General features: G+C 36.5%; 1 protein-coding gene and 1 pseudogene across 1 annotated transcript; one reads left to right on the top strand and one right to left on the bottom strand.

Moving 5' to 3' along the window:
• Positions 1-25,897: 25,897 nt before the first annotated feature.
• On the bottom strand, positions 25,898-26,776 carry LOC145030077 (uncharacterized). Its single transcript, XM_078978504.1, has 2 exons — positions 26,263-26,776; positions 25,898-26,127 (listed from the first exon to the last, which is right to left on the bottom strand). The coding sequence occupies exons 1-2, from the start codon at positions 26,774-26,776 to the stop codon at positions 25,898-25,900; spliced, it is 744 nt and encodes a 247-aa protein (XP_078834630.1).
• Positions 26,777-29,038: 2,262 nt separating this feature from the next.
• Positions 29,039-31,095, top strand: LOC145029077 (septin and tuftelin-interacting protein 1 homolog 1 pseudogene; annotated as a pseudogene).
• The last annotated feature ends 40,994 nt before the right edge of the window (positions 31,096-72,089 follow it).

The following is a 72,089-nucleotide window of genomic DNA, read 5'->3' as shown; positions in this document are numbered from 1 at the left end:
ACTGCCGCCCATATCCTTAACTTAGTCCCTACCAAGAAGTTTGCCATAACACCACATGAGATGTGGACATGGAAAGCTCCCTCATTGGTACATATCAAGGTTTGGGGTTGCGAGGCTTTCGTAAGACGAGGGACTCACGACAAGATCGAACCTCGTAGTGAGCGGTGTATTTTCATCGACTACCCACAGAAATCCTTTGGATATCTCTTCTATAGAATGAGTGACAATGTTGTCTTCGTTGCGAGGAGAGGGGTTTTCGGAGAACAAGAACTCATAAGCCAAGGGGACAGTGGGAGGCAAATCGATCTTGAAGAGATTCAAGAGTCGAGCGATGAAGGAACCTCTAACGCTGGTGCTCAACCCGAGGAGGAAACTCCGGTTGAACCGACTGATGAATCATTACCTCTTAGACATTCCAGTAGAGTTAGTGTTCCACCCGTGTTGTATGGTTTTCATTTAACAAGCGAGGGCGATACGTATATTAGTGATAGTACACTAATAAATTTGGATGAACCTAAAAGCTATAAGGAAGCCATGGCAGGCCTAGAGTCTGCAAAGTGGAAAGAGGCAATGAACAGCGAGATTCAGTCCATGTATGATAACCAAGTTTGGAGCTTGGTTGATCATGTACCATGTCGTAAGACGGTCAGGTGCAAATGGATCTTCAAGAAAAAGACTGATATGGATGGGAATGTGCAGACTTATAAGGCGCGATTGGTTGCGAAGGGCTTTACTCAAACTCCCAGAGTTGACTATGATGAGACCTTCTCACCAGTTGTTAAGATAAAGTGTATTAGGTTGATGTTGGCCATTGCTGCATTTCATGATTATGAAATATTGCAAATGGATGTCAAAACCTCTTTCCTTAATGGGAAGCTGGTTGAGGATGTTTACATTGCTCAGACATAGGTTTTTGTCAATACGAAGCATCCCAATAGAGTGTGCAAGCTTGAGAAGTCCATTTATGGACTTAAGCAAGCGTCTCGTAGATGGAATCTTTGTTTCGATGAGAGAGTCAAAGTGTTTGGTTTTCTGTGAAGCGAGGATGAATCATGTGTATATGTCAAATCCGGTGGGAGTATAGTAAGCTTCCTCGTATTGTATGTCGATGACATACTACTCATAGGAAACGACATCCCGACGTTGCAGGAATTAAAATCCTAGCACGGGAAGTGCTTCGCTATGAAGGACCTCGGAGAGGATGCCTATATTTTGGAAATAAGGATAGTGAGAAACAGGAGTAAAATACTAATAGAACTTAGTCAGAATACTTACTTGGACAAGGTACTAAAACATTTTAGTATGGAGAATTCCAAGAAAGGGGAGTTACCGATCCAAAGTAATGCCAAGTTAAGTAAGACTCAAAGTCCGAGTACCAAAGTCGAGATAGTTGATATGAGCCGAGTACCTTACGCTTCCGCAGTTGACTCGATCATGTATGCTATGACTTGTACTCGCCCTGATGTGGCCTTCGCTTTGAGCATGGTCAGTAGATATCAATCGAACCCTAGCAAAGCACATTGGACCGCAATCAAGAATATTCTTAAGTACCTTCGGAGGACCAAGGATTGGTTTCTAGTCCTCGGTGGGCGTGATGACTTAAAGGTGCGAGGGTATAGTGACGCCAGTTTTCAGACCGACAGAGACAACTACCGTTCGCAGTTGGGCTGGGTCTTTACCCTAAATGAGGAGCAGTGACTTGGAAAAGTTCCAAGCAAGATACCGTAGCTGATTCAACGTGTGAATCAGAGTACATTGCAGCGAGCGAATCGTTAAAGGAGGCAATATGGCTGAAGAATTTCATTAGGGACCATGGACTTGTGCTATCCATACAGGTGCCCATGGAAATTTTCTGCGATAACGAAGGAGCAGTTGCCTTAACCAAGGAACCAAGGGATCATGGTAGATCTCGACATATAGACAGAAAATATCACTTCATTCGATATCGGGTAGAAGAAGGACTCCTCGTAGTGAAGAGGTTATCGTCGGAGGATAACCCAGCAAATGCGCTTAGAAAGGGACTGAGTAGGGTTAAACACTTGCAGCACACTAGGAGCATTGGGTTGAAGGACGATATTAGTTTAGATTAGATTATTTGGAAACATGTAATAGATAAATGTAATTGACATTTGATGATTAAATAAATGAGTATTATTTATTAGTAAAGTTACTATCTTATGTTGATTATTTACTATCTAATGTTGACAAGTTACTGATAAGATCAGAGTTCGACATTGTATTTGAGAGCTACGAATGCTAATCGGATTGTATTTACATTTGTAGTTAGTAGACTTATCCAAGTGGAAGACAGTTGGAACTTGACCTGGTTGTGCATAGTCCTTTTGGGTTGCCTTCACTAGAGCAACATGATAGGATGATTTATGGATAAAGAGGTTATTATGATTTATTAATATGTTATATGAATAATATATTAAAGGAGAAATCATATAGTTTAATTAATATTAGACAATAATTACTTAAGAATTAGTTTTGTGGCTAAAAGAGATTAATTAAATAAAAGGGACTGGAACTGTCAATTGTATGATAGTTGATTTGGGCTGAGAATCCTTCATGTTTAAGGGGTGGACGAAATTGTGGGTGGGAACCCATCTAATTTCGTCCAAGGCCTTATTCTGGAAGATTCTTTGGACTGCTTAAGGCCTAAGCTATCCAATTAGGGTTTTGACTGAAACCATAGCATCACTAGTATAAATAGACCCCTTAGGCTTCAGAAATCGGCTTCCCCCTTCTCCTAAGAGTGCAAGAGCCGAATTTCATATCCTCCAACCTCTCTCCAAGATCATCCTGTTGCTTGTGGTGTTTGTAAGCCATTAGAAGAGTGACATTTGTGACTTTAAGCTCTAAGGACAAGAAGATTCAAGCTTTCAACAAGAGGTAATCATCTAGTCTGATTTGTTATGTTTATTTTGATTATATATATACTAGATCTAGGGTTTGCATGTCTTGGATGAATAGCATGTACAATAGAGAAGCCTAGATCCAAGCATTAGGGTTTGCATGAGCACATAGGATGTTATTTTGTGTAAACCCCATCACGAACTCCATCAGTACATTGATGAGCCCAAAAAGCATCACCACGAACTCGTAATTCCCATAGATGTTATGAAGGCCGTCTTCTGAATGTCTTCCTATTGCACGCTCATCTAATGGTAGCCGAACCTCAAATCGATCTTGGAAAACCAATATGCCCCCTGAATCTGGTCAAAAAGATCATCAATCCTTAGTAATAGGTAATTGTTTTCCACCGTCAACTTGTTTAACTCCTGGTAATCAATGCACATCTGGTGTGAACCATCCTTCTTTTTAACAATAAGGATCAGTGCTCCCTAAGGAGAACTGATCGACCGTATAAACCTTTTTCCTAACAGCTCCTTCAGTTAAGAGGACAACTCCTGCATCTCAAGAGGTGCAAGGTAGTACGGTGCCTTGGCGATCGACACTACACCCAGAATCAGATCGATCTAAAACTCCACTTACCTCGCAGGAGGCACACGCGATAAATCGTCAGGAAAAACATCGGGAAAATCATGTACCATTGGAACATCATGTACCATTGGAACATCATGTACCAAGTATCCATTATATATACCAGATAAATCATACACCCATGCTGTAAACTATGTCATGCCCTGGCGGCAGAACAGAAGACTGATCCCAACCTAGTACCATCACCGTAGATAGTCAGCACCCCCTACTAGCGTCTCGAACTGTCATCATTTGACATTCACAGTCAATCAGAGCTCTAAACCGGCTCAACCAATCCATACCCACGATCACACAGACGTCTCCCGTCGTAATAGGGATAAGATCTATCGGATAACCAACACCGAAGATCTCCAACTCACAACCCTGGTAGATATTAGTAGCAGAGACCGGACGCTCATCAAGTATAAAGAATCTTAAGGGCCATCTCAAAGTCTCTCGCGTGATACTAAATATGCGACAAAATGATGATGACACAAAAGATCGAATCGCACCCGAGTCAAAATGAACAAGCGCAAAAACAAAATTCATAAGAAAAGTACCCACACAGTCAAAAATATAAGCAACATAAATAAATCAGCAGAATAATAAAGAACATATACCGGCCACAACGTCTGGAGCTGAACAGGCCTCCTCTATTGTCAACTGAAATGCTCTTCCTCGAGCCCTCGGTGCCTCAGCCTTCCCCTGTCGGCCATCTATAATATGCAGGGTCGTGGGGCCCGGTGTCTGAACCGCCCTAGGTGCAAGTTGAGGAAACTCGGCCCTCATGTGACATTTCTGATTTCAACTGAAGCAAACTCGAAATCCCTTTGGGCAATACTACATCCTTGCCACACTGGTAGCAAGCCGATCCTGACCGACAGGGTCCCTCATGTCCATTGTCGGACTTTCTGCAAGTGCGACCCTTCTAGCCTCTAGCTCTTTGTGTTGAGTTTTGAGCATTCTAACACTCCTAAGTGTACATGCAACCCTAAATACCTTGGATCTATGTTTTCTCTATTATACATGCAAATAAGAACTTCCAAGGTATTATCCTAATCTAGCATACAAAACAATGACTATAGCAAGATAGAATACATACCTCTTTGATGTAGAAAGTCTTCAAGCTTTAAGAGCTTAGCCCCAATAGTGTGGAAGCCTCAAATGGAATCACACAACACCAAATACACTTAGAATAACTTGAGAGAATTCTACACTTCATGAAATCAGCTAGCCCTTTTACTTCACACACTAGTGGCCGATTTTGGTCAAGAATAAGATGCTTATATAGTTAGGGTTACACCATGTAAACCCTAATTGACATGGCCTTTCATTTCCATGATCCATGTGTACAAATACACCATGGAGCATCCATGGACCATCCTATGGGTTTTATCCCAACTTGATTATCCATGGAGCATTAACCCACTATACAAGTATGGATGATTTACACAATCAACCCATATACTTAATTAGTCTTCTTTTGATCACTTAATTAATCCTAGATTAATTCTTGATAAATACTAATTAAATAATCTTATTATTCTTATTATTAATATACTAGAACTTATAATATTTTAATAACCATAAGTGTCTTATTTCTCTCATTAAAGTCTATCCAAGTGCATGATGTCATGCAACCCAAATAGACCATGCCGGGTCGGGTAAAGTCTTACCAATTATAGTTATGGACTTAGACATTAATCCAACAGTCTCCCACTTGGATAAGTCTAAAACTATTATTGCGTATGACTTCAGGAACCAACTGGCAATCGTAGCTCTCAAAAGCTTCTATCGAACTCTGACCTTGTAGATGAACTCTGACCTTTGTCAGTGACTTGTCCATTAGATAAGGGATCATATATTCCTCCATTCTAGATATCATATGGACTGAGACATGGATTAAAATCATTCTCTCTGTCCATTTGTTGTTTCCCGATTTCCGATTTATGACGACTGACTAATTGAACAAATCAAATCAGTCCTGGCCCGGCCGAGCACTTCCATTTGTCATCATCAAATCATCAAGGGGCCTACAGATATCGCTTTTATCCCGAAGGTAAAAGGAATGGATAAACTTCGACTCATATGGCTTGTTCTACTACTTGTTGAATCATACACAAAGGCACGTTTTATAGCACCGAGTTACCAAATGCGTTTTCGTGCAATCAATGTACTATCAACTCATAGTAACAACTCATATCTCTAGGTTTGAAGAATATAAGATATTATCGTCTCATGATCACTCGTGATAAAATCCATGAAGTGATTCCAATGAGCTCGGGTTGAATCCAATACTCAGAACTTATGAGCACTCATGAGTGTTATAGCCCTTTGTCCAACACCTTAGACCTCTACAAGCCAACCCATGACAGTCTTAATTCATATCTACTTCCAACATATGACTGACTGTGGATGGTTTGAATAACTTAGTCATTCCGAAAGAATAACCCAGTTTATTCGGGAAGTCAAAACATGCAAAGTGAAACACAATAATAATTGAATCCAATATGGTATCAAAACCTATGAACATAAATGAAACACCTTTTATTTATCACCATATGATTACACATTATTCATTGTATACTGTTTCAGCTATCAACTTTGTTCTTGAATTTAAAACAATAGTTGTCCCATGCTCCAAGCATGTACACTATGTTTTTCTAAACACTAGTCATGCTACACACCAAGTATGCATACTATGTTTGTCTATGATCTTTACTTTGTGAACTAGATCAATTGAACATAACTTCAATGATTCTCTTTTCACACTCCCAAATCCTTACTGCAAATGCAAGAATTCCAAATTCATGTCATTTACTGAAATCTGTTAGATTCTAAACTTATATGCATTGATCCTCTTGTAATGATTATGCACAAAGTCAGAAAGACTTGGCAACTAATATTACAGAGCATTCCAAAGGAGATCAACTCCTTGGAAACATCCTTCTTGCATTAAGTTTCCTAATCTTAAACAGATTGAAAATTCTAACTTTGAAGCATTTCCAGATTCCATTTTGACTATCACTTCTGAACAAGAGTTGCCTCCTTCCAGATTATGTCAATATGGTCCTTCCAGAATTATCACTATACTTCCAACTGTCCTTGAGCAACCAATCTTTGGTAAACCTTAGATTGTCCTCAACAATTGTTTAATCCTTTTAGTCGTATCCAATTCTAGACCTTTTCCCTTCTTAATGCCCCAGGCATTTGGAAAATTTTAGAATGGATGAATATAGCACATGTAATCGATCCGATATCCGAAGCATATGGGACACGATTCATGATGTCTCACATAAAGACTAAACCAGTCTTTTGCTATAATATTTCCATTTCAATTTGCCAAGTTCTCATAATTCAGATTATGAAAAGGGATGCCGTAATCATAATTGAATTTTAGAACGCAAATAATGGACTCATATACAAAATTTCCTTATGTTGAGCCATTTCAACATGAAATTCATATATATCCTTGACTAAATGATTAAAACCTCACGATCTAAGCTTATAGATTTGAGATGTAGTATAATTTCCTCTCCCTTAATTATAGCAAAACAACTCTTTCCCAATTGAAACTTTTGTTTTCTATAATTAACATTGCTAACTTGCAATACTTATCATAACTATCAAGCTCCCACTAACATGATGATTATTAGCATAACACTTATGCTCCCACTAGCTTTGACATGTACTAAAAAATCAGCTGACTTTCTACCAAAGTTCAGATTTCTGATACTAGATTGTTTTGATAAAACTTTATCAAAAACATACACCTTCCCTTAGATAGCACACTTGTGTGTCTAAATAATTATGAAGAGGGATGCCGTAATCATAATGGTTAGACCTTTTGCCACTTCTCACAAGTCCAGGTTAGTGTGCCGGTAAACCACACACGCTCCACTAACGACTTTGAGAATGCAAATATCACAATTGCTATCTAGCTAAAATCTACTTAGTGAAAGTGTTTCCTCACCATCATTTTCATGAATCGGAGAGAAACCTTATGACACTTAGATTTATATGGTGTATGAGTTCTTATCCATGTGAATTATCAAAACCATAGTCACAAGACAAGGATAATGACAAATCCAAACTCATATGGACTGAACTCAATCTTAATTTCTTGCCACCTGGCAGCTCAAGGGCCTGCCATTGCTTCCAAGTTGTTGTGCAACACATTTAGAACTCTAAGAACTCATATGCAAAGCCAACTTTAACTGGAATGGGCACAGAATATGTCAACACGATAGGTTATAAACCTCAAGCTGTGTGCTAGTGAAGAACTTTAGGTTCTATTCTTGATTAGTTCTTGAGACTTTCAAGACCTTTAAGACTCCCACTGTCCTCTTGACATATAAGACTTTCTTGTCAGATATTCAAGAGATAGTGTGGGTTCTTGTCAAGACAACCACTTCACACAATTGGCCTAAGTTGGTCTTTGTTTTATCCAAAACATCACAACTTACCAATTTCAAATGTACAAGAGTACAAAACTTTTACTCTTACATTTAACAAGTTTTCTAAACCTTCTTTAAGACATGTCACTCAAGTTACAATCTTGGAGTATGACTCTAAGACTTGTATTGAAACGAAGTATGACTCCTCTTCTTGATTTAACCATTTCAACAATTAGAGATCCCTTCTTCTTAGTCATAAGAATGCACTAAGACTTCCTTAGAGAACTAATTTTGATATGGTTTCTTAATCATTAAGATGATCACAAAACTGATACTAAAGTACTCTCCCATCTTTTCAGATTTGAGAAACTTTTATCTTTCTGCCTAAGTTGATTCTTCTTATTCGCTCTGTCATACATTGGAACCTTTTTCCAATGTATCAGAATTACACTTAAGCTTGTAAGTATAATCATATTTACTAAGCTTTAGTAAACTATGACAAATTGTCTTATCAATCTTTTGTGGTGGACTTAATCAGTGCACAAGAATGTGTACTCGATCCCTTAGTCCTTCACTTGACTCATACATCCATGTGAACAAGTAATTAGTCTTAATTTTCCAATACTTGAAAGTTCTCATTCATCATGCTATACAACTTGCATGATTCCAAGTTCCGGTCCAATTGAAACTTGGGTGATGAGAATCTTTCCTTATTTGGTGAATTTAGACATTACCACAAATGAAAGAATCAATTTCATATTTCCGCTCTTGCTATTAATGGAATCATATAAGCAACAATTTTTCCTCAAATGCCATTGTAAGGATATTTTAAAATAAATAAAATCAAAAATTTTCTTTTATTCTAAAACCTTTGCGGAAAAACTTATCCTTACAATCCATATGAAAACTTGTTGTTATCTATTCCTAAGCAATATCTCATAACTCCTAAGAAGTTGCTCAAGAATCCGATCTTCAAACTATGCGATAGAAATCCATCTACGCGATCAGATTCAGCATATTCTTTCTTTAAGTTTCTCCACTTTTTTCTTTGATTCTTAAAACATCACCATGTGACCCAGTCACATCATGTATCAAGAATCTCATAATAGAAACTTAATAGAGTTAGATAGTGGACTTTACCTGAAGTAGAGTCAAACTTATTGACTTTAACATCCTTAGGTACATTTGGCAGCTTCGCAATCAATTCCCCTTTCTTTGGCAATATAAACATATGGACCCTTTGATAATGGTACACGGGACTATCACAGACTTAGCTTTTCTCTTTACCCTTTGGTCAACCGAGTTGACTATGGCCAATCCCTTTCCATTGGGAAGAGAATGCTTTTCTGGATTGTGTCATTATTGTCAATGTCCATCAAGTTTTAAGGAAGTTCATCTTAACAAATAGATAAGATCATTAAGGGTCTTGTCATAGTCTGTTTCATAGGTGTCCCAAAGGAACTCACTATGTGACTTAGAAAGTGATTGAACCACCAACTTTCTCAAGACTTTGACACCCAACTCTCCCGGCTTGTCAATATGTGACTACATCTCCCAGATATGATCACACCTAGACCTTGCCTTGCCAATAGGGCCTGAGTGACCTTAAACTTTTCAAGAACTTGTGGGATAGGGAGAATAATTGGAGGAGGTGAAAGAGGTATGATTTCCAAGGGACATCATCTTCATTTAGGAAATCTTGTTTCAAGAGATTTGGGAAGATCATAATTGTCTAAACCAGACATCTTTTGGGAGATATTCAAGATAGTTGATTTTAAAGTCCTTAATATGACACCCAATATGAAATATTAAGGCTAGGACCCAACAAACTATTTTATAACTTAGAAGAGGTATGTCGTAATCCAAGCTATAAAATATTTGAAGGTAGGTGAATGACGATTCACCAATTTCCACCAAGATAAACGAAATCTATTATTAGGTTTTAATTGGTTTTGAAACTCCTAGATCTTTGAGATTCATTGAACTATTCAAAGGCATGTGTTCAATCTCGTGTGTGCCCTTCAGGTTTTGTGACTGAGATGCCGAGGATCACAAAAAAAGGTGTGAAGTAACCATGCAAATTACTTGGTACCCTTAAGTGTTTACCCCTTAATCGATGTGCCGGTTAACCACACACGCTCCATCGATACTATGATAAACATTAAGTTATCCTTTGCCTACCTTGTTAAATACGCGTTAGTGTACCGGTTAACCACACACGCTCCACTAACCGACTTAAACAAAGTGCAAAGTGTAATTTCATGGATTAGCAGCTTATTCACATTTTTCCTAAGTAACTAAGATTGGGTATTATTAAGAGTTTAGTTACTTAGTATTTATCATTAATACTTTTAATGAAGGGAGAATTATAGTCCTATCAAATCCGTTCGGCTAACGACCCTCCACCAGTCAAGCAAGTGGTGGGTGAGAATGAACACCCATTAAGTTGCCATTTTATAGGCAACAACCTTATACCCACCTTATAGACTGGCTTCGTGAATGAGGCGTACTAGCGGTAAGACTGACTTTACTCTTATATATATATATATATATATATATATATATATATATATATATATATATATATATATATATATATATATATATATATATATATATATATATATATATATATATATATATATATATATATATATATATATATATATATATATTATTAACCTATAATATTATAAAGTATAAGGGTTGAATTTTAACTTTCAAAATTCTAAGGGCTAACTTGGAATTAAAGTATTCATAAGTGAAAACTTTTCAAATTCCAAAACTTGAGGGCAAGTTTTGAAACTATTCAAAACTAATTAATTCCATAACTTATGTGTTTAAAGTAGTTTTAATCCAAAAACTCTTCAAGTTCCATAACTTGAGGACAAGTTATGGAAGACTTTAAATTATTAAAGAATGTAACTTTTTCTTTATTTTGTAACTTATGGAATTAATTAAGGTTACACTTTATTTATTTATTTATTAATGAAGTGACTCTTGAACCTCCATAACTTAAGGACAAGACTCTTCATCTTTTGTAACCATTGCCAACTCTTATGAGTTTTATGAAACTTAAATGTGACTTTTCATATAACTTGAAGACAAGTTACAAAAACACATTTTAGAATCAACTCTTAGATTAATTTGGATAGAAAACAACTATTTCACTCAACTTTTCTATTAATCTAAGCAACTCATAAGAACAAGATAATTCAAATCAAACTTTTTCATGTAATTAGTCTAAACCTTAAACTAATACAAAACATGAATCTATTGACAATTATCTTTGAAATTGGATTAGCATGAACATTACCACATCAAAAACAAGTTTATAAGTTCAAAAACATCTTAGGGTAATGTTCCTAGTCCAATTCCAGCCAAAAAAGTCGAATTTATGTTGTCTGGGGGTCCAACTCGTCGAGTGCATGGACTCGCCGAGTCTCCTGATGGACTCGCCGAGTCTGATGATCAAACAACAACAATTTCGATTTTTTAAGCAGTTTTGCAAGTATAACAAGAAAACAAACCTGGCTCTGATACCACTTTTGGGTTTTGAGCATTCTAACACTCCTAAGTGTACATGCAACCCTAAATACCTTGGATCTATGTTTTCTCTATTATACATGCAAATAAGAACTTCCAAGGTATTATCCTAATCTAGCATACAAAACAATGACTATAGCAAGATAGAATACATACCTCTTTGATGTAGAACGTCTTCAAGCTTTAAGAGCTTAGCCCCAATAGTGTGGAAGCCTCAAATGGAATCACACAACACCAAATACACTTAGAATAACTTGAGAGAATTCTAAACTTCATGAAATCGGCTAGCCCTTTTACTTCACACACTAGTGGCCGATTTTGGTCAAGAATAAGATGCTTATATAGTTAGGGTTACACCATGTAAACCCTAATTGACATGGCCTTTCATTTCCATGATCCATGGGTACAAATACACCATGGAGCATCCATGGACCATCCTATGGGTTTTAGCCCAACTTGATTATCGATGGAGCATTAGCCCACTATACAAGTATGGATGATTTACACAATCAACCCATATACTTAATTAGTCTTCTTTTGATCACTTAATTAATCCTAGATTAATTCTTGATCAATACTAATTAAATAATCTTATTATTCTTATTATTAATATACTAGAACTTATAATATATTAATAACCATAAGTGTCTTATTTCTCTCATTAAAGTCTATCCAAGTGCATGATGCCATGCAACCCAAATGGACCATGCCGGGTCGGGTCAAGTATTACCAATTATAGTTATGGACTTAGACATTAATCCAACACTTTGATCAGCACGCTTGGGTCGCTTAGTCGCCGGTTGTGACTGTACAAGCCTCCTATCTCTCACCTGGGTGTCCCTCTCCTCTCTATCCTGAGTCTCCAACTCAATCTGTGTCCTCCTGACATTGGTCTGCAACTCAGCCAATGTCCAATATGTGGTGTTCGCCACAAACTCTTAGATATGCCTCCTAAGAATGCTCAAATACTGACTCACTCGTGCCTGCTCCATGGATACCTGCTCAGGGCAAAACAGGGCCCTCTCATGAAACATCCTGGTGATCTCAGTCACCTTTTATGTCTTCTTCTTGAGAGACAGGAACTCCAGGCCAATCTTTCCCTCTCAACCATGTATACAAACTCATCCCTGAATATCTCAGTAAACCTGTCCCAAGTCACTGCATAACGCTCTGTAATAGTATAATCAGTTGTCACAAACTTCCACCAATCCTTTGCTCCCAAGCAAAGCAGGTTCTACATGAAACGAACCCTCAGATTCTCTAGATAGGAGTAAGTGTAAAAACATCCCTCAACATCAAAGATCCATCCCATAGCAGAAATTTGATCCCGTGTCCCATCAAACTCAGATGACCTTATGTTTTTGAACTCTCAGTATGATAACCAATGACCCCCCTGCAGTCTCTCGGCAACAACAGATGCAGTGGTTGTGGCAGCAATCAAAGCATGGTCTTGATAGACCCAAACATCTATGGAATAGCCTCTATGAATGTCGTGGCCACCTCGTTGGAAACGATCCTGCGGATCTCCTCATCACTGGCACTTGACCTCTCAGGGTCGCTGGAGCCTGAACCTCGAGTAACCACCATACTAAAACACACAATAAAACCATCAGAAATCAGTCTGAAGCACTAACACTGATACCCACACACTCCTACAAGTTTCTTGGTTCCTTAAGGTTCCTACTTGAGTCGCGTACGGATACAATGATTCCAGTAGTACGGACCAATTATTACCTTCAACACCAACATGTATTTGTCTCAAGTCGGCCTCTCAAGACCCTAAGTCACAAGGACTCTATTTCCTCAAGTCAGCTATAAACTCGCCTTGTTGGTTCCTTAGAACCACGACTCAGCATCTAGATACTACTTCTAGATTGCTTCCTAACACTGCTCCTCCACACAAGATCTCCACTATCCTTGGCATTTGATCCATGCATGCCAATTTTAAATACGAGACTCGATAGACATTCGAATAAATGATACTACTGCAAATCCACAACCAGGCAAGGAACAAATAGAAAGGCCAAATCAGTCATTATAAGGCTATAAAATCCTAACCATGTACAATTTATATAACATACACAGAGCAAATAACAAAGACGGATTCAATCTCATAAGAATTGTGACATTCGGGAATTTAGAGCTAATATTATAGACAACCAATTCACTGTGAATCTCGTGATAATCTGACTTATTGATTTTTAGTGCATCTGAAGTAAAATAAATAAGTTCATTTAAACTGTTATAAGATATCAGATGATACGTTGCTTCTAAATGTGTAAACTGTCAACCGAATTAAACCGCTTAAACTGCAACGCTAATTAATGCGTCAGAAAAACTGAAATTTTGCATTAAGCATATTTTAAGAAAAAAAACATTAAAATATTATATTACATATTCCCCCGTTTTTGAAAATATAAAGAACGTCCAAAAAGGAGTTCATATGCAAAAGATACGATAGTTTTAAGAAAACAGACAGTAAAACACTATTTTTTCTTTAATCGCGTAAAACTGAATCGATCCGTTGAGGTACTTACGCATTGCCAATGGGATTTCTGAGAACGTTTTTGGAATCAGAATATAGTTTATTACTTAATTTCACACTCGAAATATTCTTAGCAAAAATATTTACAAAAGTCACAAAAAAAGTACACCGCAAGCTGTTTAGACGCGAAACTTTAAACATAATTTCCTGGAGTTCCGTAACTCCAAATTTTAATCTGTTTGATGTTCTAGAATCCTTGAATTAAACTCTACAAAACGGTACTTCCGAACAAAAATTCTCGACTTTCGGATCCCGATGCACCCGGTTTGATTGTTTTTGGTCATTTAATAGGGGTATAGCCCCATCTGTGACCCCACATAAAAAATCAGATTTTTTTTGGTCTTTTACTCCCTCCCACGTTTTTATTGGTCCACCATCTTGAATTGAGTACACACTTCACCAAAGAGTACCAAGTATGGGTTAAGAAGCGTGTTTGATTGGTTTAGAAGGTAAGGTTTTCTTCAAGGATGTGTGTATATCTTCTATCTATAAATAGAAGTCATTGGAGACTTCAATCCTCACTCATGTCATAGCTTCTATCTTTCCCTCCATATCTCTCTATCTTACTTAAATTGAAACACCACCACACACCACCACAAATCACCATGACACCACCACCAAACCACCACAAATCCCATAACACCACCACCGAATCACCACTCCATCACCATCTTTTAGTGTTTTCTTGACCAACAACCCTCCCAAACACCTTACCCACCCTCCCCTCTCCTTCTTTCATCAGGAAACTTCTCCAAACAGAAGAGAAATCCGGTGACAGCAAGCGCCAGAGCTACCTACTGCCACCTTCAAACACCCACTGCCACCACCGGAAAACACCATCTCCAAGCTTTGACTGTTGTTGTTTCAATCCATACAACCCTCTCCTTAGTCCCTTCGTCGAATCCATTCGAAAGAAGTAAGAAAAAGTCAGCAGAAGACCACCGGAGTGGTCTCCTACCACCCTACGTCGCCTCTACTGCCACTGTTGTGGATCACCAGCCACCACAGCCATTCGCCGCCTCCACCATCGTAAGTCCTTCCTCAATTAATATCCTTGCTCAATCATTACCCCTTCGTGTAAGAGGAGTACCACATGACGAATGACAATACTTTTTCTCGGTTGTTTATTTTGCTTAATCGAAGAAAACGCAGGAGGTTGACTACCTCATGTGTAATCAAACTTAAATACAAATTATATAGATACAGTCCCTCACACTCGAATTTGCCCAAATTTAGCGTCTCTTTCTTTTAAATTATTTTCATGATGATCCATGTCCATGAAACATAAATTAAAATGTCCAAAACTACCCCCATTTTGGAAAAGCCTTTTTAGTTAAACTCAATCTTAATAAAAAGTTTAATAAATTTATTATATATATATATATATATATATATATATATATATATATATATATATATATATATATATATAATTTATTAATCTATTTTAGATTAAATAAAACATTGGATTATTAACTTTTTACATGTACTACTTTTGTTATATATTATATATATTTCCTAAATACTTTCTTATTACAAACAACATCATCATTTTTATGCGATATAAATCACACAAAAATATTATTTACTACTCTACTGCTTTCGCTACGAGGAATCTGGTTTGAAGAGCCGCTTAGCTTGTTGGATTTCAGAACGGCTTAATTGCTAAAATGATTCTACCCTCCGGTGTTTCATGTCTGGCCATCGTCTATACATGGTAGTACGGGTACTAAGTAATATTTATCATACAAAATACACATAAACTATCATTATTTTGTGTAAACACATTGCTAGTTGGTGAAATATTTGTTTAAATGCTTTTGTTGTATAAGTAAACAAGCTAGTTTTAAACCTCAATATCAATATATGTTGTGTCGTTAAAATGATACAATTAATAAAATAACATATACTTCCCAACTACAAATGTTGTATGACTGTATAGACAGCTATCAACTTGGTAGTTTCAATATACCTCAAACATACACAAACATATATAGGTTTATATATTTATACAACTTATAGAACTTGTAACTTGGGCTCATATATGTGCTTGTGTACACTTGTGATAACCCAAAATTTCCATTTGAACAAACTCTACCGTCTAGCACTTCAATAAAAAGTCAAATTCTTTTCTGCTAATTTTTTTTAGCTTGGTTTAAAGTCCAGTTGGGTATTTTTAATATTTATTTCTTGAGAGAACAAATTAGAGGAAATATACTTTAGGATTAATTGTGCAACATTTAAGTCACAAAACTCCAAGAGTTTGGAGTTTTCGGCCCAAAATAGTGTTAGGGTCGAAAACCCTAAAGGGTATATAAATGGCACTTAGTCATTTTTAGTCATTTTCCCAATTTCCATGTCAAGAACAATTATCTCTCAAGTTTCATCCAAAATTTTGTCAAGATCTTCAAGATTGTAAGTATTTCCTTCCTTGATTAGTTGATCTCTTACATTATCTAGCAATCTTACATGATTTCATCCATGAAATCATTCCATTTTCTTAGATCTTCAAGTGTTCTTCATTTCACCAAGAACACACACTAGTGTTTTGGTCTAAAATCGACTCTATTAGCCTCTAAATCGTAAGTATTACTTCCCTATACTTGTTATCTACTTGAAACTCTTGATTTAGGGCCTTGAAATTGTCATTTATCCAAGAACAAAAGGTGTTTTCGGTCTAGTACATCTCCTTAGACCGAAAACCCTTATAAAGGGTGCAAAATGACTTTAAGCCCTTCCTAATACTTAGTATTGAGTCTAGAACACTTAACATTGCTGAAAGCCCTTAGAAATCACCTTATACATCAATGACCATGGGTTTTCGGTCAAAACCATTTGGACCGAAAACCATTTGGACTGAAAACCACTTGGACTGAAAACTCCCTTAAGTGGCTTTACAACCCTTTTATGCAAATCCTAAGTGATTGTAACACCACCATTTAAGGATTTCTTAGTCCTTAAGGTGTTTCCTTTCATATAGTTGTTTATAAAACACTATATTCATGTCAATGTGCATCCTTATATGTCATTTAGGACCTATTGTGTCTCGGGACTTCATTCGTGGAACTTCTCATCCTTACACGCATACCCGTTTGAATCACCCACATCAGGTGAGTTCATACCCCGTAATGAATCTTTTAACTATTTTAACTGTTTTAAGGGAGGAATACAAGTTAAACACAATGAAAATTGTGTAAATGTTGGTTATAAACATCTTTCAAAATGTTACTTATGTCACTTATAAGTTGTCAAAACATTTCAAAACTGTTTTAAAGTTATGTTACTTTATAGTTATACAAAACTCTGTTTTTAAAGTACAAGCATAACTTAGTAGATAAATGAGACTTTTCAATAACAGTCCAAGTAGAACATTAGTAAGCTATAATAGGTATAGTTTAGGAGAATGCCATTCATTACTTCTAGTACAATGAAGCACACAAAGAGTCAATACTAAAACAAAACATATAGTGAAGAGAATCAAACAATACCATATAGAGAGAACACACAATTAAGAGAAACAAACAGAACAAACAAGTTAGGTTGCTATAGCATGAGAACACACATACATGATCTAATTATACCAATGAATCACTAACACGTTGTTTTAAACAAAAGGTGATAGTTATATTGGGTATACATGATCATATACTTTAATGTGAATTACATGGCTTTCAAGAATTTGCAGAGGTCGTGTTTAGTTCCCCTAATCTCCCGACAAGGAGAGCGTATAGTAAGGGTTCTAGCCTTCACATTATGACCGTAATAAAACAATTACGTTTTTAGGTTATCAGTACATCTACATGTCATTATAAATGACAACTGTGTACTTACTTTTCCCATTACTTTCATAAAGTGACAGTACCGCTTAAAAGTCGAACTCAATCTATTTTCGAGTTATAAACTAGGGAAAATATACATTTTTACAAACGACAAATGGATCAGTCGAGTCTAGCACATAACAGAAGATGCCTTGGTAGAAGGCTACGATTAAAAGATAGGACCATAATGCTAGTCTTATGATTTCTTAATGTATACATCACATGATACATGTATACCAATAGGGTCCGACAGCTAATAGGATGTGTGCTCTCCGCTTCATTTCCTGTTCCTTGTTTGGTTGTGGGCTTGGAACAAATTCACCCAATCTATTATCTACCCGATTCTATATATATATATATATATATATATATATATATATATATATATATATATATATATATATATATATATTTATGCTTAGTATACATTAAGTCATCATAAGGGTACCAGGTATGGGTCAGGTTATAGGACACAGAGTCAAAGCATAGTTTTTCTAGTACAAAACATATTTTCCAAAATCAGTACTGCTGGTATTCAGAACTAGAAACTTCCCAGAAAAGGGTTTAACCCATTTTATTAAACCAGTTCAATTTAAAGGACCTTAGGTGAGTAACTTTATAATACCTCAGTTTATACACCATGTTTATATATAAAACTAATACGCAATAGGTAGTTGTATGTGTGCTTTCCGCCTTACTTCATGTTCCTTGTTTGGTTGTGGGCTTAGGGCAAATTCACACAGTTAACTTTCTATCCGACATTAGATTATATATATCAGTATAAACTAAGTTATTATAAAAGTAGTCACTGTGATCACCATTTTATTATAAGAAATAAGGGTTTTCTTAAAGAACTTTTCATTAGATACAAAGGAACCATCACAACTAACTCCATGAGTAACAAGTGAATACACCAGGGTTATATATGACGACGATCTAACAACCAATGGAATGTGTGCTATCCGCCTTAAAATCTGTTCCTCGTTTGGTTGTGAGCTTGAGGCAGATGCGCATAATCGATTGTTTGTTTACTCTGACTCTTGTATAATTTGTACTCACTTAGTACCCATAGAATGGGTTGTAGTGTCATTTTACTTAAACTTCCATAAAAGTAGGAATTATAGGATTTTCTAGAGAAACATGCGAGCTTTTCAAAACAAAACTTACAACTTACAGCATTTTACAACTACATGTTACAACCACATTTTCAACACCATTGTTACATTTACATTGTTAACAACACTTTACAACTTACTTACATCACTAAACTCTTATGAACTCACCAGCTTAATTGCTGATCAACTCTTTCAAATAACTTGTATTCTCAGGAGACTATTAGACAGGTGCTCGTGCTGGGGATTCAGAAGATGAAGCATTATAGCTTCAAGTATTGTTTTGTTATTTGTTTATGAATACTATGGTTTGTGAACACACACAGTGTAAACACTTTCTTTCGAAACGAAATGGTTTTTCATTACTTGCTTACCATATACATATCTCGTGATACTAAACATGACGTCCTCCACAATTGAACGTTTCTGTCGTTCCGGTTTTGGGGTGTGACAACACTGCCCTAAGTTTTATCAACTGTTTAAATAAGTATTGTACACTTTTATGATTACGTTTATCAAATATACTTGTGATTTATCCGTTTACCAGTATTTGCGGTTGTTGAGTACAACCTTGGCAGATAAATTTATCTGTATATCCGTATGTTTGTTTATATGTTATCCTTACAACTTTGTCACAATAAACTTTAACTAGATTTCGTTGTCTAGAAACCACAGTTTAGATTTGTATCATTATCAAACATTTCCAAACATAGTTTTACATACAACAAAGGCAATAGTTTTTGGATCATATTAATGATAGGTTTTATACAAACAATCTTATGTGTGCATGCAACCCTAATTGGATCTATATTTTCACTATAAGACATACAACTTTATGAACACATAAGAAACCCTAGCATCCTCCTACTATTTAAAAAAATTATATCGAAGAGTAGAACACATACCTTTGTTGTTATATTGCAATAACAACTAGTTTCCTTGATCTCTTAGACTCTTGAAAGCAAACACCATAAATGTAGTGTCTCTAATGGCTCACAAACACCAAGAAGCAAGAAGGCAATTATGAGAGAGGAGGGAGGATGCTAATTTTCGTCCCTAGGGTTTCTCTTGGAATCAAGTGGCCGCAAATTGAAGCCTAGGATCTCTATTTATACTGTAGATGCTAGGGTTTCAGTCTAAACCTTAATTGACAACTTAGCCACCAAACAGCCAAAGGAACCTTCTGGAATAAGGCCTTGGACGAAAATATGATGATCCTTCATCATAATTTCGTTCCCCCTTTAGCCCATTTGGTTTCTCAGCACAAAACTCAACTATCACACATTTGATAGTGGGGATGGGTAATTGGGTTAACTGTTTGATGATTAAACATAATAACTATATTATTGTGGGTTGAAAACCCTATGTACTCACCAGGTTTCCCAACCTGGCCCACTCGGTTTATTTATATCACAGGTGTTGATATGAAGTCACATTACACTGAGAGATTAAGAAGACATAAATCACTTGTGATAATGAATGTAAGTTCTGTTTATGCTTATGTTTCTGTATGAACGATTATATCCCAAATGTTTTAAAATGAATAAAAATACTTTTCTTCAGAAAATCCTTGATAACGTATTTATCATGTTTTACTAGGAACAAATTCCGTAACATTTTTTTATTAAAAGAGGTACTCTGATTTTTATAAAGCATAAACAAAATCCGTCTTTTCTGGCCGTGAAAATAGGGATGTCACAAATTTAGTAAGCGGTTCATTGTTACACCGATCAGATTTTCTTAATTAAGATTTTTGGTGTGAGTCCCCTTTGTAACAACAGGACTGAGCTCCACATGCTTGGACGATTTATCCCGGATTCTCAAGTAGATACTAACAATGCTTATCCTTTATCTTCCTCTCTTTTTGGATGATCTTGGTTACTCAGTTTTAATTTCCCATTTGGGTTTTTGTGATTTTGTTTTCTCCGATTTATGTTTTTCTAATCGGCCAAACATACCCATGAGCAGATTTGCTACTTTTCCATGGGGAAAGCATATTCTTGTTACATTTTCAGAAAATCATTCGGTTGATTTGCGAAGGGTGGGCTTTGCTTCTTGATCTCACCAGGTAGACAATAAGAAATTTATAAGTAACAAGGTTTTTTTTTCTTTGGTTTGTGTTAGTTAGTCATGAACGTCATATTGTTTAATGAAATGAGTGGCAGTTGTCAACCAATATACATATTGGTTTCTCTTGGTTCTAATATGTTAATACATTTATTTATCATTCAACACATTTAACCCAACAAATATTGATATTGTGTATCTTTTCGTTTCTTGACATCTTAAATGGTAAAGTTACTCAAATACCATTTATATGTCCATTTTATGTGATATTAGACTCCTTACTTGTTCATCACTAATTAAGTTTTCTTATGCTATTGTAGGAGCATTGTTTATTGGTTTTCTTTGGAATAGAATAAAAATCATATGAATTCGTTACACTGATTGATGTTTATATTTTCACTATGTTGGTTGTTCGCTTTCATCAGGATTGCAAAAAGCAATTTTTGATGGGCCGCTATAAAACTAACAAGTGCAAAATTGGTTGCAGTTTCAACTATATATATACTAGCAAGGTTTAAAGGTTCGTGCTAAGCACGGCCCACGAAGTGTAAGTTACATATATTCTCAACAAACAATATTGAATTCAAGATGTGATGATGATATTTAACTTCATATATATTCGAAAAGTCCATGTTCCAGATTGTAGTACAGTAGTAGAATCACAACAGTGAATTCTATTTTTAACAAAAAGTGGTTTTTTGACAAAAAGTGTTCATTGATTTGTAACTTCCAAAAGAGGTGAAAATTTGAAGCGCTTTCAAGTATGCAGTGTTGTCCGTAGCAGCTTTGTCAATGCAGTTCATTCCATTCCATATCTACTTGGTGTTTTCAATACGCAAAAGATTAGGGATTCTTCTTGTCAAAGATTGGTGATTCTTCTTCGTTCCATTCCATATCTACATGGTTTTTTCAAAATGCAAAAGATTGGTGATTCTTTTTGTAGGTTTGATTATTATATAGTTCTTTTAGTCGGCCTTGGTGCACTAAGTGTTGAACCATGAACTTCCTTAAGTGGATGGAATTCTGACTGGGACCGTTTCTGAGTTTGTTGATTAGATGCTGGTTTAAGTTCTTCTTGTTTGATCTCATGTCGCTTGAGAATGGTAGCAGGAGTAACTATCACTCTTTCCTTCTCTTCTGGTTTATGTTGATAGGTTTCTTTAATATGAGTTATTGCGCCATCTGTTGAACCTACGATTTCCTTCAATGGTTGCACATGTAATTGGGTGTCCTTCTGACTCTGTTCATAACAACCTGCCTTGATTGCTTCTTGTTTAGTTGGTTGTGGCTTCAGAATGGTAGGTTGAGTAATTGTGGCTATTTCCTTATTATCTGGTTTGTGTTGATCAGGTTCTTGAGCACTACATCCTTCAATAAGGTTGTTGTCTTTTGTTTTATGTGCCTTCACAATGACATATCTTGTTGTGGATTTCCTTTGGAGCGAGGTTGTATACAATCGTACAAATGCGACAACTAGTGATTTGTCTATTGATGATGAAATGATATTATAGATATTTGTTCCTTGTTTTTAGATTGAACAGTTAGTTCATATAGTAAAAGTTCAATCGAATATGTAATTAATAATTTGTAGGAAACTTATACTTACTTTCTCTTCTGCATCCTTAACTTCTTGAGGAGTGAATAGGATAAACTTTTCAAGATCTGGACTTGCTATGCTTGTGCGGATGGATGCGGTTCCATCATTGATTTCAACTATAGCTCTTGACCTGTCGGTACAACTATGGTGTTGTAAAATTCTTATTTGTGTTTGGTTATAGTTTATGGTAAATTTTGATTTACCTTATCTCAACCTCTGATTCTTTCATTTCATAATGGCTTTTATCCTATACTCTTTTTTAGCAATAAAAGAACTGCAGCCCCTCATGATATTAAAAGTTATTACTATTACTGAAATTTGGAAGTTTTATGACAGAGATCAACAGAAAGTACTAAAATAACTTCGTACATAGGAGAACATCTTCAGTATTTTTTCACAAGTGACAAACAACAATATTATAAAAAAAACTTCTAAAGAAAGTAATCAATACACAAAGCTTATAGAACTTGACACTTCCTTTAAGTATAAGCAGAAAAACATCAAAAATGAACACAAATTGGGCTTCTCATATTCAGTTGTTTGATACATAACCCTGCAAAGTAAACACCACAGAAACAGGGAAAGATCGAAAAGAAGAATAAAATTAAAATAAAGCTGTCGACATTAATAGCAATGTAATTTACTGTTTACATACCAAAGGAATAGTTTCTGGACTTGAAATGACACCTGATTTTACGATAATGAACTTCATTTCAGCATAAAAACCTTGGTGTTCCAATTATATGAAATCCTAAAAACAGAATTATTAAAACTAAATTCTAATAATACCCTAAAAACACAAATGGAAATATGTAAGAAAAAAATTGTAAACATAACTTCTTCAGTTAATTTTCTATTCTTATTGAAATGTTCTTTGTGTTTATGTTTTGTACATTATTTATAAATTGGGGGAATTATTATCGTCAAAGTAATTGGCTAATGTCCTAAAAATCATGACATGAAAAGGCAGAATGTATACCTTTGTTTAAGGTTTAACAATCACATAAGCAAATTGTAGCTCACTATTGAGAAGCTTCAGAGTGGGGTTTATTATTTGAGGAAATATGAAAATGAAAAGGCAAGAATGAGAGCCTTGACTTCAATGGTGAAAATTAATCTATCACCGACCATAGAGAAACATATAAAGAACGATAACATATAAGGCAGAGGGCAACATGCATGTATAAACATCTGATTAGAACATACAATATTAAAAAAGAATGAAGCTATTATTTTTTTGGCCATAAAAAACAGTAATGGACCCGATGCAAATCATAAACATCAAAGATATTAAAAAAATCAACGACAATAAAAAATGATTTATTTTCATGATCGAAGAAGCCCTTAAAACCCCTAACCATGATGCATAATGAAACCAGCCAAATAACGAGTGTTTTAGAAAGTTTCATATTTGACTTATAGTAAGCATGAATCAGAATATATGTTAATGATCTTTACCAAATACCAATAGGAACTTTATTACAATCTAAAATTAATTGTAAGACAGACTAAGTCGGTTTAAATGGATGAAAGCTTTCGAGGTGTGGGTTTGCATATCTGTGACATGAGAGGATATCATATGTGTTTAATGCATTTAATGTAGAAGCCTACTACCTGATATCAAAGGTTATGTTCAATATTCTGATCAAAGGAAAACAGTGCATCAATATGACCAGATGAAGGTAGCCTCAATTTTGTGCTTCATATTTCATAAACCACATCAGTAAGAAGAAAGTGATAATAATCAATTAAAAATAAAACAAGAACCAAAAAAACGTTAAAAACAAAGACTGAAAGCGAGAGGAAGGAGATGGTCCCAATGTATTGGGTATAAACAATTCTTTTTTGTTGATTGGTTTCATTGAGGCAATCCATCAAACACTTGGTATGCATTTTGAATAGAGAGATGAAGTCAAAATTGAGAAGAAGTCAGTTTGGGGAATCTACCTTAACACAAACTTTGTGAACTCTCCATCAATTTCATGCGCTTCTTTCCCATCAGCTTGACCACAATCAGAAATCAGGAATTGGTAAAAAACGAGATGAAATATACAAAATGAAAAACAAAAAAATGTCAGAATTGGTGAAGTTCAATATGATCCAAGAAGATAAAGATGACGGAGAACCATGGAATAGAGAGAGAGAGAGAGAGAGAGAGAGAGAGAGAGAGAGACGATGGTGTATATTTTATACATACCTCTTATTCACCTCCTCTTTTTTAGCCATAGTGAAGGATGAGTTGTCAACATTGCTGCAGAAATATAAATCGAAGATGAAAGAACATGAAATAGAATAAAATAAATAGAAATTGTTGATCGTATAGAGATTTAATACATGAGGAATAGAAAGAGAAGAGAATTCGAAGGATTTTAAAAGTCAAGTCAATTTGAATGTATGAATCGCTTTCTAGAGAGAGAGGAATAGGAACAGAAAAGAAATAAAGAGGGAGAGGGAGAATGGGAGGAGTCGGTGATTTCTAGGCCTGTATTGGGAAAGACGAAAGAAGAGAAACTAGGTGTCCTTCTTCATGAAACGTGTCATCCATAAGATGATGAAGAGAGATGACTCATTTGGAAGAAGCTTGAATTTTTTTTGAAAATTTCCATCCCCACGCGCAGAAGAAGGAAAAGGAGAAACTCATACGCGCCAAAACAAAACTTTGCGTGAGGAGCACGAACAAACCTTAATACAAAAAGCTTTTCGTATATAATAATGATATATATATATATATATATATATATATATATATATATATATATATATATATATATATATATATATATACTAGGTTATAACCCGTGGGCACCATAGGTTACAAACTAAAATTTATTTTTAATTAAATTGTAACTTATTTATTTAAAACTAGTAATTGATAATATAATCTTTACTAATTAAATGGTAAATGTTTTGCAGTAATATGATAATGACATAACTGTTGGTTGAAATTACGAACTTTTAGTGGTTTGAATATGCAATTGGTATTTTGTATTTATAGATATGCAAAAAAGTTATAATTTTATAAAATGAAATATAATTTTAACTAAAAAAATATTGAAATTTATATAAATAATAAAAAATGTACAAAGTTTTTTTACGAATTTCTAAAAACTTCTTTATACACAACATTGGATGTTTTATTTGTTAGTCTACCATCTTTATCCAAAATCAACAATTTTAATCCTTGTCTACTTTGAACTCTAGATAAAACAAGATATAATTGATCATGTTTAAAAATAGGATCCTTGAAAAACAAACCAACCTTCGATAAAGACTGTCCTTGGATCTTATTAATCGTCATTGCAAGACACACATCCAATGGAAATTGACTTCTATGTAATTTGAACGGGGATCTTGTCTTCAGAAGGAGTTAAAGACATTCTTGGAATAATAGTCCGGTTTCCAGTATTTCCTCCAGATAAGATAACTGCCTCAATAACACGTTTGTCCAAAGATATAACCTGTAGTCTAGTCCCATTACATAAGCGATTTTTCTTATCAATGTTTCTCAATAACATAACTGGAACATCGAATTTTAAAATGAGCCTATGGCTTGGCATACCTGAGAATTTAAGACCATTTAAAACATCAGGTGAGTATGAATTTGTATCAAACTGACCATGAAGAAACTCATATCGGCATAGGCTATCTGAACATAAGTATTATGTTGGTTCTCTTGGAAACAATGACAACAAACGATTGCTTATTTCTTGGACAACTTCATTCTTCGAAGCAAGTATTGCTTTTTCTTGAAAATAATCAGCAATGTTAAAGTTTTCCAGTATAGAAGGATATATACAACTAATTAATGAACCTATAGGATCATGTGGATTAGTAATGACAATATCTTCTGGAATATCAACAATTGCTTCACCGTCATTCAGACCACCAAAATTGCCTTCTCCTATGTCTAAAAGCCATGTTGCAAAATCCCTTATTTGTTCATTAGCAGATTGATCACTTCCAACTGTTAACCTCATGTTTTTTGTTAATTTATGAACTTTGCATTGTTGCCATAAATAAGAACTTAAAGAAGCATTAACAATGTTTTGTCTATTGCCACCTAAAACAACAGGTAGAATTTTTCTAAAATCACCTCTAAAGACAATCATTTTCCCTCCAAATGGAATATTTGAATTCGTATGATTGGCACACTTTAATATATCCTTCAGAGTTCGATCTAAAGCTTCGAATGCATGCTTGTGTACCATGGGTGCTTCATCCCAAATGATCAATGAGGTTTTTCTTACTAAACTGGAAAGATCACTCTTTGGATTTATTCTACAAAAGGAATCCTCGGTTAAATTTATGGGAATTATAAACCAAGAGTGTGTTGTCCGGCCTCCAGTCAATAATAATGAAGCTATCCCACTTGAAGCAACATTTAAAACAATCTCACCTTAAGCTCTAATTGCTGCAGAAATTGTCTTCTAAAGAAATGTCTTACAAGTTCCACCATAACCATAAACAAAGAATACACCTCCCTTACTATGTTTAACTGCATCCATGATATCAAGAAAAATGCCTCGTTGCTCATTTGTTAATGCAACAAACAACCGATCAAACTCGTTCTTTAAATTAATTTGGAATGTCATAATCTAGCTCCTCGGTAATAAGACAAAGTCATGTTTTTATGTTGATCTTCGTTTAGTGATAAATCTATACGGAAAATAATTTATTAATTGGAACGTATAAAAAAATTAATTGATTGGGACATAAAATATAATTGAATTTATACTGAAATTGTATATGATACTCTTTTAATAATAATCAGATAAAGTTATATTACTTGGAGACTTTAATCTCTGTTGTTGATTGTAAAGAATTCCATCTGACAAGTATTCCCAAGTGTTTTGCCAAACTATCTCTGGTTTACACAAACTGCTGGACAATAACATCGTAGAAAATAAGAACCGTAGATAAAAACCAGATCCAGAAAGACTTGCTTCCTTAATTGCATCGATGAATTCTTTGTCATCATCTAAAAGGCCAAGATTATAACATGCATCTTTAAAAGAAGAACATAGTTCACCATATATTAACTGTGCGAATTTCTTCGAATGATTTAGGACCTTTCACTTTATTTAAAAGAATTCTTAAGAAATATGCTTCTCCGAGTTTAGGTGAAACAGAATGAATTCTACCAATCGCATATCCATGTTTCCTTGGCTTCCAAATCAGATCTTTACGGTGCCAAACAAACATTGTAGGAAATTCAACATATGTCAGTTTCCGTGCTTCTTTATTGATTTCATTACACTTCATCCAAGATGTGAACATTGAAGAAGCAATTGAAGTTTAGTCAAGAACATCTTCAATATCATCGTCTGCCTCATATACAACTTGCAATTGTTGTTGATCTAGAAGATGAAAAGGTAGTCTAATCACAACAGGATATCTATAATGAACATCGTATTTAAAAATCCGCCATGAAGCTTCACATGCAGAAATATATCTACAATCATAGTATTCTTTAATTTCATCCACTGCATCGTTTTTATCGGAATCATTATTGCTTTGCACCATAGAAACAGTAGCTCTAACAGGACCATTGTTTATATATATAAATGATTAGTTTCGTGTTAGACCACCATAGTTTGTGAGATGGGGAGACGCAATCCTAGCCATTCATTTTATAGATAAAAAAAATATTTTTAAAATGCAAAATAATTGAAAATTTTTCAAAAAAAAAATTGTAATATTATTTTCTTCATTTTTTTTATCCAAAAAAAAATTAGTGTTTTTTGAAATATTTGTAAAATATTCTAGTAGAATATTAGAATATTTTACATATATGACAAATCTAGTAGAATACAAGAATATTTTAACATTCTAAAAATCACATTAGAATATTTTAATATTATATTAGAATACTTTATGTATTTTTCAAAAAAATAAAAGAATTAAACCTTAAGAAAATTAAGCAAATTTGGTTATTTGTTTTTCTATAATAATAGTTTATGTGGAATTTAATTACGTCATATATATTAGATGGGTTTAATCTTGGTAAGTGCGTGTTTATCAAGTTATAAAATCGTTTGCATGCTTTATATATCTTGTGGCCCGGCTTGTGGGTTTAAATGAGTTCTTTCAATCCAATTCCTTGTAGACCAAGTTCCACATCTGACGGTGTTCCCAAATCAGTTGTTTGATCTCCCCACCCAATTCGCCCTCGTTCCTGCGCAAATTGCAAGGGGGCAACTGAACGTTTGAGCAGTAATTGGTTAAATCGTGAATCTTGTGCCCAGTCTGAGACCTTTTCTTTTTTAGTTTGTGGTTGTGTTTGAGACGTGAGTGTTTATTTATGAATTAGTGGGTAAAGGTTTATGGAGGAAGAATTAAACTACGGGAAGCGTAAGCACGATGTGTTGTATGGTATGTTTGACACCGACAGTGATTCCAAGGAAAAACGAAGGAAAGATGTGTCCAGGATGCCAATGGATCATGACAGCAGCAAAGAGGATAACAAAAAAGATGGTGAAGGCGTTGGTGTACTTGAGAGGTCCAGATCATTAAACAAGATGAAGTCGAGTAAATTAGGATTTGGAAAAGACGTTGGTGTGTTTGAGAAGCACACAAAAGGTATCGGAATGAAGTTGCTTGAGAAGATGGGGTATAGAGGAGGTGGGCTAGGGAAGAATGCACAAGGTATTGTTGCTCCGATTGAAGTAAAGTTGCGTCCCAAGAATATGGGAATTGGGTTCAATGATTATAAAGAGCAGGAACCAATGGAGGAGATTAAGGTTTTTCCCCAAAAAGAGAAGACGTGGTTAAAACAAGGTGTTTTAAAAAAGAAGGAAAAAGAGTACATAACCGCAGAGGAGCTGTTGATGAAGAAGCAAGAACAAGGGTTGGATGTTGTTGAGAAAGTGTTTGACATGAGGGGAGCACAAGTTCGGGTGATGACAAGTTTAGAGAATCTGAATGCCGAAGAAGAACAAGAACAAGAAGAAGAAAAGTCAAGCCCCATCCAACATAATATAAGATTGATTGTTGCCTGGGCTAAACTTGATATGAAGAAGATTATGTGGGACTTGAGAAAAGAGAGAGAGACGGTTGTGACTTTGCAAAAAGAAAAGGAGAAGCTAAAAGATGATGCCACCCGTAAGAAAAAACAACTTGATAGCATGGAAGAGATAGTGTATGTGGTGGAACGGTTGACAAAGGAGAGCTTGTTAGGGACATTGACTTTAGAGTCTGTTTCCATGTCATTCGGGGACTTACAGAGACAATATCTTGATGAGTACAAGCTGTTTGGTTTGGCTATTATTATGTCCTCTTTTGCCTTGCCTTTGCTGAGTAGGGTCTTCCAAGGATGGGACCCACTGCAAAACCCGTTACACGGTTTGAATGTTATGTCGGTATGGAAAGATTTATTGAAAGGAAATGAGATATGTTACACGCAGCTTTTTATGGAAGCCGTGTTCCCAGCTGTAAGGATATCTGCTACCAACACCATGCAAGCTAGGGACCCTCAACCCTTACTCCGTTTCCTAGATTCTTGGGAACAACTACTCCCTCACTCTGCTCTTCAAACCATACTTGACAACATTGTCATGCCAAAGTTAGCGTCTGCTGTCGACTCGTGGGACCCACGTCGGGAAACCATACCAATACATTCGTGGGTCCATCCATGGCTGCCATTGCTGGGGCAGAAGCTCCAGACATTGCATCATACCATAAGGAATCGTCTAGAAAATGTTCTTCATGCTTGGCACCCAAGTGATATGTCGGCTTACTACATATTGTCTCCCTGGAAGAATGTTTTTGACCCGACAAGCTGGGAACAGACGATGGTCCGATACATCATTCCAAAGTTGCTGGCAGTCATGCATGAATTCCAAGTCAATCCAGCAGATCAGAAGCTTGACCAGTTTTACTGGGTCCGGACTTGGGCTAGTGCGATTCCGACTCATCACATGCTTCGTATAATGGACGTGTTTTTTAACAAGTGGCTACAAGTTCTGTACCAATGGTTATGTTCAAACCCGGATTTTCAACAAGTTATAAATTGGTACCTGGGTTGGAAGGATCTTATCCCACCCCAGCTTCTGTCGAATGAGCATGTAAGATACTGGCTTAATATTGGTCTGAACATGATGAACCAGGCGGCTGAAGGCTTGGAGGTTGTCCATCCAGGTTTCAGAGAAAACATCAAGACCCACTCTCAACCTCAGGCAGCAAAGGGACAGCAACCAGGTTCTGGTGGTGTTGGTACTGTTGATATGAGTTTGAAGGAACTTATTGGAGTTTATGCACAAGATAATGATTTGCTGTTTATGCCTATAGTGGGAAGAATGAAAGATGGCCATCAAGTGTTTAGGTTTGGGAACATTAGTGTAATCATAGACTCTCTCAACCAAAAGCTGTTTGCTCAAACTGAACACAGATGGTCTCTTGTAACCCTTGAGCAACTGGTGAACCTGGACAAGGGTTGGGTTCTGAGAAGAGGCTGAAATTCTCTAAGTGATTTATTTGCTTCTTTTTTTTTTTTTTGATATATTGTCATGTCTCTAGTTCATATATATGAATGGATCTACTATACCTTTGTTTGGTTTCACTACTATTCTAATGGTTATATATTTTTGCTTATCAATGATCTCCGGTTCAATGAGTGGTATTAATTATTAGTGTGTGTGTGTGCTTATCAACGACCCATGGGCTGATGACAGAAGTAGAACCCAGGTTGAAGCTGATTCAAGAATCAGTTGTTCATTTTGTTAATTTAGTCACTTCTTCAATTTCGTTTTCTAGACATGTGACGATAGTACAGATGACGACATAACATTGATAAATTTCCCCTCTAATATATGTCAGTGAAAAAACATCGCCATCCCTTTGATGTTAGGTGATATGTGATCACCACAGGACATCAATGAAAATATGGATTAGTTATTAAAAGATCAAGAATCAATATACAAAACTCCGAAATATAAATAAGCAAACGTAATTCTGAATTTGAATAAACACCCATGAAAATATATGGATTAGTCATTAATAGATCAAGAATCAATACACAAAACTCTGATTTATAAATAAGCAAACGTAATTCTGAATTTGAATAAACACTCATGAAAAGTCGATATAAATCTTGAATTCAAAGTAACCACATGTACAAATTTTAAAAATCTGAGTTTTGAAACAGATGGTTGACTATTTAAGAGTTGATTGAATATGGGTATTATGTTTTAGTTGATTGTACCGTCTATAACAACACATGAATAAACCTCAATAAGTGAAAATCAAGTTATTAATTCTAAACGCGTGATAAAAAAATAAAAATAAAAAATAAGTATATGGAATGTAACATTATTGAGTAATAATATCACATGTAACAACTAATAATATGATTGAGATAAACTATTAGAGAGGAAATGTAGTTGCTTGTTGGCCTTTTAGATTTAGTACCATAAAAACATAACAACTAATGTGGAAATGAACATATCAATACTTTATGTTTGGTAAATTGGTATTTAATAAACTGTTTGGTGGGACGATCACTGGAAAACATTTCTGTGAAGTTTCACAAATGATTTGTTATTTTGGCGTATCTGCATACCTATTTCATTTTCTTTGTTGGTCTTGATGTGCCAACCGATGAGGTATTTGTCTCTTTTTGTTTCCCAACGTCTGGTTGTTTTCCCTTGGTTCAAATTGGACAGATTCCAATTGCGAAAAAGATAAAAGATTTCGCAGAATCTTGAAAAAACTAAATTACAACAAACAAATATAGACAGTTCATAGTTATACAAACATCAAAATTTGAAACATACCTTGGCTAATCACCAATCTTCTTTCTACACTGTTACAAATTTATGAATAACATGTATGTCGAGAGATTGAAATTATTACAAAAAATATTAAATCAATGGAAATAAAAATTCAGAAATGGTCCTGGTCGGTAACTAGGCACTACCCACAAAACAAAACCATTGTCATGGAAATTTTAATTCAATTAAAAAATTCCTTAATATTGAAGTCAAACCCATGCCTATCCTTAAATGAGATTTCAAAGTTCGTCAATTGTGCAGAGAAATAAAAATTAACGCCCTTATATAAGCCTCAAATATAAAAATTAACGCCCTTATATAAGCCCCAAATATAAATTCCTGCCATCCAAAAGGGAATTCTAAGTATGTGAAGTAGGATAATCTTGTTTTGGTGTATGCATTAATTACGAAATAAATATTAAAACGTCATAAATTTTGTGTAACATCTCAAATTTCGAGGCTAATTTTTTTTTTTTAATACAATATTCATAAAGAGTTTGCCAAACATTGCCAATGTCATATCAAATTATAAAAACCATAACAATGTGTCTGAAAACCATATCATCAAAAGTAATAAAAATCAGAGTACAATCCCAGAAATATACATGCAGAAACCATATGTGTGTGTGATGTGCTGTTACACCGCCGGCTCCTTCCCCTTAGACGAAGAGGTACCTGAAACTAAAACTAAAACTGTAAGCACAAAGCATAGTGAGTTCCCCCATCATACCCATACCAAATAATGCATAATCGTCGGTATCTTCCAACCGGTAACTGGGAACTATCCTCCCATTCGGTATCTTTCAACCGGTAACTGGGAACTACCCTCCCCTTCGGTATCTTTGAACCGGTAACTAGGAACTGCCCTCCCCTTCGGTATCTTTCAACCGGTAACTGAGAGCTTGTTGGGTTTTGAGCATTCTAACACTCCTAAGTGTACATGCAACCCTAAATACCTTGGATTTATTTTTTCTCTATTATACATGCAAATATGAATATCCAATGTATTATCCTAACTAGCATACCAAAACATTGATACTAGGGTAATAAAATAGATAGAATACATACCTTGTTGTTGTTTGACTCCATGTAACCCATGACTTTACCCATTCCTTATGCTCCACGAGTTTTAACCTCCATGGAGTATCCATGGGTCACCACATGGGTTAAACCCAACATAAGGGAATCTTGGATCATAAGCCCACATATATAATAATGAATGATTTACACAATCAATCCCCATATATTTAATTAGTCTCTTTTTGATCACTAAATTAAGTCCAAATTAATTCTTGATCAATACTAATTAAATAACATGATTTCATATTAATATATTAGAATTTATAATATATTAATATGTCACAAAATGTCTTCTCCTCACAAACGGTCTATCCAAATGTTCTGATGCCATGCAACCCAAATGGACCATGCCGAAACGGGTAAAGTCTTACCAATTATAGTTATAGACTTAGACATTAATCCAATAGTCTCCCACTTAGATAAGTCAAAAACTATTATTATGTATGACTTGAGGAACCAACTGGCAATCGTAGCTCTCAAAAGCCGTTGTCGAACTCTGACGTTGTAACTGAACTTTGATTTCGTCAATAACTTGTCCATTAGATAAGGGATCATATATTCCTCCATTCTAGATATCATATGAACTGAGACATGGATTATAAATCATTCTCTCTGTCCATTTGTTGTTTCCCGATTTCCGATTTATGACGACTGACTAATTGAACAAATCAAATCAGTCCAGGCCCGGCCGAGCCCTTACATTTGTCATCACTAAATCATCGAGGGGCCCACAGATATCGCTTTCATCCCGAAGGTAAAAGGAATGGATAAACTTCGACTCATATGGCTTGTTCTACTACTTGTTGAATCATACACAAAGGCACGTTTTATAACATGGAGTTACCAATGCATTTCCACGCAATCAATGTACAACCAACTCATAGTAACAACTCATATCTATAGGTTTGAAGAATATAAGATATTATCGTTTCATGATCACTCGTGATAAAATCCATGAAGTTATTCAAATAAGCGCGTGTTGAATCCAATACTTAGAACTTATGAGCACTCATGAGTGTTGTAGCACCGCTTTGTCCAACATCTTAAACCTCTACAAGCCAACCCATGACAGTCTTGATTCATATCTACTTCCAACATATGACCGACTGTGGATGGTTTGAATAACTTGGTCATTCGAGAAGAATGACCTATTTTATTCTGGAAGACAAAACATGCAAAATGAAACACAAGAATAATTGAATCTAGTATGGTCTCAAAACCTATGAATATAAATAGAACACTTTTTATTTATCACCATAGTGATTACTCATTATTCATTGTTTCGGTTTTATCAACTTTATACTTGAATTAAAACACTAGTTGTCCCATGCTCCAAGCATGTACAATACGTTCTTCTAAACAATAGCTTTGTCATACATCAAGTAAGCACTATTTGTTTGTCTATGATCCTTACTTTGTGAAATAAACCAATTGAACATAATTTCAATGATTCTAATTTCACACTCCTAAATCCTTATCAAAAATGTAAGAATTCCAAATTCCTATCATTACCGAAATCTGTTAGATTTTAAACTTATTTGCATGATCCTCTTGCAATGATTATGCACAAACTCACAAAGACTTGTCAACAAACATTACTGAGTATTCCAATGGAGATCAGTTGCATGGAAACATCCTTCTTGCATTAAGTTTTCTAATCTTACACAAATTAAATAACTTCCAACTATGAAACATTTCCATATTCCTATTTTGACTATCACTTCTGAAAAAGAGTTGCCTCTTTTCAGAATATGTCAATATGGTCCTTTCCAAAATTTAACATTTTACTTCCAACTTCCCTGAGCACCCAATCTTTAGTAAACCGTAGATTGTCCTCGACAATTGTTTAATCATTTTAGCACTATCCAATTCTAAATTTTTCCCTCTTAATGCCCAGAGCATTTGGAAAATTTAGAAAGGATGAATATTATAGCACATATAATCGATCCTATACCCAAAGCAAATGGGACACGATTCATGATGTCTCGCATAAAGACATGATTCTAGACCAATCTTTTGCTACAAAATTTTTATTTGCCATATTTTCAAAATTTAACTATAAAGAGGGATGTCGTAATCATAATCAAATTTTGAGAACGCAATATATAGAATTTCCTTAAGTTGAACCAATCCAACATGAAATTCATATATATATATATATATATATATATATATATATATATATATATATATATATATATATATATATATATATATATATATATATATATATATATTCTTGACTAAAGATGATTAAGGTCTCAATCTAAGCCTTTAGAACTGAAATGAAGTATATCCTCTCCCTTAATTATAGTAAAACAACTTTTTCAACCCCTGCAACTTCACAAATTGAAACTTTTGTTTTCTATAATTAACATTTCTAACTTGCAACACTTATAATAATTATCATGCTCCCACTTACATGAAAATTATTAGCATAACACTTATGCTCCCACTAGCTTTGACATGTATCCAGAAATTAGCTGGACTTCTAGAAATCAATACTTAATTGACTTTCTTACCAAAGTTTAGATTTCTGATACGAGATTGCTTTGATAAGACTTTATCAAAATCATACACCTTATCTTAGATAGCTCACAGGTGTGTCTAAACAATTTCATAACTATGAAAAGGGATGTCGTAATCATAGTCTCAATTGTTTAGACCTTTACCCTTTCTCACAAGTCCATGATAGTGTGCAGGTTAAACACGCATGCTCTACTAATGACTTTGAGAATCCAAAGATTACAATTGCTATCTTACTTAAAATCTACTTGGTGGAAGTGTTTCCTCACCATCATTTTCATGAATCGGAGAGAAGCCTTATGACACTTAGATTTTATGGTGTATGTGTTCTTATCCATGTGGATTTGTCAAAACCATAATCACAAGAGAAGGATAATGAAAAATCCAAAGTCATATGGACTGAACTCAATCTGAATTTCTTGCCACCTGGTAGCTCAAGGGCCTGCCATTGCTTCCAAGTTGTTATGCAACCAATTGAGAACTCTAAGAACTCATATGCAAAGCCAACTTTAACTGGAATGGGCACAAAAATAGAAATATGTCAACACGATAGGTTATAAACCTCACGTCGTGTGCTAGTGTTAAACTACAAGTTTTATTCTTGATTAGATCTTGAAATCCTTTCAGGATCTTTAAGACTCCCACTGTCCTTTTGACATATAAGACTATCTTACTAAACATTCAAGAGATAGTGCAAATTCTTTACCAAGACAAACACGTAACAGAATTGGCCTTAGTTGGTCTTTGTTTTATCCAAAACATCACAACTTCCCAATTTCAAACGTACAAGAGTATGACACTTTTACTCTTACATTTGACAAGTGTTTTAAACCTTTCTTTAAGATATGTCACTCAACATACAGTCTTGGAGTATGACTCTAAGACTTGTTTTGGAACGTAGTATGACTCATTTTCTTGATTTAACCATGCCAACAATTCATGAATCCTCTTCTTAGGCATAAGAATGCACTAAGATTTCCTTAGAGTACTAATTGTGATATGATTTCTAAATCATTAAGATGATCACAAAACCTGATATTAAAGTACTTTCCCATCTTTTCTGATTTGAGAAACTTTTATCTTTCTGCCTAATTTGATTCTTCTCATTCATTCTGCCGTACATCGAAACTTTTCCAATGTTTCAGAATCATACTTAAACATATAAGTATAATCATATTTACTAATCTTTAGTAAATCATGACGAATAGTCTTATCGATCTTTTGTGGTGGACTTGATCAGTGCACCAGAATGTGTACTTGATCCCTTAGTCCTTCACTTGACATACATATACATGTGAATAAGGAATTAGTCTTAATTTTCCAAAGATGAAAATTCTCATTCATCATACTATACAACTTGCATGATTTCCAATTTTCTATCCAACTGAAACCTTGGGTGATGAGAATCATTCCTTATTTTGTAAATTATGACACTACCACAAACGCCAAAATCAAATTCATTTTCCAATATCGCTATCAATGGAATCATATAAGCAATAGTTTTTCACAAATGCCATTGTAAGGATACTTAGAATAAATGAAATCAAAGATTTCCTCTTATTTTAAAAGTTTGCGGAAAAATTATCCTTACAGTGCAAAAACATATAAAAAAAACTTTGTTGTTATCTATTCCTAAGCAATATATCATAACTCCTAAGAAACAGCTCAAAATTCTGATCACTGAACCAGCAAACGAGATCCATCTTCGTGATCAGAATCAGCATACACTTCCTTTAAGTTTCTTCACTTTTCTTTGATTCTTAAAACAACAACATGTGACCCAGTCACATCATGTAATGAGAATCACAGAATAGAAACTTAACAGAGTTAGATAGTGGACTTTATCTGAAGTATGGTCAAACTGATTGACTTGATAAACCTTATGGGCTTTCAGATAAATAGGCAGCTTCGTAATCAATTCCCCTTCCTTTGGCAATAGACACATATGGACCCTTTGGTAGGACTCTCTCAGACTAAGCCATTCTCTTTACCATTTGGTTAACCGAGTTGACTATGGCCGATCCCTTTACGTTGGGAAGAGAAAGCTCCTACTGGGTATCCAATGTTACCATTTTTCAAAGTCCATGGAAGTTTGGGAAGTTGATCTTCTAATCAAATTTTCTCTTCTAGGCCTTAAATCATTTCTGATTCAGCAACACCTAGCAAATAGATAAGATCGTTAAGAGTCTTGTCATAGTCTATCTCATAGTAGTCCCAAAGAAACTCACTGTGTGACTTAGAAAGTGATGGAACATCCAACTTCCTTAAGACTTTTGACACCCAACTCTCCCGGCTTGTCAATATGTGACTTCATCTCCAAGATGTGAGCACACATAGACTTTGCTTACCAATAGGGCTTGAGTGACCTTTGAACTTGTGGGTTAGGGAGAAAATATTGTAGGAGGTGGAGGAAGTAAAGTTCCAAGAGATTTGGGAAGATCATAGATGTCTGAGGTAGACATCTTTTGGGATATATTCAAGATAGTTGATTTAAAGTCCTTAATATAACACCCAATATGAAATATTAAGGCTAGGACCCAACACAATATTTTATACCTTGGAAGAGGGATGTCGTAATCCAAGCTATAGACTATTTGAAGGTAGGTGAATGACGATTCACCAATTTCCACCATGAAAAACGAAATAATTAATTAGGTTTTAATTGGATTTGAAACTCCTAGATCTTTTGAGATACATTGAACTTTTCAATGACATGTTTCAATCTCGAGTGTTCCCTTCAGGTTTTATGACTGGGATGCCGAGGATCATAAAACAAGGTGTGAAGTAACCATGCAAATTACTTGGTTCTCTTAAATGTTTATCACCCAACCGATGTGCCGGTAAACCACAAATGCTCCACCGACCTATGATAAACTTTAGGAAAACCTTTGCCTACCTTGTTAAATCAAGCTAGTGTGCCGGTAAACCACACGCGCTCCACTAACCAATTTAAGCAAAGTGCAAAGTGTAATTTCATGGGTTAGCACCTTATTCACATTTTCCTAAGTAACTAAGATTGGGAATTTATAAAAGGTTTAGTTACTTAGTATTTATCATTAATACTTTTAATGAAGGGAGAATTATAGTCCTTGTCCTACCCGTTCGGATAACGACCCTCCACTAGTCAAGGAAGCGGTGGGTGAGAGTGGACACCCATTAAGCTGCCATTTTATAGGCAGTAACCTTATACCCCCCCTTATAGACCGGCTTCGTGAGTGAGGCCTACTAATGATAAGACTGACTTACTCTTATACATATATATATATATATATATATATATATATATATATATATTATTAACTTATAATATTATAAAGTATAAAGGTTGAATTTTAACTTTTAAAATCCTAAGGGCTTAATTTTGAATTAAAGTATTCATGAAAGAAAACTTTTCAAATTCCAAAACTTGAGGGCAAGTTTTGAACTATTCAAAAACTTTTCAATTTCATAACTTATGTGTTTAAAGTAGTTTTAATTAAAAAAAGCCTAGTCTCTGATACCATTGTTGCTTGACTCCATGAAGCTTGAGAGCCTAGTGCCCCAGGTGTGGCACCTCAAATGGTTCACACAACATCATGAACTCTTGGAATAACCATGAGAAGAAGACACTCCAAGCTCAAATTGACTAGCCCTCGCATATGTATCACTTGTGTCAATTTCTTGAGCTAAAGGGATCCTTATATAGTGTGCACATTAGGGTTACTCCATGTAACCCTTGACTTTACCTATTCCTTATGCTCCATGGGTTTTAATCTCCATGGAGTATCCATGGGTCACCACATGGGTTAAACCCAACATAAGGGAATCTTGGATCATAAGCCCACATATATAAGAATGAATGATTTACACAATCAATCCCCATATATTTAATTAGTCTCATTTTGATCACTAAATTAAGTCCAAATTAATTCTTGATCAATACTAATTAAATAACATGATTTCATATTAATATATTAGAATTTATAATATATTAATATGTCACAAAATGTCTTATCCTCACAAACGGTCTATCCAAATGTTCCGATGCCATGCAACCCAAATGGACCATGCCGAGTCGGGTCAAGTCTTACCAATTATAGTTATGGACTTAGACATTAATACAACAGAGCTACCCTCCCCTTTGGTATCTTTCAACCAGTATCCGGGGACTATTCCACCCCTGCTATTACTAATACACATCAAGCATAACAAGCATATCAAATACAATGATCATATCAAGCACAATAATCATATCGCAAACCAATCCTAGATGATTATCACAAAAACAATCATCTACGCAACGCCCTTGCTGGTGGGTCGGCATTGTGGCCGTAGACCCACCCTTACTAGAAGGAAACTCACCTCCAAGTCATGTAGTGTCTGCAATGTCCTCGGTGTGAAATTCGGCTCTCCTCGACTCCTCAATCCCTACACGACAACCCCTCTAAGTTATCAACTTGTACTCATAACCCCTACAAGGGTCAACTCGAATCCAGGTCAAAATCAAACCCTGGTCAAGTCAACTCTTTGGTTGACCAGACTCGCCGAGTTGGTCCGCCAACTCGTCGAGTCCCTTCGTCCACCAAATACTACAAACCCGTCCCCTCTCGTGGAGTCTAGCAAGAGCTCGACGAGTTCACCTTCAGTCAATCTTCAACCGACTCACCAAGTTCTTCCTTGAACTGGTCGAGTTCATCTTCACGATATGAATGCGTCCAGTTTATGACTCGTCGAGTTGTAAGAACAACTCGTCGAGTCCATCTTCAAAGATTAGGAGATTGCCGTGGACTCGCTGAGTTTGTTCTAGCACTCGTCGAGTCCCATGATTCCCATGTCCCTTAAGAGCCCAAACAACTGAGGGACCTTACACACTCTCATCTGGTCCATCGATAGAAGGGATTTGGTGGTTATTACACCCCGACTCGCTGAGTCCTAAGAACGACTCGCTGAGTCCATCCTTGACCATTACTTTACAGTCGATTTAAATGGTTCTTAACACATCAAAACTATAGATCTGGCCTCGTATTGTCCATTTTACACGTAAAGCCTCAAGCTTGGTGCACATGCACGGGATCATTGGCTCAAAAAGCCATAAAAGATGGTCTACAAGATGCATGGGGTGTTTATGGCGACAAAGTAGGCACCTTTATGCCAAAAAGACCCCCAATGACCCTAGATCTGAAGCACACACTCACTTCTTATACTCAATCCCGAATACATCCTTAATAGGGCTTAGAAAGATGAAGAAAAAGTCCAAAATCAAGATCTAGACAATGAATAGACAAAGTTTAAGCTTTATACCTCTAATAAGCTGGAAATATGCTCAAAAATCTGGATCTTCTTGTTTCCCCTTGATCTCACAAGCCTCCTTCTATTCTTCAAGCTTTAGTCACACAAAGTAACACCATAAGGCTCAAGAACACACTAAAAACGGCTAGGGTTTCGAGTTAGGATTTTCTTTGGACGATGGGGGCTGAGTTGATGGGTTATAATGTGTTTAAATAGGGTGCAAACCCTCAATTTAGGGTTTCACTCAAACAACGTCTACTCACTGGGTCGGTCTCCCGACTCGTCGAGTAGACTACTTAAACTTCTCGCAGATCACGACTCTACTTGACGAGTTGGGCCTCCAACTCGTTGAGTCCCAAAGAAAACATAAGAATATTTGAATTACAGGCATACCAGGAATCGGGTGTTAAAAATCTCCCCCACTTATCTTAGACTTTTTCCTCGAAGTCTGCTGCTCGGTCACGAAAAAGCTCGGGGTAATGCTCTCTCATCTCGTCCTCCGGCTCCCAGGTCCATTCTGAGCCCTTACAGTCCTGCGACTGCTCCTTTACCAGCTCCGCTCTCTTGTTCCTCAGATCCTTCGATTTCCTATCAAGGATCGCCACTGGCCGCTCGATGTAATTCAGGATGTCATCCACCTGAATATCATCTAATGGTACCACCACTGAATCGTCCACCAGACACTTCCATAACTTAGAGACGTGAAAAGTGCTATGAATCTGACTGAGTTCGGCTGGCATATCCAGCCTATATGCCACCTTGCCCACCCGGGCTATAGCCCTGAAGGGTCCGATATATCTGGGGCCCAACTTGCCCCGCTTCCTGAATCGAATGACGCCCTTCCAAGGCGTCACTTTCAGGAGCACCATATCCCCGACCTGGAAGTCCAGGTCCGATCAACGCTTGTCGGCATAACTTTTCTGCCGACTCTGAGCAGTCTGAAGCCTGCTCCAAACCTGCTGGATCCTCTCTGTCATCTTAAATACCACCTTGGTACTCCCCATGACCCTCTGACCCACCTCACCCCAGCATATCGGGGTTCTACATTTCCTCCCATACAACATCTCGAAAGGAGGACGATCGATACTCACATGATAGTTGTTATTATAGGAGAACTCCGCCGGTGGAAGGTAAGTATCCCAACGACCTCCAAAGTCCAAAACACATGCCGACAGCATATCCTCTAAAGTCTGGATGGTCTGATCGTTCTGACCATCCCTTTGCAGGTGAAAGGCGGTGCTAAAGTGCATATGAGTACCCAGCTCGTCATGAAACCTCTTCCAGAACCTGGAAGTGAACCGTACATCCGTGTCGGAAATCACTGAAACTGGCACCCCATGCCGCGCCACTACCTTCCTGATACAGATGTTGGCCAACTTTTCGGCCGAAATGCTCTCCTGAATTGGAATAAAATGGGCGCTCTTGGTCAATCGATCAACGATGACCCAAATTGAATCCACTTCACGCGCGGTCCTGGGAAGCTTTGTAATAAAATCCATAGTAATATCCTCCCACTCCCACAGCGGGATATCCAACGGTGAAGAGTCAACAATCCACGACCGTCATAGTCGAAGGAGGAAACCTGATCCATAATTCGCTCGCTCTTCCGATGTTCCTCCTTTATGGCCTCCCTTTGGGCCTCCCGAATCTGCTCCAACAGTGGAGTCACGACTGTCATAATCCTTTACCACATCAAGTCACCGACGCTGCCTCATGTTCAGATTTGGCTGGTCCATGAGATACCTCAGGCTCTTATGATCCGTGTAAATGGTACAAAGAACCCCATAGAGGTAATGGTGCCAAATCTTGAGGGAGAAAACAACAGCCCCTAGCTCCAAGTCGTGCGTCAGATAGTTCGCCTTGTGAGGTGTCAGCTGCCTCGAAGCGTAAGCGATATCTGCATCAATACCGCACCCAAACCTGATATGGACGGATCGCAATATACTACAAAATCCTCCATGCCCTCCGATAGGGCTAAGATTGGTGCCTCGCACAATATCTGTCTTAACGTCTCAAACGCGGCCTGCTGCTCAGCCCCCCAACGAAAGAGCACGACTTTCCTCGTCAGTCGGTTCAAGGGCACGACTATCTTGGAGAAGTCCTAAATGAATCTCCGATAGTAGCATGCTAGTCCCAGAAAGCTCTGAATCTCAAATGGAGACCTCGGAACCTCCCACCTCATCACGGCCTCCACCTTGGTCGGGTCAACCAAAATCCCGTTTTGGTTGACAAGGTGCTCAAGAAACTGCACCTCGCACAACCAGAACTCACACTTGGAGAACTTAGCATACAAGCTCTCCCTCCTCAGAGTATCCAGAACCTCCCACAAGTGCTCCTCATGCTGCTCTCGCACTTGGAATAAACCAAGATGTCATCAAGGAAAACTATCACAGACCGATCCAACATTGGTCTGCACATGCGGTTCATGAGATCCATGAATGCGGCAGGAGCATTGGTGAGCCCGAAAGGCATCACCACGAACTCATAGTGACCATAACACATCCGAAAAGCAGTCTTCTACACATCCTCCTCTCTAACCCTCATCTGATGATAACCTGAACGCAAATCATTCTTGGAGAACCAAGATGCTCCTTGTAGCTGGTCAAAGAGGTCATCAATCCTTGGGAGTGGGTAACGGTTCTTCACCGTTACCTTATTCAGCTCCCGATAATCTATACACATCCGATGCGACCTGTCCTTCTTCTTTACAAATAAAATCGGGGCTCCCCAGGGTGAACTGCTCGGTCTAATGAATCCCTTGTCTAACAGCTCCTGCGACTGTGTGGACAACTCCTGCATCTCAGGAGGAGCTAACCGATACAGTGCCTTGGCTATTGGAGCCACACCAGGGACTAGGTTGATCCAGAACTCTACCTGCCTCTCCAGAGGTATCCCAGGCAACTCCTCGGGGAATACATCCATGAACTCTCATACCACTGGCACATTGCCCACCGTCGTCTTACCCGCCTCCCCAGTATCCATAACATAGGCGACATATCCTGCACAACCCTGGTGGAGGTAGCACCTCGCCCCCGCTGCTGAGCATAAGGCTGGTCCTTGTTGTGGCCTCTCGCCCTGAATCACCAGCTCTCCCCCACTTGGGGTTCTAATCCGCACCAACTGTTGCGCGCAGTCGATCACCGCCCCATTGGAGCTTAGCCAATCCATACCTATAATAACATTGTTCCCCCGCAAAGGTATGGGGACCAAATACACCAAGTAGTGCTCCTCATACAACCTCAGGACATAGTCCCTGAAAACTTCTAATGCTCGCACAGAACAGTCGTCCGCAATCTTGACCTCTAGAGGGAAATCTAACATGCCCGAGGACCCAGGAAACCCCTTGCTAAGAGCAAGAGAGACAAACGATCGGGTAGCACCCGAATCAAACAACACCTGAACTGGGATACTGTTCACATGGAACGATCCTAAACAGAGCACACATATAACATATCAAAATCATAGCGACATAACATAAAAGATTAAAGGGAAGAAATCATACCCGTCACCACATCGGGTGCGGCGCATGCCTCCTCACCTGTCAACTGGAAAGCTCGGCTCCTCACCACTGGAGCCTCTGGCTTGACCTTCCGACCATCCATAACCCGTGTCACCGCTGGAGTTGGCGCCACCACTAACGCTGCTGTTGCTGTCAACCTGGGGTAGTAGGCCTTTTTATGGCCCCTCTGATTGTAATGGAAGCAAATCAGGTCTGACATCTGAACAGTGAGGGCAGGGGTAGTACAATCCCTGCCAAAGTTCCCAGTCTTTCCACACTTATAATAGCTTGATCCCGACCTAGTGCGGCAGACTCCCTTGTGTGACCTACCGCATTTCGCATAGCAGTCCCGGACCTGCTGGCCCTTCGACCTAGCGTCGAATCCCTTGGGTTTCTTCCCTGAAACCCCAACAACCTGCCCTGTCTCCGCTTTCCTCTTCCTGAGGTGCTCTAAATCAATCTCTCTCTCCCTCGCTCTGGCAATCATGGAATCCAGATTTGGGCTAGCAGATAAGATGACTTGCTCCCGAATATCAGCCCTCAACATATCATGATAGCGGGTCTTCCACATCTCCTTATCCCCTACATACTGAGGTACCAACAAGTCCCTCTCCCAGAACTTAGCGGTGATCTCCGCCACTGTCTCGGTCGTCTGTCTCATATCAAGAAACTCCCTGGCCAGCTGCTGAAGCTCCACCACTGGCGCAAACTCAGCCCTGAACCTGGTCACAAAATCCGACCAAGTCATAGCCTCGATGGTTGGGGTTCCCAGCGAGTCACAACCTGACTCCCACCAATCCCTAGCTTTATCCCTCAAACATCCAGCAGCAAAGCGGACCTTCGACCCCTCCGGGCAGAAGCTCGTCCACTGCGCAGACTCGATATCTGTGATCCATCTTCTGGCAACAATGGGGTCCTTCACCCCATGAAAGTCTGGCGCACCACTTCCTCTGAAATCCTTCAAGGACAGGGTGTGGGTACCCAACTGGTTGGGCGTCGAGTCCCTCCGAAATGCCTGGAGGCGATCCTCCATCAACTCGATAATCCCCTCCTTGATCGACCCAAAGATGATAGGGGTCGACTCAAGGATACCTCTAGTGATCTCCGACGTGATGAACTCACGTAAGCTGTCATCAACCTGCTCGGATCCCGCACCCGAGCCTGATCCTAATCCTGACCCAGATCCTGAACCTCCTACTCCATGACGTGTAATCGCCATACTGAAAATAAACACAAAAATGTTAGGATCATACATAATCTCGAGAGGCCTCGCACACTCTCCAAGTTTCCTGGTTCCATCTTGGCCCTCCTTGACTCGAGTACAAATCCTCTGCTTTCAGTAGTACGGGCCCATACTACCTTCCACATCTATCTTTACTTTCCTCAAGGATTGCTTCAACTTCACCAAGTCCCTTTACCGACATTGCTTTCCAACTATTCTCATCCTAGGCTCTCCTATGGCACCCTCCGACCTACTCTCCTCCATCAGTTGCACTAGGAGTCCTAATCACCTTTCCCTAACTAGCTTGCGAATACTGATACATATTCGCTTACTAGTTAGTCAAAGCTAGCTAGAACCCTTATAGCATAAAGCAAGCAGCATTCGTGCATCAAGTAACCAAATTAAGCATAACCAACTCAGGCTACCATAATGCTGACTAACAGCTCTAACATACTACTGAATAAGCTCCTACAGCAGGCATACAAGGCATCCTTCCTAGATCCTTAGACCTATTCTAGCATGCAGTTCTCATAAGCACATAACAAGCATACAAGGCATCTTCCTAGATCCTTAGCCCTAATTTAGCATGTAAATCACACGATCATATCATATATCATAACATAACAAGTATGGGTATCTTGGGGAAAACTTACTTGAGCTCAGCCGGTCACACACATCACACCTTGACTTTTCTCAAAATTCTTTAACTTAGATTTTAGAAAAAATATTTTCTTGTAAAAATCCTTCAAGCCCTCGATTTGAGTCCAGACACCCCCGAGGGTGTGTCCGAATCCCTCAAGCCAAGGCTCTGATACCAACATGTAAATCCCAAATTTCGAGGCCAAAAATTTCATTTTTTATTACAAGATTCATAAATAGTTGGCAAAACATTGCCAATGTCATATCAATTTACAAAAACCATAACAACATGTCTGAAAACCATATCATCAAAAGTAATAAAAATCAGAGTACAATCCCAGAAGTCTCCATCTAGAAACCATATGTGTGTGTGATGCGCTGGTACAGCGCCGGCTCCTTCCCCTTAGACGAAGAGGTACCTGAAACATAAACTGAAACTGTAAGCACAAAGCTTAGTGAGTTCCCCCATCATACCCATACCAAATAATGCATAATCGTCGGTATCTTCCAACCGGTAACTACAAACTATCCTCCCCTACGGTATCTTTGAACCGGTAAATGGGAACTACCCTCCCCTATGGTATCTTTCAACCGGTAACTGGGAACTACCCTCCACTATGGTATCTTTCAACCGGTAACTGGGAACTACCCTCCCCTTCGGTATCTTTCAACCTATAACCGGGAGCTACCCTCCCCTTCGATATCTTTCAACCAATATCCAGTACCTACCCTCCCCTTTAGTATCTTTGAACCGGTATCCGGGGACTATTCCACCCTAGCTATTACTAATACATATCAAGCACAACAAGCATATCAAATACAATGATCATATCAAGCACAATAATCATATCGCACATCAATCCTAGATGATTATCACAAAGACAATCATCTACGCAACACCCTTGCTGGTGGGTCGGCATTGTGGCTAGAGACCCACCCCTACTAGAAGGAAACTCGCCTCCAAGTCATGTAGTGTCTTCACTGTCCTCGGTGTGAAAGTCGGCTCTCCTCGACTCCTCAATCCCTACACGACAACCCCTCTAAGTTATCAACTTGTACTCACAACCCCTACAAGGGTCAACTTGAATCCAGGTCAAAGTCAAAGTCAGAGTCAAACCCTGGTCAAGTCAACCCTTTGGTTGACCAGACTCGCCGTGTTGGTCCGCCAACTTGTCGAGTCCCTTCGTCCACCGAATACTACAAACTTGTTGTTAGATTAGGTGTCTAAGCCCATAACTATAATTGGTATATACTTGAATTGATAGCAGCACAGTCCTTTTGGGTTGCCCTCAAACCTAGCAATCGGACAAGGAAATTATGAAAGGAGAGATATTAATTTATTATAAGATTAATAAATTAATATAAATGAATTTATTAATATGTTAAAAGATTAATATATTAATAAGAAATCATTTTGTTTAATTAATTGTTAGCCAGAAATTAATTAGAATTAATTTTGGGGTTAAAAGAATTAATTATAAAGTGCAGGGACTAGTTTGCAATTATCTAATAGTTGAGTGGAAGGCTCCAGAACCTCCTTGGAAGGAGGTGGACGAAATCTATAGGGGAAACCCTAAGGATTTCGTCCAAGGGGGCTTGGATAAGGCTTTTGGCTTTGCTTAGGCCCTAAGCAAGGAGCATTAGGGTTTTTCCTAAACCCTAGATCCCTCAACTATATAAGGAGCCTCCTGGTTCATATTTTGGTCACTCTTTCTTTGGAAGAAACCCTTAGGGCCGAAAATTGCATATTCCCTCTCTCTCCTTCTACTTTCCTTCTTGCTAGTTTGGGTGTGATTCCATTAGAGGCATTACACTTGTGGTGCTAAGCTTCCAAGAAGATCAAGATCAAGATCAAGGGAATTATCAATTGTTTACTATAACAATTAAAAGGTATGTAATTACTAAACCCTAGTTTGTTAATTTTGATATTAGCCTCTCTCCTCTAGGGTTCTTGTTTTGCAATTCAAAGTTGTATGTTCAATAGATAAAACATAGATCCAAAGTAGGTTGCATGTGAACTTAGGAATTGTTTTTCTAGTTTATTTGTTTTACCTAAAACCCATCAGTGGTATCAGAGCCAGGTTGTTTTAAATTGAATTGCTATAATAGTTGAATTGCAAATTAGGGTTTATAGCCATTAAACCATAAAGGCCAAAATTTTCGATTTTAGGGTTTTGGTGCAAAAGGTTTTCGAAAACCCTAGCCTCCATGAACCCTAGTCGAAATTAGGGTTAGGGTTTCCAAAACCCTAGCCTTCTCCCTTTGTAATTTCGAAATATGCTCCCCCTTTTAAGGTTTCTTTGTTTTGGATAATAGTTGCCTTATTGGATAATTGAGATAAATAAGGAAATTATCCTATCCCCATATTTTCGAAATCTAGAAGGGATATGGATTAAGATTAAATTAAGTGTTTGATTTAATTAGATAATCCTTACTAGATTTAATTAATTAATTAAAAGTTAATTAATAGACAAATATTAAATCTAGTTATTTGGTTGAGAAAATTAAGGAAATTATCCTATCCCCACATTTTTGAAATCTAGAAGGGATATGGATTAGGATTAAGTTAATTGTTTCATTTAATTAGATAATCCTTAAAAGATTTAATAAATTAATTAAAAGTTAATTAATAGATAAATATTAAATCTAATTAATTGGTTTACTTAAATTTAAAATTTAATAGTTTAAATTTCGAAAAATTTATATAAACCCTTGGAGTTTTAAAATGTTTTTAAACACACCTTATATGTATATTATAATTAAAAGTTAAATATTATATATGTATAAGAATATGGTCAGTCAAATCGCTAGTATGCCTCATTCACGAAGCTAATCTATAAGGGGGGTATAAGGAAACTGCCTATAAAATGGTAGTTGAATGGGTGTCCACTCTCACCCACCGCTTCCTTGATTAGTGGAGGGTCGTTAGCAGAACGGATTTGATAGGACAACTACATCTCATTTAAAGTATAATGTTATTAAAGAAAGTACTAGAACATTATTTTACAAAATCCCAACTCTAGTTACTCTAGGAGAAATGTGAAAAGTATGCTAATCCATGAAATTCTTTATTGGTTGTTAGTGGAGCGTGTGTGGTTAACTGGCACACTAAAAGGCACTAATAAAGAGTAGTAATGGGTATCTCATAATTGTCATTTTGATGGAGCGTGTGTGGTTTACCGGCACATCAATAGTTAATGATAAAGACAATGAGGTTACCAAGCACATTTGCATGGTTATTCACATCTTGTTTGTGATCCTCGACATCCCAGTCACAAATAGAAGAGCATAATCCGAGATTAAAACATGCCATTGAATAGTTTCAATGTATCTCAAAGGATCCAGGAGTTTCCAATACATTTAAAACTTAACTTCTTTTTCGTTTTTCATGGTGGAAATTGGTAAATCGTCATTTACCTACCTTCAAATATTCTGCAAATTAGATTATGGCATCCCTCTTCCAATTTGTGGAATGTTGTGTTGGATCCTAGCCTCGATGTTTCTTTTGGGTGTTACATCAAGGATTCTTATCAACTAACTTGAATTTTCTCCCGTTTTTGTAGATGTCTGAATCTAACCATGGTCTTCCCGAATCTAAAGGAAAAAATATTCCTGCTCAAAGTCTGTTCCACTATGAAGGTGAAAGATCAATCCTTACCATGTGGACTAACTTGATTCCACTTCCTCCACCTCCTCCCGTTGTTCTCCCAAACCTACAAGTTCGAAGGCTTGAAAAGTTCAAGCTCACTCAAGCCCTTTTGGCAAGTAAACACGAAGATGGGAAACCTGTGTGTGCACACGTCTTAGAGATGAAGTCACACATTGATAGGTTAAGCATGTTTGGTGTCGAGATTTCAAGTAAGTTGGCTGTTGACTGGGTTCTTCAGTCACTTCCTGAATCATATAGTGAGTTCGTTAGAGAGTACTATATGATGGATCACGACGTGACCCTCATTGATCTCACCTATTTGCTTATAGCTGCTGAATCAGCAATGATTTGGCGTGCTGATCAAGCAAATTTGTCTGGTGAATCAAACTCCCAAACTTCAATGGACATTGAAAATGATGACATTGGAGATCCAGAAAAGGTAAACTCTGAGATAGTTCCTTGTGTCATTCCAAAAGAGTCCATTTGCTTTTATCGCCAAGAGAAGGGGCATTGGAGACGAAGCTGCCCTATCTACCTGAGAGATCTAAGAGATGGGAGAGTCTAGTGTTATGACTCCTCATCGGGTATAAAATCCACTATCTAAATCCATCATGTTCCTACTCATTGATTCTTAATACATAATGTGATAAGATTACATTTGAATGTTTTGCAGGATCAGAGAAAAGAGAGGAAGCTTGATGGAAAAGCAAGATGAGTCTGATCACGAAGAAATGGATCACCGTCGCATGGATTCGTAGATCTGATTTTGAGCTTAGAAAGTTATGATAAATTTGTTAGGAATAAATACATAGTTTTTCGGTTGATTTTGCATTGTAAGGACAAGTTTTCCGCTGCTTTTATAAAAGAAATTTTGGTTTGAATAATTTTATATATACATATCCTTGCAATGAAATCGTTGTGAAAAATTGATGTTTGTGTATTACTACAATGAATGGATTTGATTCTTAATTATGTTATTTGTGGAAATGTCGAGAATTTGACAAATAAGGAAAGATTCTCATCGCCCAAGTTTCAATTGGAAAGAAACTTGAAATCATACAACTAGATTGCATGATGAATGAGAAACTTCATACTTGGAAATTCGACTAATTCTTTGGCAAAGTGTCAAGAGAAGGACTAGGAGATCAAGTACACTAGGTTGTACATTGATCAAGTCCACCACAAGAGTGATAAAGATATTCATCATGATTTACTAAAGTTTAGTACATATGGTTATACTTATAAGATTAAGTATAATTCTGAGTTGATCGAAAGAGTTTCAATCAATAGCAGAACGAATAAGAAGAATCAAGTAGGCAGAAAGATAAAAGTTTCTCTATTCTAAGAAGAAGGGAGAGTACCTTTTATTGTGTTTTATGATAAGTCTTAATGATTAGGAACCATATCTCAATTGATCCTCTAAGTAAGTCTTAGTGCATTTACATGTCTAAGAAGAGGAATAGAGAATTGTGGAAATGGTTAAAATCAAGAAGTCAATCATACTTCGTTCCAACATCAAGTCTTAGAGTTATACTCCAAGATTGTGAATTGAGTGACAAGTCTTGAGAAGGTTTATAACACTCATCAAATGTGGAATTTTGAAAAAAAAATTTCATTCTTGCACATTTGAAATTGGTAAGTTGTGATGTCTTGGATAAGACAAAGACCAACTAGGACAAATTTTGTGAAGTGTTTTGTCTTGATAAGAACTACACTAACTCTTGAATATTTGTTTTGTCGAGGAAAGTTTCCTGACAAGAGAATCATATATGTCAAGAGGTCAGTGGGAGTTTTAATGATCTTGAAAAAGGTTTCAAGAACAAATCAAGAATAAACCTTATCAATCATCACTAGCACACGACTTGAGGTTTACAGCCTATCGTGGATGACATACTCCTTTTCTGTGCCATTCCAATTGAGTTAATTATGCATGTGAGTTCTATGAGTTCTCATGTGAATGCATAAAGACAAAGCACCTTGATCAATGGAAAGTACATTGATAAGCAAGGATGAGTTGCCAAACCGCTTGGAAGACATGGTGGGCACTCGTGTTACCATAAGGCAAGAAATCAAGATTGAGAAAGTTCAGTCCATATGAGTTTGGATTTGTCACAAACTTTGGTTTTGACAAATTCACATGGATAGGAACTTATACACCACAAAATCTAAGTGTCATAAGATTACCTCCTTCATGAAAATGACTGTGAGGAAATGCTTTCACTAAGATAGATTTTAAGAAGATAGCGATTGTGGAAATTGTATTCTCAAATTCGATTATGGTTACGGCATCCCTCTCCATAGATCGAATTGTGAGATTTGACAATTAGTCTGAACATTTGGGACTTAGTGACATAAGTTCTGAATTTGTCTAGACACACATATGAGCTTTCTAAGGCAAAGGTGTATGATTTTAAGAAGCTTTGATAAAGGCTTATCAAAGCGTTAGGTATTAGAAATATGAACTTAAGGAATTCAATAAGCATTGTTCTCTGGAAGTTTAATTGTTTTCTGAATACATGTCAAAGCTAGTGGGAGCATAAGTGTTATGCTGGTAAGAAAATAATCATCATGTTAGTGGGAGCATGATTATTATGGTAAAGTATTGCGAGTTAGCAATATTAATTATAGAAAACAAAGATTCACTTTGCAAAGTTGTAATGTTTGAAAAGTTGTTTTTCTATAATTAAGGGAGAGAATATTATACTTCATTTCAAAATTCTAAAGCTTAGATCGAGAAACATTAATAAATTTAGTCAAGGATATATAGTGCATTCTCAAATTCGATTATGATCACGGCATCCCTCTTCATAGATCGAATTGTGGGAACAGGACACATAAAATATTATGGCAGAAGGATGATAAAGTATCACGTCTTTATGTGAGACATTATGCATTGTGTCCAATACGCTTCGGGTATAGGATTGATTGCATATGCTGTAATATTTGACCATTCTAAAATTTTCCAAATGCCTAGGGTATTAGGAGGGAAAAAGGATCTAGAATCGGTTCTGACTAAAATAATTAAACAACTATCAAAGGAAAATCAGAGGTTCACTCAGGATTTGTCGCCTGTGAGTAGTTGGAAGTATAGTAATGAATGGGCCATGTCGACATTATTATGAATAGATAAGATTCTATTAAGAATAATTCGTCATATGGCAAATATGGAAATGTCTCCATATTGGGAGTTGGATGTTGAGAGTCTGTGTCTAGATTAGAAACTTTTATGCAAGAAGGATGTTCAAAGGAATGTACTTTGAATGTGAGACTTCACGTCTATGGAATTATCTTGTAATAATTTCCGATAGAGTACTTTGTAATTTCATTTGCCAAGTCTTGGTGACTTTTGTGCTGTGACTTTGCGAAAGGATCGTTGCATAAAATGTTAGAATCTAGCATATTCTAGTAGTTGCAAGAACCTTGTGTTCTAACACTAATAATAGGGATTGGGAATTGTGAAATGAGCATCATTGGAAAGGTTTTTCAATTGATCTATTTCACAAAGTATGGACCATAGGAAACCAAAGTGTGCATGCTTGGAGCATGGGACAATTGTGGTTATAATTCAAGTAATAAGTTGATTTTCTGAAACTGTAAGCAATGAATAATGAGTAATCAATATGGTGTTTAAATAAAAGTGTTTTTTATTTACGCTCAAAAGCTTTGGGGCCATATAGGATTAATATTATTATTGCGTTTCACTTTGCATGTTTTGACTTCCTGAATAATAAGATTATTCAAACTCCACAGTCGCTCGTACTTTTGGAAGTAAGTAGTGAATCAAGACTGTCATGAACTGGATTGTAGAATTGTCTAAGGATAGACATGGCAATAGATTTGCTGCAACGTTCATGAGTACTCAGAAATTGAGATTTGAGTATTGGATAAACCCACGCTCAGAGTATTACTTCATGGAATTCATCACGAGTAATACTGAGACGATAATATCTATGATCTTGAAACAGAGATATATGAGTTGTAATTTGCAAGTCGGCTATACATTGGTGATACGAAAACGCATCAGTAACTTGGTGTTATAAAACGTATTGTCATGTATGGTTTGATGAGTAAAAGATACAAGCATATGAGTCAATGTTTATTCGTTCCTTTTGCCCTAACCGGAAAAGCGATATCTGTGGGCCCCTCGATGATTTGGTGTTGACTTATGTGCTGGGCCCAGCCAGGACTAATTGATGTGTTCGATTAGAAGTCCTATATCATCACAAATCAGAAATCGGGAAACATAGATTCTGGACAAAGAGATTGATTGTATTCCATGTCTTATGTCTAGAGATATCTAGTAGAACGAAGGGTCATGTGATCTCTTATCTTAGGACTCGTAACTGATTGGGTCAGAGTTCGGCAGCAGCTTTTTGGAAGCTACAATTTGCTGGTCAAATTTAGAAGGCATACTAGCAATTATAGTTACAGACTTATCCAAGTGGGAGACTGTTGGATTAGGTGTCTAAGCCCATAACTATAATTGGTATATACTTGAATTGATAGCAGCACAGTCCTTTTGGGTTGCCCTCAAACCTAGCAATCGGACAAGGAAATTATGAAAGGAGAGATATTAATTTATTATAAGATTAATAAATTAATATAAATGAATTTATTAATATGTTAAAAGATTAATATATTAATAAGAAATCATTTTGTTTAATTAATTGTTAGCCAGAAATTAATTAGAATTAATTTTGGGGTTAAAAGAATTAATTATAAAGTGCAGGGACTAGTTTGCAATTATCTAATAGTTGAGGGGAAGGCTCCAGAACCTCCTTGGAAGGAGGTGGACGAAATCTATAGGGGAAACCCTAAGGATTTCGTCCAAGGGGGCTTGGATAAGGCTTTTGGCTTTGCTTAGGCCCTAAGCAAGGAGCATTAGGGTTTTTCCTAAACCCTAGATCCCTCAACTATATAAGGAGCCTCCTGGTTCATATTTTGGTCACTCTTTCTTTGGAAGAAACCCTTAGGGCCGAAAATTGCATATTCCCTCTCTCTCCTTCTACTTTCCTTCTTGCTAGTTTGGGTGTGATTCCATTAGAGGCATTACACTTGTGGTGCTAAGCTTCCAAGAAGATCAAGATCAAGATCAAGGGAATTATCAATTGTTTACTATAACAATTAAAAGGTATGTAATTACTAAACCCTAGTTTGTTAATTTTGATATTAGCCTCTCTCCTCTAGGGTTCTTGTTTTGCAATTCAAAGTTGTATGTTCAATAGATAAAACATAGATCCAAAGTAGGTTGCATGTGAACTTAGGAATTGTTTTTCTAGTTTATTTGTTTTACCTAAAACCCATCAGTGGTATCAGAGCCAGGTTGTTTTAAATTGAATTGCTATAATAGTTGAATTGCAAATTAGGGTTTATAGCCATTAAACCATAAAGGCCAAAATTTTTGATTTTAGGGTTTTGGTGCAAAAGGTTTTCGAAAACCCTAGCCTCCATGAACCCTAGTCGAAATTAGGGTTAGGGTTTCCAAAACCCTAGCCTTCTCCCTTTGTAATTTCGAAATATGCTCCCCCTTTTAAGGTTTCTTTGTTTTGGATAATAGTTGCCTTATTGGATAATTGAAATAAATAAGGAAATTATCCTATCCCCATATTTTCGAAATCTAGAAGGGATATGGATTAAGATTAAATTAAGTGTTTGATTTAATTAGATAATCCTTACTAGATTTAATTAATTAATTAAAAGTTAATTAATAGACAAATATTAAATCTAGTTATTTGGTTGAGAAAATTAAGGAAATTATCCTATCCCCACATTTTTGAAATCTAGAAGGGATATGGATTAGGATTAAGTTAATTGTTTCATTTAATTAGATAATCCTTAAAAGATTTAATAAATTAATTAAAAGTTAATTAATAGATAAATATTAAATCTAATTAATTGGTTTACTTAAATTTAAAATTTAATAGTTTAAATTTCGAAAAATTTATATAAACCCTTGGAGTTTTAAAATGTTTTTAAACACACCTTATATGTATATTATAATTAAAAGTTAAATATTATATATGTATAAGAATATGGTCAGTCAAATCGCTAGTATGCCTCATTCACGAAGCTAATCTATAAGGGGGGTATAAGGAAACTGCCTATAAAATGGTAGTTGAATGGGTGTCCACTCTCACCCACCGCTTCCTTGATTAGTGGAGGGTCGTTAGCAGAACGGATTTGATAGGACAACTACATCTCATTTAAAGTATAATGTTATTAAAGAAAGTACTAGAACATTATTTTACAAAATCCCAACTCTAGTTACTCTAGGAGAAATGTGAAAAGTATGCTAATCCATGAAATTCTTTATTGGTTGTTAGTGGAGCGTGTGTGGTTAACTGGCACACTAAAAGGCACTAATAAAGAGTAGTAATGGGTATCTCATAATTGTCATTTTGATGGAGCGTGTGTGGTTTACCGGCACATCAATAGTTAATGATAAAGACAATGAGGTTACCAAGCACATTTGCATGGTTATTCACATCTTGTTTGTGATCCTCGACATCCCAGTCACAAATAGAAGAGCATAATCCGAGATTAAAACATGCCATTGAATAGTTTCAATGTATCTCAAAGGATCTAGGAGTTTCCAATACATTTAAAACTTAACTTCTTTTTCGTTTTTCATGGTGGAAATTGGTAAATCGTCATTTACCTACCTTCAAATATTCTGCAAATTAGATTATGGCATCCCTCTTCCAATTTGTGGAATGTTGTGTTGGATCCTAGCCTCGATGTTTCTTTTGGGTGTTACATCAAGGATTCTTATCAACTAACTTGAATTTTCTCCCGTTTTTGTAGATGTCTGAATCTAACCATGGTCTTCCCGAATCTAAAGGAAAAAATATTCCTGCTCAAAGTCTGTTCCACTATGAAGGTGAAAGATCAATCCTTACCATGTGGACTAACTTGATTCCACTTCCTCCACCTCCTCCCGTTGTTCTCCCAAACCTACAAGTTCGAAGGCTTGAAAAGTTCAAGCTCACTCAAGCCCTTTTGGCAAGTAAACACGAAGATGGGAAACCTGTGTGTGCACACGTCTTAGAGATGAAGTCACACATTGATAGGTTAAGCATGTTTGGTGTCGAGATTTCAAGTAAGTTGGCTGTTGACTGGGTTCTTCAGTCACTTCCTGAATCATATAGTGAGTTCGTTAGAGAGTACTATATGATGGATCACGACGTGACCCTCATTGATCTCACCTATTTGCTTATAGCTGCTGAATCAGCAATGATTTGGCGTGCTGATCAAGCAAATTTGTCTGGTGAATCAAACTCCCAAACTTCAATGGACATTGAAAATGATGACATTGGAGATCCAGAAAAGGTAAACTCTGAGATAGTTCCTTGTGTCATTCCAAAAGAGTCCATTTGCTTTTATTGCCAAGAGAAGGGGCATTGGAGACGAAGCTGCCCTATCTACCTGAGAGATCTAAGAGATGGGAGAGTCTAGTGTTATGACTCCTCATCGGGTATAAAATCCACTATCTAAATCCATCATGTTCCTACTCATTGATTCTTAATACATAATGTGATAAGATTACATTTGAATGTTTTGCAGGATCAGAGAAAAGAGAGGAAGCTTGATGGAAAAGCAAGATGAGTCTGATCACGAAGAAATGGATCACCGTCGCATGGATTCGTAGATCTGATTTTGAGCTTAGAAAGTTATGATAAATTTGTTAGGAATAAATACATAGTTTTTCGGTTGATTTTGCATTGTAAGGACAAGTTTTCCGCTGCTTTTATAAAAGAAATTTTGGTTTGAATAATTTTATATATACATATCCTTGCAATGAAATCGTTGTGAAAAATTGATGTTTGTGTATTACTACAATGAATGGATTTGATTCTTAATTATGTTATTTGTGGAAATGTCGAGAATTTGCCAAATAAGGAAAGATTCTCATCGCCCAAGTTTCAATTGGAAAGAAACTTGAAATCATACAACTAGATTGCATGATGAATGAGAAACTTCATACTTGGAAATTCGACTAATTCTTTGGCAAAGTGTCAAGAGAAGGACTAGGAGATCAAGTACACTAGGTTGTACATTGATCAAGTCCACCACAAGAGTGATAAAGATATTCATCATGATTTACTAAAGTTTAGTACATATGGTTATACTTATAAGATTAAGTATAATTCTGAGTTGATCGAAAGAGTTTCAATCAATAGCAGAACGAATAAGAAGAATCAAGTAGGCAGAAAGATAAAAGTTTCTCTATTCTAAGAAGAAGGGAGAGTACCTTTTATTGTGTTTTATGATAAGTCTTAATGATTAGGAACCATATCTCAATTGATCCTCTAAGTAAGTCTTAGTGCATTTACATGTCTAAGAAGAGGAATAGAGAATTGTGGAAATGGTTAAAATCAAGAAGTCAATCATACTTCGTTCCAACATCAAGTCTTAGAGTTATACTCCAAGATTGTGAATTGAGTGACAAGTCTTGAGAAGGTTTATAACACTCATCAAATGTGGAATTTTGAAAAAAAAATTTCATTCTTGCACATTTGAAATTGGTAAGTTGTGATGTCTTGGATAAGACAAAGACCAACTAGGACAAATTTTGTGAAGTGTTTTGTCTTGATAAGAACTACACTAACTCTTGAATATTTGTTTTGTCGAGGAAAGTTTCCTGACAAGAGAATCATATATGTCAAGAGGTCAGTGGGAGTTTTAATGATCTTGAAAAAGGTTTCAAGAACAAATCAAGAATAAACCTTATCAATCATCACTAGCACACGACTTGAGGTTTACAGCCTATCGTGGATGACATACTCCTTTTCTGTGCCATTCCAATTGAGTTAATTATGCATGTGAGTTCTATGAGTTCTCATGTGAATGCATAAAGACAAAGCACCTTGATCAATGGAAAGTACATTGATAAGCAAGGATGAGTTGCCAAACCGCTTGGAAGACATGGTGGGCACTCGTGTTACCATAAGGCAAGAAATCAAGATTGAGAAAGTTCAGTCCATATGAGTTTGGATTTGTCACAAACTTTGGTTTTGACAAATTCACATGGATAGGAAATTATACACCACAAAATCTAAGTGTCATAAGATTACCTCCTTCATGAAAATGACTGTGAGGAAATGCTTTCACTAAGATAGATTTTAAGAAGATAGCGATTGTGGAAATTGTATTCTCAAATTCGATTATGGTTACGGCATCCCTCTCCATAGATCGAATTGTGAGATTTGACAATTAGTCTGAACATTTGGGACTTAGTGACATAAGTTCTGAATTTGTCTAGACACACATATGAGCTTTCTAAGGCAAAGGTGTATGATTTTAAGAAGCTTTGATAAAGGCTTATCAAAGCGTTAGGTATTAGAAATATGAACTTAAGGAATTCAATAAGCATTGTTCTCTGGAAGTTTAATTGTTTTCTGAATACATGTCAAAGCTAGTGGGAGCATAAGTGTTATGCTGGTAAGAAAATAATCATCATGTTAGTGGGAGCATGATTATTATGGTAAAGTATTGCGAGTTAGCAATATTAATTATAGAAAACAAAGATTCACTTTGCAAAGTTGTAATGTTTGAAAAGTTGTTTTTCTATAATTAAGGGAGAGAATATTATACTTCATTTCAAAATTCTAAAGCTTAGATCGAGAAACATTAATAAATTTAGTCAAGGATATATAGTGCATTCTCAAATTCGATTATGATCACGGCATCCCTCTTCATAGATCGAATTGTGGGAACAGGACACATAAAATATTATGGCAGAAGGATGATAAAGTATCACGTCTTTATGTGAGACATTATGCATTGTGTCCAATACGCTTCGGGTATAGGATTGATTGCATATGCTGTAATATTTGACCATTCTAAAATTTTCCAAATGCCTAGGGTATTAGGAGGGAAAAAGGATCTAGAATCGGTTCTGACTAAAATAATTAAACAACTATCAAAGGAAAATCAGAGGTTCACTCAGGATTTGTCGCCTGTGAGTAGTTGGAAGTATAGTAATGAATGGGCCATGTCGACATTATTATGAATAGATAAGATTCTATTAAGAATAATTCGTCATATGGCAAATATGGAAATGTCTCCATATTGGGAGTTGGATGTTGAGAGTCTGTGTCTAGATTAGAAACTTTTATGCAAGAAGGATGTTCAAAGGAATGTACTTTGAATGTGAGACTTCACGTCTATGGAATTATCTTGTAATAATTTCCGATAGAGTACTTTGTAATTTCATTTGCCAAGTCTTGGTGACTTTTGTGCTGTGACTTTGCGAAAGGATCGTTGCATAAAATGTTAGAATCTAGCATATTCTAGTAGTTGCAAGAACCTTGTGTTCTAACACTAATAATAGGGATTGGGAATTGTGAAATGAGCATCATTGGAAAGGTTTTTCAATTGATCTATTTCACAAAGTATGGACCATAGGAAACCAAAGTGTGCATGCTTGGAGCATGGGACAATTGTGGTTATAATTCAAGTAATAAGTTGATTTTCTGAAACTGTAAGCAATGAATAATGAGTAATCAATATGGTGTTTAAATAAAAGTGTTTTTTATTTACGCTCAAAAGCTTTGGGGCCATATAGGATTAATATTATTATTGCGTTTCACTTTGCATGTTTTGACTTCCTGAATAATAAGATTATTCAAACTCCACAGTCGCTCGTACTTTTGGAAGTAAGTAGTGAATCAAGACTGTCATGAACTGGATTGTAGAATTGTCTAAGGATAGACATGGCAATAGATTTGCTGCAACGTTCATGAGTACTCAGAAATTGAGATTTGAGTATTGGATAAACCCACGCTCAGAGTATTACTTCATGGAATTCATCACGAGTAATACTGAGACGATAATATCTATGATCTTGAAACAGAGATATATGAGTTGTAATTTGCAAGTCGGCTATACATTGGTGATACGAAAACGCATCAGTAACTTGGTGTTATAAAACGTATTGTCATGTATGGTTTGATGAGTAAAAGATACAAGCATATGAGTCAATGTTTATTCGTTCCTTTTGCCCTAACCGGAAAAGCGATATCTGTGGGCCCCTCGATGATTTGGTGTTGACTTATGTGCTGGGCCCAGCCAGGACTAATTGATGTGTTCGATTAGAAGTCCTATATCATCACAAATCAGAAATCGGGAAACATAGATTCTGGACAAAGAGATTGATTGTATTCCATGTCTTATGTCTAGAGATATCTAGTAGAACGAAGGGTCATGTGATCTCTTATCTTAGGACTCGTAACTGATTGGGTCAGAGTTCGGCAGCAGCTTTTTGGAAGCTACAATTTGCTGGTCAAATTTAGAAGGCATACTAGCAATTATAGTTACAGACTTATCCAAGTGGGAGACTGTTGGATTAGGTGTCTAAGCCCATAACTATAATTGGTATATACTTGAATTGATAGCAGCACAGTCCTTTTGGGTTGCCCTCAAACCTAGCAATCGGACAAGGAAATTATGAAAGGAGAGATATTAATTTATTATAAGATTAATAAATTAATATAAATGAATTTATTAATATGTTAAAAGATTAATATATTAATAAGAAATCATTTTGTTTAATTAATTGTTAGCCAGAAATTAATTAGAATTAATTTTGGGGTTAAAAGAATTAATTATAAAGTGCAGGGACTAGTTTGCAATTATCTAATAGTTGAGGGGAAGGCTCCAGAACCTCCTTGGAAGGAGGTGGACGAAATCTATAGGGGAAACCCTAAGGATTTCATCCAAGGGGGCTTGGATAAGGCTTTTGGCTTTGCTTAGGCCCTAAGCAAGGAGCATTAGGGTTTTTCCTAAACCCTAGATCCCTCAACTATATAAGGAGCCTCCTAGTTCATATTTTGGTCACTCTTTCTTTGGAAGAAACCCTTAGGGCTGAAAATTGCATATTCCCTCTCTCTCCTTCTACTTTCCTTCTTGCTAGTTTGGGTGTGATTCCATTAGAGGCATTACACTTGTGGTGCTAAGCTTCCAAGAAGATCAAGATCAAGATCAAGGGAATTATCAATTGTTTACTATAACAATTAAAAGGTATGTAATTACTAAACCCTAGTTTGTTAATTTTGATATTAGCCTCTCTCCTCTAGGGTTCTTGTTTTGCAATTCAAAGTTGTATGTTCAATAGATAAAACATAGATCCAAAGTAGGTTGCATGTGAACTTAGGAATTGTTTTTCTAGTTTATTTGTTTTACCTAAAACCCATCAGTGGTATCAGAGCCAGGTTGTTTTAAATTGAATTGCTATAATAGTTGAATTGCAAATTAGGGTTTATAGCCATTAAACCATAAAGGCCAAAATTTTCGATTTTAGGGTTTTGGTGCAAAAGGTTTTCGAAAACCCTAGCCTCCATGAACCCTAGTCGAAATTAGGGTTAGGGTTTCCAAAACCCTAGCCTTCTCCCTTTGTAATTTCGAAATATGCTCCCCCTTTTAAGGTTTCTTTGTTTTGGATAATAGTTGCCTTATTGGATAATTGAAATAAATAAGGAAATTATCCTATCCCCATATTTTCGAAATCTAGAAGGGATATGGATTAAGATTAAATTAAGTGTTTGATTTAATTAGATAATCCTTACTAGATTTAATTAATTAATTAAAAGTTAATTAATAGACAAATATTAAATCTAGTTATTTGGTTGAGAAAATTAAGGAAATTATCCTATCCCCACATTTTTGAAATCTAGAAGGGATATGGATTAGGATTAAGTTAATTGTTTCATTTAATTAGATAATCCTTAAAAGATTTAATAAATTAATTAAAAGTTAATTAATAGATAAATATTAAATCTAATTAATTGGTTTACTTAAATTTAAAATTTAATAGTTTAAATTTTGAAAAATTTATATAAACCCTTGGAGTTTTAAAATGTTTTTAAACACACCTTATATGTATATTATAATTAAAAGTTAAATATTATATATGTATAAGAATATGGTCAGTCAAATCGCTAGTATGCCTCATTCACGAAGCTAATCTATAAGGGGGGTATAAGGAAACTGCCTATAAAATGGTAGTTGAATGGGTGTCCACTCTCACCCACCGCTTCCTTGATTAGTGGAGGGTCGTTAGCAGAACGGATTTGATAGGACAACTACATCTCATTTAAAGTATAATGTTATTAAAGAAAGTACTAGAACATTATTTTACAAAATCCCAACTCTAGTTACTCTAGGAGAAATGTGAAAAGTATGCTAATCCATGAAATTCTTTATTGGTTGTTAGTGGAGCGTGTGTGGTTAACTGGCACACTAAAAGGCACTAATAAAGAGTAGTAATGGGTATCTCATAATTGTCATTTTGATGGAGCGTGTGTGGTTTACCGGCACATCAATAGTTAATGATAAAGACAATGAGGTTACCAAGCACATTTGCATGGTTATTCACATCTTGTTTGTGATCCTCGACATCCCAGTCACAAATAGAAGAGCATAATCCGAGATTAAAACATGCCATTGAATAGTTTCAATGTATCTCAAAGGATCTAGGAGTTTCCAATACATTTAAAACTTAACTTCTTTTTCGTTTTTCATGGTGGAAATTGGTAAATCGTCATTTACCTACCTTCAAATATTCTGCAAATTAGATTATGGCATCCCTCTTCCAATTTGTGGAATGTTGTGTTGGATCCTAGCCTCGATGTTTCTTTTGGGTGTTACATCAAGGATTCTTATCAACTAACTTGAATTTTCTCCCGTTTTTGTAGATGTCTGAATCTAACCATGGTCTTCCCGAATCTAAAGGAAAAAATATTCCTGCTCAAAGTCTGTTCCACTATGAAGGTGAAAGATCAATCCTTACCATGTGGACTAACTTGATTCCACTTCCTCCACCTCCTCCCGTTGTTCTCCCAAACCTACAAGTTCGAAGGCTTGAAAAGTTCAAGCTCACTCAAGCCCTTTTGGCAAGTAAACACGAAGATGGGAAACCTGTGTGTGCACACGTCTTAGAGATGAAGTCACACATTGATAGGTTAAGCATGTTTGGTGTCGAGATTTCAAGTAAGTTGGCTGTTGACTGGGTTCTTCAGTCACTTCCTGAATCATATAGTGAGTTCGTTAGAGAGTACTATATGATGGATCACGACGTGACCCTCATTGATCTCACCTATTTGCTTATAGCTGCTGAATCAGCAATGATTTGGCGTGCTGATCAAGCAAATTTGTCTGGTGAATCAAACTCCCAAACTTCAATGGACATTGAAAATGATGACATTGGAGATCCAGAAAAGGTAAACTCTGAGATAGTTCCTTGTGTCATTCCAAAAGAGTCCATTTGCTTTTATTGCCAAGAGAAGGGGCATTGGAGACGAAGCTGCCCTATCTACCTGAGAGATCTAAGAGATGGGAGAGTCTAGTGTTATGACTCCTCATCGGGTATAAAATCCACTATCTAAATCCATCATGTTCCTACTCATTGATTCTTAATACATAATGTGATAAGATTACATTTGAATGTTTTGCAGGATCAGAGAAAAGAGAGGAAGCTTGATGGAAAAGCAAGATGAGTCTGATCACGAAGAAATGGATCACCGTCGCATGGATTCGTAGATCTGATTTTGAGCTTAGAAAGTTATGATAAATTTGTTAGGAATAAATACATAGTTTTTCGGTTGATTTTGCATTGTAAGGACAAGTTTTCCGCTGCTTTTATAAAAGAAATTTTGGTTTGAATAATTTTATATATACATATCCTTGCAATGAAATCGTTGTGAAAAATTGATGTTTGTGTATTACTACAATGAATGGATTTGATTCTTAATTATGTTATTTGTGGAAATGTCGAGAATTTGCCAAATAAGGAAAGATTCTCATCGCCCAAGTTTCAATTGGAAAGAAACTTGAAATCATACAACTAGATTGCATGATGAATGAGAAACTTCATACTTGGAAATTCGACTAATTCTTTGGCAAAGTGTCAAGAGAAGGACTAGGAGATCAAGTACACTAGGTTGTACATTGATCAAGTCCACCACAAGAGTGATAAAGATATTCATCATGATTTACTAAAGTTTAGTACATATGGTTATACTTATAAGATTAAGTATAATTCTGAGTTGATCGAAAGAGTTTCAATCAATAGCAGAACGAATAAGAAGAATCAAGTAGGCAGAAAGATAAAAGTTTCTCTATTCTAAGAAGAAGGGAGAGTACCTTTTATTGTGTTTTATGATAAGTCTTAATGATTAGGAACCATATCTCAATTGATCCTCTAAGTAAGTCTTAGTGCATTTACATGTCTAAGAAGAGGAATAGAGAATTGTGGAAATGGTTAAAATCAAGAAGTCAATCATACTTCGTTCCAACATCAAGTCTTAGAGTTATACTCCAAGATTGTGAATTGAGTGACAAGTCTTGAGAAGGTTTATAACACTCATCAAATGTGGAATTTTGAAAAAAAAATTTCATTCTTGCACATTTGAAATTGGTAAGTTGTGATGTCTTGGATAAGACAAAGACCAACTAGGACAAATTTTGTGAAGTGTTTTGTCTTGATAAGAACTACACTAACTCTTGAATATTTGTTTTGTCGAGGAAAGTTTCCTGACAAGAGAATCATATATGTCAAGAGGTCAGTGGGAGTTTTAATGATCTTGAAAAAGGTTTCAAGAACAAATCAAGAATAAACCTTATCAATCATCACTAGCACACGACTTGAGGTTTACAGCCTATCGTGGATGACATACTCCTTTTCTGTGCCATTCCAATTGAGTTAATTATGCATGTGAGTTCTATGAGTTCTCATGTGAATGCATAAAGACAAAGCACCTTGATCAATGGAAAGTACATTGATAAGCAAGGATGAGTTGCCAAACCGCTTGGAAGACATGGTGGGCACTCGTGTTACCATAAGGCAAGAAATCAAGATTGAGAAAGTTCAGTCCATATGAGTTTGGATTTGTCACAAACTTTGGTTTTGACAAATTCACATGGATAGGAAATTATACACCACAAAATCTAAGTGTCATAAGATTACCTCCTTCATGAAAATGACTGTGAGGAAATGCTTTCACTAAGATAGATTTTAAGAAGATAGCGATTGTGGAAATTGTATTCTCAAATTCGATTATGGTTACGGCATCCCTCTCCATAGATCGAATTGTGAGATTTGACAATTAGTCTGAACATTTGGGACTTAGTGACATAAGTTCTGAATTTGTCTAGACACACATATGAGCTTTCTAAGGCAAAGGTGTATGATTTTAAGAAGCTTTGATAAAGGCTTATCAAAGCGTTAGGTATTAGAAATATGAACTTAAGGAATTCAATAAGCATTGTTCTCTGGAAGTTTAATTGTTTTCTGAATACATGTCAAAGCTAGTGGGAGCATAAGTGTTATGCTGGTAAGAAAATAATCATCATGTTAGTGGGAGCATGATTATTATGGTAAAGTATTGCGAGTTAGCAATATTAATTATAGAAAACAAAGATTCACTTTGCAAAGTTGTAATGTTTGAAAAGTTGTTTTTCTATAATTAAGGGAGAGAATATTATACTTCATTTCAAAATTCTAAAGCTTAGATCGAGAAACATTAATAAATTTAGTCAAGGATATATAGTGCATTCTCAAATTCGATTATGATCACGGCATCCCTCTTCATAGATCGAATTGTGGGAACAGGACACATAAAATATTATGGCAGAAGGATGATAAAGTATCACGTCTTTATGTGAGACATTATGCATTGTGTCCAATACGCTTCGGGTATAGGATTGATTGCATATGCTGTAATATTTGACCATTCTAAAATTTTCCAAATGCCTAGGGTATTAGGAGGGAAAAAGGATCTAGAATCGGTTCTGACTAAAATAATTAAACAACTATCAAAGGAAAATCAGAGGTTCACTCAGGATTTGTCGCCTGTGAGTAGTTGGAAGTATAGTAATGAATGGGCCATGTCGACATTATTATGAATAGATAAGATTCTATTAAGAATAATTCGTCATATGGCAAATATGGAAATGTCTCCATATTGGGAGTTGGATGTTGAGAGTCTGTGTCTAGATTAGAAACTTTTATGCAAGAAGGATGTTCAAAGGAATGTACTTTGAATGTGAGACTTCACGTCTATGGAATTATCTTGTAATAATTTCCGATAGAGTACTTTGTAATTTCATTTGCCAAGTCTTGGTGACTTTTGTGCTGTGACTTTGCGAAAGGATCGTTGCATAAAATGTTAGAATCTAGCATATTCTAGTAGTTGCAAGAACCTTGTGTTCTAACACTAATAATAGGGATTGGGAATTGTGAAATGAGCATCATTGGAAAGGTTTTTCAATTGATCTATTTCACAAAGTATGGACCATAGGAAACCAAAGTGTGCATGCTTGGAGCATGGGACAATTGTGGTTATAATTCAAGTAATAAGTTGATTTTCTGAAACTGTAAGCAATGAATAATGAGTAATCAATATGGTGTTTAAATAAAAGTGTTTTTTATTTACGCTCAAAAGCTTTGGGGCCATATAGGATTAATATTATTATTGCGTTTCACTTTGCATGTTTTGACTTCCTGAATAATAAGATTATTCAAACTCCACAGTCGCTCGTACTTTTGGAAGTAAGTAGTGAATCAAGACTGTCATGAACTGGATTATAGAATTGTCTAAGGATAGACATGGCAATAGATTTGCTGCAACGTTCATGAGTACTCAGAAATTGAGATTTGAGTATTGGATAAACCCACGCTCAGAGTATTACTTCATGGAATTCATCACGAGTAATACTGAGACGATAATATCTATGATCTTGAAACAGAGATATATGAGTTGTAATTTGCAAGTCGGCTATACATTGGTGATACGAAAACGCATCAGTAACTTGGTGTTATAAAACGTATTGTCATGTATGGTTTGATGAGTAAAAGATACAAGCATATGAGTCAATGTTTATTCGTTCCTTTTGCCCTAACCGGAAAAGCGATATCTGTGGGCCCCTCGATGATTTGGTGTTGACTTATGTGCTGGGCCCAGCCAGGACTAATTGATGTGTTCGATTAGAAGTCCTATATCATCACAAATCAGAAATCGGGAAACATAGATTCTGGACAAAGAGATTGATTGTATTCCATGTCTTATGTCTAGAGATATCTAGTAGAACGAAGGGTCATGTGATCTCTTATCTTAGGACTCGTAACTGATTGGGTCAGAGTTCGGCAGCAGCTTTTTGGAAGCTACAATTTGCTGGTCAAATTTAGAAGGCATACTAGCAATTATAGTTACAGACTTATCCAAGTGGGAGACTGTTGGATTAGGTGTCTAAGCCCATAACTATAATTGGTATATACTTGAATTGATAGCAGCACAGTCCTTTTGGGTTGCCCTCAAACCTAGCAATCGGACAAGGAAATTATGAAAGGAGAGATATTAATTTATTATAAGATTAATAAATTAATATAAATGAATTTATTAATATGTTAAAAGATTAATATATTAATAAGAAATCATTTTGTTTAATTAATTGTTAGCCAGAAATTAATTAGAATTAATTTTGGGGTTAAAAGAATTAATTATAAAGTGCAGGGACTAGTTTGCAATTATCTAATAGTTGAGGGGAAGGCTCCAGAACCTCCTTGGAAGGAGGTGGACGAAATCTATAGGGGAAACCCTAAGGATTTCATCCAAGGGGGCTTGGATAAGGCTTTTGGCTTTGCTTAGGCCCTAAGCAAGGAGCATTAGGGTTTTTCCTAAACCCTAGATCCCTCAACTATATAAGGAGCCTCCTGGTTCATATTTTGGTCACTCTTTCTTTGGAAGAAACCCTTAGGGCCGAAAATTGCATATTCCCTCTCTCTCCTTCTACTTTCCTTCTTGCTAGTTTGGGTGTGATTCCATTAGAGGCATTACACTTGTGGTGCTAAGCTTCCAAGAAGATCAAGATCAAGATCAAGGGAATTATCAATTGTTTACTATAACAATTAAAAGGTATGTAATTACTAAACCCTAGTTTGTTAATTTTGATATTAGCCTCTCTCCTCTAGGGTTCTTGTTTTGCAATTCAAAGTTGTATGTTCAATAGATAAAACATAGATCCAAAGTAGGTTGCATGTGAACTTAGGAATTGTTTTTCTAGTTTATTTGTTTTACCTAAAACCCATCACCTGTCCCCTCTCGTCGATTCTAGCAAGAGCTTAACGAGTTCACCTTCAACAACACTTCAGTCAATCTTCAACCGACTCACCGAGTTCTTCCTTGAACTCGTCGAGTTCATCTTCAGCATATGAGTGCGTCCAATTTATGACTCGCCAAGTTGTAAGAACAACTCGTCGAGTCCATCTTCAAAGATTGGGAGATTGCCTTGGACTCACCGAGTTTGTTCTAGCACTCGTTGACTCCCATGATTCCCATGTCTCTTAAGAGCCCAAACAACCGAGAGACCTTACACACTCTCATCTAGTCCATCGACAAAAGGGATTTGGTGGTCATTACACCCCGACTCGCCGAGTACATCCTTGACCATTACTATACAGTCAATTTAAATGGGTCTTAACACATCAAAACTATAGATCTGGCCTCCTAATGTCCATTTTACACGTAAAGCCTCAAGCTTGGTGCACATGCATAGGATCATTGGCTCAAAAAGCTATAAAAGATGGTCTACAAGATGTATGGGGTGTTTATGGCGACAAAGTGGGCACCTTTGTGCCAAAAAGACCCCCAATGACCCTAGATCTGAAGCACAAACTCACTTCTTATACTCAATCCTGAATACATCCTTACTAGGGCTTAGAAAGATGAAGAAAAAGTCCAAAATCAAGATCTAGACAATGAATAGACAAGGTTTCAGCTTTATACCTCTAATAAGCTGGAAATATGCTCAAAACTTTGGATCTTCTTGTTTCCCCTTGATTTCACAAGCCTCCTTCTACTCTTCAAGCTTCAATCAAAAAAAGTAACACCACAAGGCTCAAGAACACACTAAAAACGGCTAGGGTTTCGAGTTAAGGTTTGCTCTGGACGATGGGGGCTGAGTTGAGGGGTTATAATGTGTTTAAATAGGGTGCAAACCCTTAATTTAGCCAAAAGAGGACCATAGAGTAAATCACTAAGAGAAAAAATGGAATTAGCGGCGCCATTGCCGGTAAAAAGTCATTCATATTGCTCTGTCGCTATTGCTTGAAATCACGCCGGTAAAACCATGTCGCTGCTAATGTTGTTGTAGCCCATAATAGCCTATGTCGCCACTAATGCTATTGTCACCTGTAATTCCTTCTATGGCCGGTAATAACACTTTTTTTTAAATCAACGATGTTGGGTGCCAAAAAACCGATACATAATAACCAAGTTTGTAAAAATCGCTTGACGGTAGCTCGGCGGTGGACTGGGGTCAAGCGATTAATCGGCTAGGCGGAGATTAATCGGGGACCATTAATTATTAAAAAATTAATAAATAAAACATTAATCCTAAGAATATAACATTATATCTATTTAAAAGTTACTAAAAATTAATAATATAACATTATAACATGATACTATGATTACAAAAAACCTTTTGATCCTTAATACATCAGATCTAAATAACCAACAATTGCATTTGGATCCAAGTCTGCATAAAATGGGGAGAAAAAAGTGTTATGAACAATGGGTTCCAATAGCATTGGGAAGAGATGTGGACCTACAACCTGTTGTCTACTGCATTTGGAACTTTGTGAATGTTGAGGGAATTCAATAGCAGGAGGCTGTGGATATGTGGGAATTCCATGATCAATTATTCCATCCTAATTATTGCTATATAATACACAGGAGGTGGCGACTGTTGTAGAAGCTTTATAAGGCGGTTTAGCTTCAAGGATGACGACTGACGGAATACGACGACGTGAATGGAAGAAAAAGACAGTGTCATAGGAGGGAAAGACGGCATCGAAGAAGAAGATGGCGTCGTTTTAGAAGCTTCAGTTCATGCTTTCTTTCATTCCTTCAGACTACAGAGAGAATTTCAGAAAAGAAAAGAAATGAATGTGATGGAGTGAGAAGAACCCTAGCAGCAATTCTAATAATTTTACACTTTTTCCCTTGAAGTTTTTTTTTACCGATTAGGACGCCTAGGTCCGCCTAGACCCGATAATCTTCGTCTTTGACCGATTTTGACCACGTCTGATAATAGGGTCCGATTAGCTATAAACGTCAATGGTGGAGGACCATCAAGCGCCTAGGCGCCGATTAATCGGCCGCCTAGGCCGATATTTGCAACACTGATAATAACAATAAATGCAGAAAAAATTACATAATAACATCCGATTAGGTACAAAATAGTGTTATAATTAATTTCATACCAAAATAAACAACCAAAGTTTTATAATTCCAATAACACTACTAGAAAAACAGCCTTTTACGACACGCAATTTATGATACACAAAAGTGTGCGGCCTAAAAATAATGTCATCTCTTTGTAAATTTTAAGGATTTAAGACGTGTATTTTTGCGTGCCCTTAAATTAGTGTCTAAAAAAACACGGAGGGTGCCTATAATAACATGTGTGTCGCCTGAAGGCGTCGCTTTATAAATTTTAATGGAAACACGCGTTCCATCATTTAATAGCCGGGGGGGGGGGGGGGGGGGGGGGATGGGGAAGGAAATGAAATCCAAAAAAATTAAAAAGCCCGCCTCCCTTTTTCTTCCTTTCCCTCTTGCCCTAATTATCGACGCTCCTTCCAAGCAGTCGACAACCTTCGTACTCTCATTTTCCTTTTCTCTGTAAACGACTCTTCGATTGGCTCCGGTTAAAAATTAGATGTGGGTGTATAATCGCAACTTTTGATCTTTTGGTTTTGGTTGGCATTTGTGTCTGTTCAGATGTCTTCCAATCTACATTGGACATCGACATCGTTACTTGCCATTCTGGCTAGGTCGTCGACGTCCATCAAGGCAAGCACGCCACCAACCAA

This window comes from Lactuca saligna, chromosome 2 (genome assembly GCF_052625555.1).
Source record: "Lactuca saligna cultivar CGN05327 chromosome 2, ASM5262555v1, whole genome shotgun sequence".
Lineage (NCBI taxonomy): Eukaryota > Viridiplantae > Streptophyta > Magnoliopsida > Asterales > Asteraceae > Lactuca > Lactuca saligna.
Note: the sequence above shows the minus strand (reverse complement) of the source record. Positions and strands in the feature narration are given on the sequence as shown.

Excerpts from the sequence above, each read along its gene's own strand:
- LOC145030077 (XM_078978504.1), bottom strand. The coding sequence starts at position 26,776 with ATGGTACACAAGCATGCATTCGAAGCTTTAGATCGAACTCTGAAGGAT. Across the intron at positions 26,128-26,262 it reads TGTCCAAGAAATAAGCAATC|GTATGCCAAGCCATAGGCTC; the intron begins GTTTGTTGTCAT and ends TTAAATTCTCAG.